This window comes from Carassius carassius, chromosome 8 (assembly GCF_963082965.1).
Source record: "Carassius carassius chromosome 8, fCarCar2.1, whole genome shotgun sequence".
Classification (NCBI taxonomy): Eukaryota; Metazoa; Chordata; class Actinopteri; order Cypriniformes; family Cyprinidae; genus Carassius; species Carassius carassius.
This window is the reverse complement of record NC_081762.1, coordinates 18801724-18872294: the sequence shown is the minus strand read 5'-3', so window position 1 is coordinate 18872294 and position 70571 is coordinate 18801724. Positions and strand designations below refer to the sequence as shown.

Genomic DNA, 70571 nt, shown 5'->3' with positions numbered 1-70571 from the left:
AGCTGTGGAGTAGGTTGCCTGATGTTGAGGTCACATGACCAGGCATATACTCCTGACTTTAACTCACCTGTGGACACCTTCGCTTGTGGAATAAATTAATCACGTTAGACTAATTATGTAGGGCAGTAGTGATTTCTAAATTTTGTAACAGAAAACGTTTGCTTTTGTGTAATACTGTACCAACGCCACCAGCCTGGTCTCGTTATAGACTATGTTTGAGGATATCTCTGGTCAACGAGACAATTTAAAAACATAATTAGGCTACTGAGTGCACATTTAAAAAGCTATATATTTATATTTTTTAAGTTTATAAATCCTTATATTTTTTCCTCAATAACCCTCTGTACACACAAGTTATAACTAACGACAAAAAAACTTGTCTTAGATTTGAAGATCCACAACTGTGGCTTAGCATGTATAGCATGCTTTCACTTTCACTTTCATGATGCTGCTGTGTTAATACCCTGCTGTATTTACCGTTTTTTAATAATCCGTGTTGCTGAAAACAGGTATAATTTATTTTCTCTACTGATGAATTCAATTTATCAGCTAAATTGCAAGCTTCATTACAGGTCATGCAACTAATTTGATTTGCAGTCCATTCTCCAGAAAAAAATAGTTTAGTAGACCAATGTTGAAACATCCTTCCCGACTAATATTTTACTCGTGCTTGGTTTATTTTTTATTGTATAGATGTGCAGTTCTATGTTTTGCAAACAGGATTCTGGCATTTTGATAAAGTAGCAGATCTCAAAAGGAAATGGCTGTTTGTGGAAAGCATCAGAGATGGAAAATTCTTCAGAATCCATTTATCTTGTGTAAAAATAGAGCCAGTCCAATGTCTTGTCTGCATGCTTCCGGTTATCTGACAGCATTGCTAGTTGGGAATTAAGTAATATAAAGGTTTATGTGGAAACTTGTCTCTGAAACCTCCAAAGTATAGTTTTACATGGCTCGCTGCCTTAAGGTTATTTCATAACAGCATTTTCATCTGTGCTTTCTTTGAAGACGACAGGACTTTCTTTCTCTTTTTTCAGTGTAATTGGAGAATATTCTGAAATGTGGCCATGTCGACCTTCATGGAGGTAAATCAGCACTCTTATCACAGCAGGTCATTGATTATTTACAATCTGCTTTTTCCAGACTCTTGCATTAACATGAATCATGGCACATCTGTTAGTTTTATAACTTGTTCTTCTATCATAACTACTGACCGAATACCAAAAGAATTCATCATAGACTGTTATGTCACCAGCGGCAAACAAAATGTTCATATTTATACCAAACAACCTAGACTGAGCCAAATGCATACATATACAGAAAGTGGACACCACGTCCATCTAACCTCGCATCTATAAAAAAACATGCACAGCAAGAGCACATCTACAACGTGATTCATAATTAGACAGACAATTAAAGACCTTTTCTTGCCCTAAAGTTTCAGATGCCACCAAGTTTCTGTTCTTTAAAAGATCATATGTCAAGAAAGTTGACTCTAAAATGTTGTTGTATACTGATCACCATATTACCATCTAATTATTCACTATGGTGTACTGTAAATTAAGCATATTAACTACAGGCCAAATTTTATTCAGACACCTTCAACATTTCTTAAATTATTTTACAGTTTATTTGCTATAGTTTAGGAAATGGTTATAAAATATAACAGGAACTTAGAGTTAAACTGTGTCAGAACAAATTCATCTTGATAATGTCAGATAACTTTAATAGAAAGATATGATTACAATCAACTTAAAATTATTCAGCTGTTAAATTTAAGTACATGATTAGATAATACCAATTTAGTTCGACCACTTACCGAGCAATGCTTAATTTTGTTCAGTCTGAGGTGTAAAAAGCTTGCATTAGCAAATAAAGAAAAAACACTGAAGCAAAACATGGTCAGGTCAAAGTGTCTGAATACTTCTTGATTTCAAATTGTGCTGGTAATTCATTATATGAAGAATTTTGGGGTATAATATGTCACAGTTCACTTCTGCACTAGTAACAAATGTCAAACATTATATCTGGTATCTGAATAATTTATGGTTTGACTGTAGCTCTCAAATCTATAATGAAAATGCCAGTTCCATATTAAGCATCACTTAAAAATGCTGTAATATTGTTGATTCACAACACCAAAAGTGATATTGAGTATGTATATATATATATGAACACATATCTAAATGTCCTTTTCTAAGTTTAATAAAATATCTGCTTTGGAAAAAAAATGTCTCTGAGTGGGTGCTGCAGTATACATTTATTATTTTTATGTTCCTTATACATAGAAGGTTCCACAGTTTAGCAAATGAGTTCATTATGTGAAGAACATACCTCGACCAATAAAGATGCCTGACCGAGAGGAAGAATACAAATAGTCTGTAAGCATATTCACGCACTTCTGCAAGTGATACAATAAGTGCTGGCAGTACAGCAATGCACCCGTTTTTGTTTCAGGCTTATTTATGATTTGTCGGAACACATCTGGAACACATCTGCTTCCTCAAATGGGAGGAAAAGTGTTTTAATGTGTCTTTCCAATGCATACTCCTTGATACATACTCTCTTTGCTCTGTACAGGAACAGTCATAACTCTCACACATATGAATGACAGAATATTTAATCTTCAAAGTTCACATTGCTCCGTCTGAACCCTTGAAAGCCCTCCATCTACACAGAAAGCCTTGCAGAAATTCATTCAAATTAAAAACATATCTTGTTATTTATGCCAGAAAAAGGAGTGCAAACAGCCCTGCTAGAATTGTCTTTTTTTTTCTATCCAAAAGTATCAACAAAGCAACATTTATGTAATGTTCAACACTCTTAAAGTTAACAGCCTCACATTATGTGAATATAACCTGCAAGCAATTTGAGTATAATGGAAATTTCAGGACAGTTAGTACATGCTACATCTGAGATTAATTGGAAAATATATGTAAGCATTTTGCAGCTTTTATGGGCATCCATTATTCGTTCATTTCAAAACATGATTTTCATGATCTGTCATTCGGAGACATGAGATGTCACTCATCTGCTATCATGCTTTTTAAATAGCATTGCATGAGAGAAATATATTTGTGGCTTTTCAAATAAAAGGGTGTCAGAGCTAACACTTGATAGCTACTTGACCAAGACTGCAGTCTGAGTACAACTCTTTCCATTTCATTTACAGAAAACATGACAAAGTAAACGGAAGCAGTATATAAATTGGGCAACGCACAAAGCTGCATGTAAATATAATTTCCAGTCTTCACACCCAAACGCTCAAGCTTTTAAACAAACAGTTGTTCTCCTAATTTGTCAAATCTTTGTTGTGACCATACACAGCCTGTTTAATAAATTTACTTTGCAAAGTTTTAAGATATCGTAACATAAAACACAGATTGGCGTCCTCCCATCAAGAAAAGCATTTCCAAACACCTTTAAAGGGGAATCAAACCTGTTTAATTTTCCATAGTATGCCAGGGTCCATCCTAAGGTTTAGACAGCTGGGCTGGAGGCTAAATTACATCAAACATATTATGTTCAGTGACACAAAGTTCAACACTGGCTCTATTCTTATTCACAGTCAAAGGAAGAGCAGACGTGTATGTTTTTATAATCAAAGGCTTAAACCGCCACATACTGCTTTTGGTGTTTACTTGATCCTGGGGCCTGTTAGATCATTACACAGATGTAGAGATGTTACCACAGCAGAAAAGAAGAGGTCTTTATCTTCATCTACCACATCCATCCCATCTGAAGGAATGGGGGTCCAGCTCTAGGTACCAACTGTTTATGAACAAAGTCCAGGAGCAGCTCTACCAATCTTAAAACTGCCGTAATGATAGTATCTAACAGCATTAGTTGTTGTTTCAGAGGCCTAAATGTGAGATAACAGGATTTTCTTTTCTTTTTTTCTTGCTATAGGAAATATCTGTCTCAGACATGCATCCTTCTGGCTATGTTTTCATTGGCAATCATATGAGTTTTATGGTTTCAGATTTACCTTTGATCCACACCTTTGATCTCCTCCCACCTATGGCATGGTATGTTCAACACATGCTATAGGCATTTTGACCTCTTTATATTATCAGCCTGCAGATTTTGAGTTGATTCTTTTGAATGGTTATAGTTTGGGGCTGGCATTTTAGACGATCAGTTGAGATCACTCACTGATAAATTGACAAAAGTAAATTACAAGCTCCATTAAAGCGGCAGCAGGAGAGGGCCTGTAATACATTTACATCAAACCAACCATGTGTGCACTACCATATGTGAGCGCCATATGCTTTTATAAAACCTGTCACAAAACAGAGAAAACGCTTACTCATACTTGAGCCAATCAAGTGCAATCTGATAAAGCTGCAAGCATGAGGCTATTTTTAGTTGCATGTGGCCGTCTTCAACTAGTTTAGCTGACCACGTGAGAGGTAGTTGTGATCTTTCCATAAAACAATTTGAGTTGTACAACAAGGCTATAGTGTTGGCTTTTGTGTAGAAGGTTAAGTCTGCTTATTTTGTGGGAAAGCAAGCAAAACCACTTGTTTGTATCACGGAATCAGGCAGATTCAGACACATAAACATGCGAAATGCTCATTTAGATCATCACAATCTATCAGTGTGAATCCAACCATTCTCTCTTTCGGCCAACTGACTGAAACGTCCTGTGAATGCTGTAAACAAACACAACAATATAATGTGAACCATTTTTTGTACACACTACATTATTTAGTTCTTTATTTAAAAATACAATAGTTACTATTTTGTCATTATTAATCATGTATAATGTAATAATATTGTTGTACATCTAAATTAAATGTTTGATACATAATAACATTTTCAGAATTTTGGGGGGAAATTTTCTTGGCTGATATTAAAATCATGTCACAGTTACTGTAAAATGTGCCTCCTATATTTGCTGAATATTTAATGTTACTGCATTTATGTGTGAATTGAAATGTCATTACATTTATTGCAACAATAAACAGCACCAGTAGATGATGAAAGTTTAGTGTATTCATTAGTCTTTAATCTAATGTCTCTGTTTCAGCTCTGTTTACAGCTTGCTTGTGTTGCATGAGCTAAATGTTTGATAGGAATAAATATGTCTCTAATTAACACTCCATATGGTTACCATTAAGATTTCACTGCCTAATGCACTGTATGAACACAACATGAGCCAAACAATGCCATGATATTGAGAACTTGTTTGTGTGGCTGTTTGGATACAGAGGCTCAGTGTGCTTCTGCAATGCAGTTCAGATGTAAAATATTAAACAGTTACAATTTCCAAAGGTTTCATGTGCAGAAGAACTATAAACAAAATAACACACTGCAAAAGGAAAGATTAAAATATAAGACAAAGTGTCCCATCTCTCATTCCTTTAATGTGCCCACTACTAGTTTAAAGAAAGAAAACAGTTGCTCTTTGATAAAGACATATGTACAATAAATTATAAGTGCTTATGAATTTCCACACACTCACAAATATTCATAAAACCGTAAGTCAAGTATTGTTATTAAACTTGCTCCTGTAACATTCTATTGCTGCATTATTTTTAACATTGTGGCTTCAGTGTTTTTAAAGAAGGAATTGTGTGCTTCACAAGTTTAAAAGTAAAAAAAAAAAAAAAAAGCATCTTTGGTTTTTGGGTATGTAAAGTAAATCAGGAAAAAAGTAGTGTTAACATTTTTCTTGATTTCCTTTAATAGTGAAGATTAATAGTGAAACATACTGAAATGACATATGTGTGAATCTCACAAAATCCGAAAAGGAACATGTCTGGGTCATATTTCACCCTAAAATTAAAAGTACATTTTATTTGCCTTTTATATATATTCTATATATTTAAATTTTAAATGTTTATATATTTAATTGTTGTATTTGTTTTATTGCCTTTTATATACTGTTTTAATTAATTATAATAATTATATATATATGTATATATACACACACATTACTAAGAATCTAATAACACAAACTCACCACTGAGAATAATTGGAATTTAAAAATAAATATACTCAAAATTAAAACATTCAAACACATTACAGTAAATGTAAACAACCATCATTAAAATAATCACTTTTTTCTATTTGATTTTAGGGTGAAATTTATGGAAGCCAGTTTCCACTACAGAATTAAAACAAAAACAAAAAATAAAATAAAAAAATAAAGGTAATAGTTTTTTTTTTAACTCACAATTTTGACTGACCAACAAACTGATCTGACTGAGAATTCAGAGTTATGAGACATAAACTCATAATTTTTTGACATTTTTTAGAATTGATAAATGTTAACTCTTAAATATCTATATATCTAATATTAATTCGCAATTGCAGAAAAAAAAAATCTGAACTGGAAGATAAAAATTTGCAATTACTGTTTTCATTTTTATTCCATGGCACAAACAACAACAACAACAAAAAGATTATGAGATGTTAACCCAGATTTTGGAGAAAAAACTCAAAGTTGCTAAATGTAAACGTAGCATTGTGAGATGTAAATTTAGAAGTGGCAGAAACGGCTTCCATATAAAAGTGACCTGGACATGTATGTGAGAGATTCACTTAACCCAGTGCAAAAATATTACCGTCCATAGCAATGTGCTAGTTTAAAGTTAAAAGATTCTAGTCTACATTCATGAGCTAATAGTCCTCATCTTCATTTATATTACTGTGGTCAGGCATCACGTAGACAGACTTGCTCTTCTTTTTGCGACCTTTGGTGTTGTCTAGCTCAGGTACTGATGTTAAAGACATATAGGCGGCTATGCTGCTCCTCACACCATAGCTCATCATGTTATCTTTGCTGTCCGCATTGTCCAGCTCGCTTGGGCTCATCAGCTGTGACCTATTCATGTGGAGACATACAAGTCATTCTATACAAGCTCAGCAAATGGAGGAAATGCTTAGCAGGATCTAAAAATACAGAGACGTACTTATTCACTTTCTTCCAATCCAAGTTACGGCGCATTACCACAGGAGGCGCATCCAGGGTTGTGCTCTGGGCAGGGTTGGATAGAGCCAGACATGGAGCGCTGAGAACACAACATATACCATCCGATGAGTCTGAGGGAAAACCAAAACACATTAGCATGAGTCATTCCACATTCCAAGCAGAACATCCGAGTTTGTCTTTAGCTCTCACCAGAGTAGTGATTGACCATGTCCTCCAGACACTGAAAGGTAAGCCGTGGGGAGATGTAGTACCAGCTATTAGTCAGACGGAATATTTTATAGTGCTTTACGGTCCTGTGTCTCACAGAGAGAGAATATACACCTGCAGGGAACAGCAGTTATGACTGCATTGTCTTTTTCACTTGCACTGACACTTATTGCCGTAATGTGTGTGAATGGAAAACTTTGTGGTTATTATGCAACAGCAGAAGATGCACTTCCAGGTACTTACCTCTTTCTCTCGGACTTTCTCTAATAAGGAATGATCCAACACTGTTACCAGGCAATGACAAAAGCTCTTCTGACTTCTGTCTGCTTATCCCCTCAAACAGCCATCTTTAGAAACATAACATAGTAAAGAGGAAATCATGTAAGCAACCGAAAATAATGACTTCAAAATTCAGTATAAATGACAAAATCTTATATAAATAACAAAGTTCTCCATAATTAAATGTTTACTGGTGTTTCCCACAATATGGTTTATAAACTGTAGGCAATAAAATCAAAAGATGTTCACTGATATTCAAAAGTTTTGGGGGGGTAACTTTTTTTCAGTCATTATTAGTGTTCAGCAAGGACACATTTAGCAATAATTACAGTAAAGACATTAATGATATTAAAATGTTTCAAATAAATGCTGTAAATTAATGCTCTTTTTTTAATTTTCTATTAATCAAAGAATCCTGAAAAAAGTTGCTGTTTTTTTGAACAAAAGCAGCACTGCTATATTCAACAATGGTGATAATAAAACATATTTCTTGAGCAGCAAATTGGTATTTTAAAATTATCTCTGAAGGATCATGTGACAATGAGGATTAATTTAATTAACAGAATATTATTTAAAATTGAAATTATATTTCACAACATTACTGTTTTACTTTATTTTGATCAAATAAATGCAACCTCGCTGTGCAAAAGAGATTTATTTTGGAGAAAAAGAAAAACCTTACTAACCCCAAACTTCTGAAAGGTAGTGTAAATAACAAAAGAAATTACAGAAAATTGTCTCTAGCGACATTTATCATTCGGTACTTATTGTATTATGTCTAGATGTTATTTTGAATTTGGGAATATATTTCTAGGATCATCATGAAACATTCATCAGTGAGGATAATTAATCTAATATTACCCATGATAAACCTTTGCCACATAATTACTTGGAATGTAATTCTCAGTTCCGGTTTGAAGAGAACGGACTTTCCACCAGCAACCATCTCTGTAAAGCATTGACGATTAAATAAATAGTCAATTTATGGGTCACATGCATATACATATATTAATTAAAATAAAAATGAAATATGCATTTCTTAAACTGCTGATGCATTATATATTAGCAGGTATTTATTGTTGTATGGCATCAAAAACATTGTATTTAACCAAAAGTACACTTACTCAGAAAGACCTTTGAGTTTGTCCCCTATCCTAAAGATTGGTTCACTAATGTCTCGACATGGGTAATCAGAGAGCACCACAAGACTGTCACAGTCTGTAAATGTACATTAACAAACAGTATAATTGATGTCAAAGACTCATGTCAATACACATTTAAGCAAAAGACTTCCCATACAACAGTTGATAAACCATAGCTTACCTTTAAACATGGTATCAGAGCTGTTTGGCTCTGGTTTTGTCTTTTCCTGCTTCATCACATTGCCCATGATTATGTTTAGGGGCCACAGCTGTACAGAAGCTGGAATGTTAAAGGAACATTTCAGTATGAGTTTTGCATCTGATAGTCCAACAGTTAATGCAACAGCTGTTTTAATTTTGCAACTTCCTCTCAGCTAATATGTTATCTCTACCAAAAAATAGAACAGGGAAGCTGCGGAGAGCCCAAGTCTACCACTATTTTCCACTTAACTTCTTCCTGACAATGTCAATATTTAACTCGCATTTCTACAGTGCAAAAAAAAAGTACATGCGCCATTGAACTGTTTTATTTTTTTTTTCTGATATTTTTCTGGTTATTTATTTATACATTTTTAAACATTTGCTAGATGTTTAAAACACATGGGAAAATGCATTTTCATGTCACAGGCCATTAACCAACCTCAACATGACTTCTACATTTTGACAAATGCATAGAAGTGTTATGTATGTGCACTTAATGTAATATTTTGGAAACATGATAAATCAAACTATAGATAGAGGGAGATTACTGGCAGCGGAACACCGTGTGAATGTCAAAACTCCATTTTATTTCCCACTCAACACTAAAAAATAATATTTCCACACTCCACTCAGAAATATGCTAGGTACATAAATCAGTTTTCTTACCTTTCACTTGAGCAGTTAAATATCCATGTTTCTCCCGGAGGGCAAAGCTTCAGTTCTGGCTGGCTGGTCACAATAAAGTTGAAGCAGGTGGTTCAGAGTAAAGAAATACTGCCCTGGTCTCAGACCAAAGGCCAGCAGTAAGAGCAGTTGTGTTGTGAGTGGCCTGCACTGCTCTGCGGGCTTATCTAAACTGAGCGCTGGTCTACTGAAAACAGCACACAGCCACATACTTCCTCTGCTAAAATGAGGAAGAGCTCCCTAACCTTGTTTTCCTTCATCCCCTCAATGTGCACCAGCAAAAATGATTAGTTATCCTTAATGCAAATAAAAATACAGTAAAGCTAACCATATTTTAATGCAAATAAGTACAGTTTGCAATGCTTGCGTTGATGTTTACTCTCAGCATCACAGTGCTCAAATGGGTGTTGTGCAACTTCCTGTGTATGGCATTAGTGGGTGAATGTCTGGGTGTGAGTTTCTGTCTCAGAAGCCTATAGCTAAACATTAAAATGGCTTAAATTATTCAAAATGTAGTGCTAAGCATTAGCCTTTTAGCTTTAGCCTTAGTGTTTTTATTAGCTTTATTTAGTTTTTCATATGACCCTGCAGATCCACCTTATGATTTACAATAAAAAGTGGCGTCACAACTGAGAATTTAGCATTTATTCTCCAAATGAGACTCAATTTTTGTACATTTTTAGACATCAGTTGGAAAAAAGGAAGTGTGTCTAATCATGCAAGAGTGTTTATGCAATCCACATGCTTCTTATACATGTGAAAAGTTAACACTATACAACCATCCCAAACCTTATGCCTCTGGAGACCTGCAATATACAATAAACTCCATTTATCGTTAAGTTTTACAGCTGATGATGCAAAGTGCAAACACTTAAAGGTGTAGTTCATTTTGCTACACTGAAATCACCACCATATCAACCAGTTGTATTCTTTGGACTGCAAAACTAAAAGATACATGACAGATGACTCAAAAGTATTTCAGCTTTCTTAATGTCCCTTATTGTGCAGTGCTATAAATATTCAACTAGCTACTGGTCATGTCTAAGTACCTCATTTTCACTGGTTCAGAGATTTGAACTTCTCTTATTTTTTATAGTTTCATAACTTTGTTATTAGCAGAAACACATGTAGTTAAATAGATATAGTTAAATACGTTAATAGTTTTTATGGGTTTAAACACACTTTTAACCAGTTTTTCAAGAAGTGGATGCCTAATGATGCAACATTTGTATTTGTTGTCACTCTGGTTGCCATCACCTTCCAGTCACCATGTTTCCTGTCCATTTTCACAGTTTCAAACCAGTCGCATGATTCATTACCGCTGAAGCAGTCATCAAGGTTTAAAATTAAGCATAACAGATCAGGTCATCAGAACATATATATATATGTGGGAAAATATATGATACATTAATTATCTTGAGTATGCTTGACTGATCTGGTTCAGACTAACATGTCTTTACAACCAGAATGCACCAAGTATGGATAAATTATGTAAATCATAGTATCTGGCCGACATATTCAGTGTTGGTAATTCAAAAAGTATTCACAATTAATTGTGCAATTTTTTTTAATAAGTATTGTTAATTATTATAAGTATATAATATTAGCATGTCATACACCACAAACACACCGCCAAAATAATACTTTTAGACTATAGTAGTGAAATACATTTTTCCCTTATACATTTCTGCTGATAACTCATTATGGAAAGCTGACTTTATGTCGTTGGAGTTTTGAACAGATTAAAGTGCAGTTGTGTCTCTTTTCTAATGCTCTTTTAAAACATCATAATTGAATGAGAAGAAACAGAAGAGGATTACATTTTAATGTCCTTTTTCATTGAAAAATATGTGCATTTTTTACTTTTTGACAGGGAATTGGAATCAAAAATGGTCTGAGTGATCTCAGTCTGGGAAAGCTACCAGTGCTGTTCTGCTGATCAACTGCATATTATCCGCTCACTTCTCACCCATCTTAACTTGATTGATTGCCAAAAGCTACAAACCAGCTGATGCCATTACCGCAGATATAACTCTCTAATTACATGATACATTTTGTGAGATCTCAATCTTTTTTTTTTTATTTAAACACAACGAATGTTTACTGACTTAGGCTCGTTCTCATTATTAAGAAGCACTAGGACTTGTAATTAACTTCAGATCTACCAAGTAAACCTGTGGTGTCTACCATATTACTTTCTATTTGTTTTAGATTAATACAAATTCTTCTGCACACAATTAAAATGGCCTTTATCTATGTTTTCAACCCTGTTTTGAACCGCAACGGTTCGGTTGGCAGCATTCACACTTATTCAAATGAACCCCACTAGCAGAGCAATCACACCAGAGTTTGTTTTAATCAAACCAAACCTGACAAGTGTGAACATGCCATTAAAGTATAATTTTCATTAGCGACACTAGTTCCACTGTTTTTGGAACAGTTTCAAAATAAATAGCTTTCACTTTGTTTTGATGGTCCCTTTAACACATTCTGTTGACTATAAGTAGCACTGCATTTATTAGAGTGTTAGTATTAGTAGACCGGTAGGGTTAGGGTTACACATCCGTTGTGAATAACAAATCTACTTGCTTAAGCAGGTTTCACTTGCTTAAAGAGGACATAGGATGCCAATTTTCCACAAGTTGATATGATTCTTTATGGTCTTAATAAAAAGTTTAAAACATACTTTGGTTAAAATTTCTTTAAACGCTGTTTAATGTCTGAGCTGAGTAAAGAATAAAACGCTTACCCAAACAACTGTTTTTGCAGAGCCAAGTCCGATTCACTAGTAAATCTGTTCGCCTCTCTCTCTTATAAGTAGTCTCTTATAAGTCACAGATTTTTTTTGTGAATTGGTTTATGCATAACTCATTTAAACAGTTAATGTCAATACTACTACTACTACTAATAATAATAATAAAATAATAATACATCTTTTCACGTGAATGAGCAGATTAAAGAGTTAACTGAGACATGTCAATGTTTTAAGCTAGACTATATAAATGAGGATGTTTGAACTGTACTTACTATAAATTAACCTGTTAAAACAAACTTTGAACCCCTTATTTTTTGTATACCAGCAAGGATCTCTGAGTAAATTAGAGTATACAGTATATAGCTTAATTAATATTGGATAGTTTTTACATATACATTTAGTTATTTTGCAGATGCTTTTATCCAAAGCAACTTACAATTGGGGGACACATAAAGCAATTCTTTATGTGAAACAGACAAACAGACACAGGAAGTGCTTGTAATACCAAATTTTAGACACTCTCTGTGGTCAGTAAAAATCCCAGGATGTCTTTCGAAAAGAGTAAAGGTGTGACCTCGGCATCCTTGCTAAATTCACTCATTGGCCTCTGACCATCATGGCCTTCTAACAATCCCTATATCCGCTGATTCACACGTCACTTCCTGTTTGTTGTTGCCATTTGTACTGAGTTTGAGCTCCGTCACTATATTCTTTTTATAGACTATTTTTTATCTTAAAAATCAATTTTATACACCATCATTTCTGTTTCTATAACGTGTAAATATATCCTCTATCGTATTCTACAACAAAAACAATCAGAGCGCCTCATTATCACTAGTTTTATTTTGATCTCCCGGGTTCGCTATTAGCTTATAGCCAGTTAGCATCGGCAGCGTGGTTGCTGCTAACCGCGCTTGGATTGCTAATACTCTATTCACACACATTACCATTGCTTTACTCACTGTTACTTGCTTTAATGGCGGATGTATGTCTACCTTTGATTGCAGGCGAGGACACTCAGCTGGAGGCCGTGGAGAAGCAGATCCGCATCCTGGAGGTGAGGCAGGCCCAGCTGAGAGGGCGGAGATCTGCACTGGAAACCTCCCGTGCTGATGTTCACAAGTCCAGGGTAAGTATACAGCGCCCTGCTAACAGTCCCACCACGTCTACTCCATGTGTTTCTCTGCACAGGCCCGGTGCACCCAGGACGCAATCTTCCCAGATGTCCTTCACTCCGGCGCCGGGACACCACGGACCCTGGGTGCATCCACAGCGGAGGACGCGAGCCAGGCCCCGGGCGATGACTTCTCCCCCTCCGGTTTTCAAGGTCTCCACCCGGAACCGCTTCGCTCCCCTCCGCGAGACAGAGGGACTGATCCTGAGCCTGATCGAGACGGTTCGCAGCACGACGCCCGCGGTGACGATCATCGTGTCAGTACCACTGCCCACGTGTCGACGAGGACACGAAAGGTTCAGTAGACTTGTTGCTTAAAATGAATGGTTGTTGTCATGGTGTAAAGAAACAGAAACTGCTATTTGTTAATAATTGCAATCTTTTCTGGGAGCATCCTAGGCTTTTTCGCACTGATGGCCTGCAGAGTCGCAGCGGAGCTGCTCTCTGACAACATCTCCAGGACACTTCACTCCATATGCCTAGTAGGCCAATGTTCTACATGCTCAAATGATTGAAGTACTTGTGCTGTCCAATTATTAAGACTGTGTCTGTTCCCCGAATAGTGAGGTCAAAATATAAATTTAATGTAGGATCTAGAGAAAATCCTATCTTTATTAAACCAGAAAAAATTTTAAGTAAATGAACAAAAAACATTTTTAAAGTTTGGGCTCATAAATATTAGGTCACTCACACCCAAAGCAGTTATTCTAAATGAAATGATCACAGATAATAGTTTTGATATGCTCTGCTTGACTGAAACTTAGCTAAAACCAAATGATTATATTGGTCTACTCCACCAAACTACTGGTTTGAAAACAGAATACAGGTTTAACTCATTCGAAATACTTCTGCTTAATGTTACACTGTCAGATATGCAAAATAAATCTAATGTATCTCTTCCTCTGGCTACTGTGTATAAACCACCAATGCCGTTGTGGTGAGTGGGGCGGGGCCGAGAGTGATTGGAAATGAGCGACACCTGCTCGACCCACCGGTCTCGAGTCCCACGGAGGATATGGAAGGATATAAAATAGGAGCGATGACAGTGAAGGACGAGAGAGGACCAGGCCTGGATTTATTTTGTGTTTTGATATTGTTTGTGCACGGCAGTCGACCGTGAGGACCTGCCGCGCTGTTTTGTGTTTATTTTATTATTAAAGCTTTCATTTGATTGTCCGCCGATTCCCGCCTCCTTCTTCCCGCGCTGCTGCTGAAGATCCCTCGCCGTTGTGGTGAATCCGCGGTGCCATCGAGCAGGCGAGGAAGTGTGCCGCCATGGACGCTCGAGGCGGTGGGCTGTAGTGAGTTGTTGGGGACGGGCGAGCTCGCTGCCGGCTGCCCGTGATGTGGAGGGGCGGCTGCCGTCCGTGAGGGAGCGGAGGAGTCGGCGCCGTTTGCCAGGGGGCCGGAGCCTGCTGCTGTCCACCTGAACGGGGAGGAGCAGGGAACGGGGGACTCCTGCCGGCTGCCCAAAACCGGAGGAGCCATCGCCGTCCACTGGGCGGCGGAGGAGTGCTGTGCCGTCCGCCGAGGGCCGTCCAGTGCCACCGAGATCACCCAGCTGGTGGAGGCCCGAGCGGCAGTGCGTCTGGGAACCGGAATTTTTTTATATATTCACGTTGATAATACAAATGATGTATTAGGACTTGCGTTTACTGGGCTAATAAACTCTTTTGGAGTCAAGCACTGGGCCACCGGGCCCACTCATCATTTTAATCATAGGCTACACCAGAATTTATTATATCGCATGGAATCGGTCTTATTCATATAGATATCGTACCTCAAAGTGATGATGTTACAAACCATTTCCTTGTATTGTGCATGCTGCGTATTGCTGATATTAACTATATGACTCAGCGTTACTATCTGGGCAGAAATATCGTTCCAGCCACCAAAGACAGATTCGCAAATAACCTGCCTGATTTATCTCAACTGCTATTTGTACCCAAAAATACACATGAACTAGACGAAATGACTGGCAACATGGGCACTATTTTCTCTAATACATTAGAAGCTGTTGCCCCCATCAATTTGAAAAGGTTAGAGAAAAACGTACCGTGCCATGGTATAACAGTAATACTCACTCTCTCAAGAAAGAAACTCGTGGTCTTGAATGCAAATGGAGAAAAACTAACTTGGAAGTTTTTAGAATTGCTTTGAAAAACAATATGTCCAGCTATAGACAGGCCCTAAAAACTGCCAAAATAACCAAAACAATCCAAAGGTTTTATTTAGCACAGTGGCTAAATTAGCAAATAACCAGACGCCACCTGATTCAAATATTCCATCAATGTTAATAGTAATGACTTCATGAATTTCTTCACTGATAAAATAGATAACATTAGAAATACTATAGCGAATGTAGTTTCTACAGCGTCTAATACTTCAGTTTCATCCATCACACCCAAAGATAAACTGCAGTGCTTCACAAATATAGGACAGGAAGAGCTAAATAAACTTATCACTGTATCTAAACCAACAACATGTTTATTAGATCCTGTACCCACTAAATTACTGAAAGAGTTGTTACCTGTAGCTGAAGAACAGCTTCTCAATATTATTAACTCGTCGTTTATCTTTAGGTCACGTCCCAAAACCATTTAAGCTGGCGCTTATTAAGCCTCTTAATAAGAAATCAAAACTAGATCCTAGTGAACTGGCAAATTATAGGCCTATTTCAAATCTTGCATTTATGTTATTTATGATCTGTATGAAGAATTTCAGGTCCCACCATAGCACAGAAACGTACTCGGTTACTAGCGTAACCTCGGTTCCCTGAGATGAGGGAACGAGTACTGCGTAAGCTAGCTTACGCTATGGGAAAAGGTCCCCTTTTCTCGAGAATATGAAGCCAAAAATTATCCTTAATTTTTAAATAATGTAAAACGCAGTGCTGCAGCACAGCAGACCCAAGCGAAGCGGCTCGCGCGCTTATTGGCTGTGCTGCGGCAACTGCAGCAACCTATGGTGAGGCGGCGGAGAGGAACGAACCAATGGGGGCGCTTCGCGCCCATTGGATGTCAGAGCGCGCCAAAATAGGCGTGGCTGGAACTATATAAGCCACTGCTTCACCATAGGGATCAGGTTTTAAATCGACTGAAGCGATCACCCGGTCCGAGCACATAGCACGGCAGGTTACGCAGTACTCGTTCCCTCATCTCAGGGAACCGAGGTTACGCTAGTAACCGAGTACGTTCCCTTTCGAGAGTACTCTCGTACTGCGTAAGCTAGCTTACGCTATGGGAACACAATGTAAAACGCCGTGCGTGCTCGGGAACTTCGACCTGTCACAGCCCAAGGCGAGAGCCCGGGGCTTTATAGCAGGAGAAATCCCAGTCCCAACAGCCAACCTTAGTGAGCTTTATATAGGGAACGAAAAAAGGGGGACGTGATAAGGCTTAGCACGTCTATATAGAAAGTACCCTGGCCTGCAGGGCAGGCACTTGCAGATTATAGAATCTAATAAATGTGGACGGAGAGGCCCAGCCTGCCGCCGCACAGATATCATCCAGTGGTATCCCGCAGGACCACGCCCATGACGAGGCCATACCTCGGGTGGAATGGGCTCTGATGCCGAACGGGCAGTGAAGGCCTTTAGATTTGTAAGCCAGCGAGATAGTGTCTACTATCCATCGCGATAGGCTTTGCTTCGTGGTGGCGAGACCTCGGGTGCGCCCACCAAAGCATATGAAGAGCTGGTCCAACCTCCTGAATAAGGCGGAGCGCGCAATATAGGTTTTGAGAGCCCTGACGGGGCAGATGAAGCTCGCGTTGCTTTCGTCGCTTTGCGAGGAAAGGGCTGACAGCGAGATGACCTGCGCTCTGAACGGTGTTGAGAGCACCTTGGGGACATAGCCGTGTCTTGGTCTGAGAATGACTCTGGAGTCATTAGGCCCAAACTCGAGACAGTCAGCGCTTACAGATAGCGCATGTAAATCCCCCACTCGCTTGACTGAGGCCAGAGCCAGTAGAAAAGCAGTTTTGAACGAAAGAAGCTTCATATCGACAGACTGAAGCGGTTCAAAAGGGGGGCCCTTTAAGGCCTCTAGGACCGTAGACAGGTCCCAGGAAGGGATTGAAGGGGGTCGGGGAGGGTTCATCCGACGAGCTCCCTTAAGGAAACGAATGACCAGTTCGTTTTTTCCCAGTGATAGGCCGGCCACCAGAGCATGAGAAGCTGCAATGGCTGCCACATACACTTTGAGCGTAGACGGGGATCTACCCGCATCTAAACGCTCCTGTAGGAAGGAGAGTATCTCCGTCACGTCACATAAGTGAGGGTCTAGGTTCCGTGTCCCGCACCAGGTGGAGAACACTGACCATTTCTGCGCGTACAGGCGCCTGGTTGAGGGCGCTCTGGCTTCCGTAATGGTCTTTAACACTCCCTCAGGGAGGTTCCCGGGTACCCGTTGAGGGGCCATACATGAAGGGCCCAAAGTTCGGGGTGGGGATGCCAGAGCGCGCCCTTCAGCTGCGTGAGGAGATCTTTCCGCAGCGGTATTGGCCATGGGGCTGTACTGGACAGCTGCATCAGCTCGGAGAACCAAGGTTGGGTCGTCCAGAGTGGGGCTACTAGCAGCATAGCACATCTGCTCTTCCTGACCCGATCGATGACCTGCGGTAGCATCGCAACCGGTGGGAAGGCATAAAGCGGGCGTCTGGGCCAATCGAGGGCCAGCGCGTCCCTGCTCTTTGAAAAATATATTGGGCAATGAGCGTTGTCTTCTGAGGCGAAGAGGTCGACCTCTGCCCTGCTGAAGATGCTCCACATCAACTGAACCGTTTGTGGGTGAAGAGACCACTCCCCAGGGGGAACATTCGCCCTGGAAAGCATGTCCGGGCCCCGGTTCAGGATGCCAGGTACATGCGCTGCCTTTAGCGAGCGCAGATTGTAATGTGCCCATGTCAGAAGACGTTCGGTCAGGGTGTGCAAGGTTTCTGACCTGACACCACCCTGGCGATTTATGTAGGCCACCACTGACATGCTGTCTGATCTGACCAGAACGTGGTGGCCCTTTAAAAATGGGAGGAAAGCTTTCAGGGATAGTTCGACCGCTATCATCTCCAGACAGTTTATGTGTAACAGTCGCTCCGGGCTCGACCAGAGGCCGGAGGCAGACCTGCCCTCGTACAGGGCGCCCCAACCGAGGTTGGATGCATCTGTCAAGACTACTTTCCATTTCGAGACAGCGCCCGTGCTTACGCCTAACTGATACCAGTTGGCTATTTTCCAAGGGGCCAGAGCTGTGATGCAGCCGTGGGTCACCCTGATGCGCGCGCGGCCGGAAATCCAGGCGCGCGCTGGAACACGGTCTCTCAGCCAGCGCTGTAGTGGGGGCATGCGCAGCAGGCCCAGTTTGAGAACCGCAGAGGCTGATGCCATCAGACCTAGCATTTCCTGAAATCGTTTGAGCGGGTAAAGAGACCCAGCTTTGAACGACACGGCTAGATGCTGAATAGTGAGAGCGCGCTGTGACGTCAGACGCGCTGTACATGTCACAGAGTCTATGTCTATCCCCAAAAAGGAAATCCTCTGGCTGGGAGACAGAGCGCTCTTGACAGTGTTGATCGTGAGACCCAGGCATTCTAAATGGCTGAGGATCCAGGATCTGTGTGTCGTCAGTAGTTCCTCGGAATGGGCTAAAACTAGCCAGTCGTCGAGGTAGTTCAATACTCGCACTCCCCGCATTCTAAGGGGTGCGAGAGCGGCATCCATGCACCGTGTAAACGTACGGGGCGCTACGGAGAGGCCGAATGGAAGAACCATGTACTGATAAGTCTGCCCCTCGAAGGCGAATCTCAAGAATGGCCTGTGATGGGGTGCTATTTGAATGTGAAAGTAAGCGTCTTTCAGATCCACTGAGAAAAACCAATCCCTCGGGCGAATTTGCGCGAGTATTTGTTTGGTAGTTAACATTTTGAACGATCGCGTCATAAGCGCTTTGTTCAAACGTCTGAGATCTAGGATGGGTCTGAGACCGCCATCCTTTTTTGGTACGAGGAAGTAGCGGCTGTAAAAGCCTGACTCGCGCTGCGCAGGGGGGACAGTTTCTATCGCCCCTTTTGCAAGAAGGTTTATCAGTTCGGCGCGAAGGACGTGTGTCATTTCGCTTTTCACTTTCGTTTCGACCACGGCGCGAAAGCGCGACGGTCTGCGAGCGAACTGGAGCGAGTAACCTCGTTTTATTATATTCAAAACCCAATTTGATATGCCGGGGATGGCCTGCCATGCAGCGGCTCGTCCGGCTATGGGTTGAATGTGCTTCGGGCACTGGCCGCCTGTTATGAGGGGACCAGTAGCTCGAGTATGCTGTGCTTGTGACACTGTGGTGACAGCGCTTATTTGTAGGGTTGCGCACTGAGAAGTGGGCACGCGCGCTACATTTAGAGCACCTCCAGCGCGAGCGGGAAGGTGGGCATGAAAGGAGACCCGAGTGTGTCTTTGTGACACTTGGGGGAGTGTGTATACATGTAGGGGTGCGTACTGTGTAGTGGGCACACTGCCTACATAGAAAAAGCTCTTTTTGTGCTTTATTGAGGTCGCCGTGAAAACGGCGTTTGTGTGCAGGCGTGCGTGCATTGTAACAGGCTCGTTTACTGCAGTATAGACATCTCCAACCGCCTTTAGTGAGGGGATTGGAGGAAGCATGTGAGGTTTCTTGTGTGGTGGTCCGGCCGCAGCGGGACTTAACCACGGTCTTTTCAGCCCGAAGGTCAGGAGGGCTTCGGAGGCTCGGGGTTCAGCACAATCCTGGGCCGAGGTCCCCGTCTCTCTGGCGGTTTGCGGCTCGTAGAGCGAGAGCGGTGCTGGGTTTTGGTCGCTGGGCGAGACTGTAAGTCTGGCTGCGATGGCTTCGAGGTCTGAGGGGGCGGCGCATTTCTACGGCGTCCCGCAGCAGAGCTAGAGCGTTTCGGCAGGAAGTGTCTCATTGCCTGTGACGTTTTCTGAGCCTCAGTGAAGCGTTCAGCGAAACCCTTAACCGACTGGCCAAAGAGGCCGGAAGGCGAGATAGGAGAGTCAAGAAAGGCGGATTTGTCGGCGTCTTTCATCTCCGTGAGCGTGAGCCAGAGGTGTCGCTCTAAAACAGCGAGGCTTGCCATGCTTCGGCCGATCGCTTGTGCTGTGGTCTTTGTCGCACGCAGGGCTAGATCAGTAGCGCTGCAGAGATCTTTAAAGTCATAGGTATCTGGGGCAGACTCGTCCAGGTTACGGAGAAGTCTGGCCTGAAAAACCTGCAGCACAGCCATGGTGTGTAGAGCCGAAGCAGCTTGACCAGCGGAGGTGTAAGCTCGGCCAGCGAGAGCTGAGGTGGTGCGGCACGGCTTGGATGGATGCACAGGCTTCGACCGCCATCCTGCGGCTGAGGGCGGGCAGAGGTGTGCAGCAATAGCCTCCTCGAGAGGGGGGAGGCTCTAGTAACCGTGGTCTCGGGCGCCGTCGACAGAGGAGAGCGCTGACGAGACAGAAGTCTTCAAGCGTGCGGAGAATGGGGCTTTACCCGACTTCGTGAGCTTCCGGGAAGAAGGGGGCGTTTCTTTGCGGAGGGGCCGAAGGGCGCCCCTGCAAGAACCATTCGTCCAGCCTGCTTTTAGAGGGCTCGTCTGGAGGAGACCAGTCGAGCTGAAGGTCGCTGACAGCCCTTGTAAGCACGCGAGTAAGCTCCGCGTCGATATCAGCGCGTTGTCCGGTGCAGCTGGGTGCTGTAGAGGGGGGGGGGGGTCCGCAATGGAGCCCGACCATTCCTCACTACTGGACGCGGCGAGAGAAAGGCTGTCGTGTCTGTCCTCTTCCGCCTCAGGCGCTCCGAAGGAGAAGGGGGCGCTGGTGAGCAGGGACTGGCGCTGCTCGTCCACGAAGAGGACAGGCGAAGGAGAGAGAGCGGGCGAGGCACGCGGGGAGTGTTCCGGCGTGAGCTCGCGTGTAGCAGTGTGCTCAGGCATTCTCTGATCGCGCCGTTTCTTACGCGGCACTTGAGAGAGAAGAGGCGGAGCGGGTGGAGCATCGTGGCTGGTTTGAGCTAATCGAGCCCGCAGGGTCGATATAGCCATGTCGTCGCACTCAGGGCAGCCGCCCTTGGAGAGTGCGCTCTCAGCATGCTCGCGGCCCAGGCAGGAGACACAGATGATGTGGCGGTCCTCGCTGGGCAGAGGGCCTCGGCAGGAAGCGCAGGCCCGAGGCATTTGAAACAACACCTCGAATTCTGGAGGAAAAAAGTGTGATGCAGCGGCAAACACACTAGCTTTGTAAAGGATATAGTCACGCCGGATGGCGCAGCAGGAAGCGAGTGCTGAAGGCGGCGTCGAGATGAAGCACGAGCCGGCGTCCTCAGATCTGCGTTGCAGTGCTATCCCGCTGAGAGGCTTTTCGACGGCGTGTAGAGGCTTCTCCGGAGAAGACAGCGAAGTGCAGGTGAGATCACTGAAGGAGATGAAATCTGATCCCTATGGTGAAGCGGTGGCTTATATAGTTCCAGCCACGCCTATTTTGGCGCGCTCTGACGTCCAATGGGCGCGAAGCGCCCCCATTGGTTCGTTCCTCTCCGCCGCCTCACCATAGGTTGCTGCAGTTGCCGCAGCACAGCCAATAAGCGCGCGAGCCGCTTCGCTTGGGTCTGCTGTGCTGCAGCACTGCGTTTTACATTATTTAAAAATTAAGGATAATTTTTGGCTTCATATTCTCGAGAAAAGGGGACCTTTTCCCATAGCGTAAGCTAGCTTACGCAGTACGAGAGTACTCTCGAAAGGGAACTGCACTTGTTAAAATTACAAATGACCTGCTTCTTGCGTCAGATCAAGGCTGCATTTCATTGCTAGTTTTACTTGATCTTAGTGCTGCGTTCGACACCATAGATCATGACATACTCATAGATAGATTACAAAACTATACAGGTATTCAAGGGCAGGCTCTAAGATGGTTTAGATCCTACCTGTCTGATCGCTACTATTTTGTTTATTTAAATGGGGAGTCATCTCATTTATCATCAGTAAAATATGGAGTGCCACAACGATCCGTCCTAGGTCCCCTTCTATTTTCAATATACATGTTGCCCCTAGGTAAATATTATTAGAAAATATTAGTTTACACTGTTATGCTGATATACTCAGCTATATATCTCAATGAGACCAGATGAAACTTCTAAATTATCTAAGCTAACAGAGTGTGTTAAAAATGTAAAAGATTGGATGACCAATAATTTTCTCCTATTAAATTCAGATAAGACAGAGATGTTAATTATTGGACCAAAAAACAGTACATAGAATCTTGTAGATTACAATTTGCAACTAGACGGGTGTACTGATACTTCCTCTACAGTCAAAAATCTGGGTGTTATATTAGACAGTAACTTGTCTTTTGAAAACCATATTTCCCATGTTACAAAAACTGCATTCTTCCATCTTAAAAACATTGCCAAGCTACGAATCATGTTACCTGTTTCTGATGCAGAAAAGCAAGTTCATGCATTCATGACCTCTAGACTGGACTAATGTAACGCATTTCTAGGTGGTTGTCCTGCATCTTCAATAAACAAGCTACAGGTAGTCCAAAATGCAGCGGCTAGAGTCTTATAGCAAATAAGGTTTTGGATAGCAAAGTCCACTAAAGGAGGTAGAGCTTTTTTACATTTGGCATTTTGTAATAGCCTTCCTGATAATGTTTGGGGTTCAGACACACTCTCTCTGTTTAAATCTAGATTAAAAACGCATCTCTGTCACCAAGCATTTGAATAATGCATCTCTTATATTGTGACTGCAGTTGCATCTGATCAAATGCGCATTCTTGTTCTTTAGCTTGGGTTGAACAAAGTAACTGTACTTTGCTGGAACAGCAGCTATGCTAACTATGTCTCTATTTGTTTCTCTAATTTGTAACTAGGATATACACAAGCTCCAGTCTGGATCCAGAACATGAGAAGAGATGATGCTGACCCCTCAGAGGACCCCAGATGATGCTAACCCTGAATCAAAAAACAGAACTAAGAAATATTGCTACAAGTGTGATTGCATCATATAATAATTGTTGTTAATAATGTTCATCGTCTGACTGACTACATCTTGTATTAATTTTTCTGAAAAATCCTGTCATATGCACACAAACTGACAGTCACCACTTATAAGCTACTACTAAATATAGTAGAAACGTAATTTTTAAAAGAAGTTGTGCAGTTTAGTGCAGTTGTGCAGTTTTTGCCGTTAGAAAGGGCCTAATCTTTCTGATGTTGTGCAATGCAAACCTGCAAGATTGAGCAGTCTTTGCAATGTGGTCTTTGAAGGTCAGCTGATCATCAAAGATTACACCAAGATCTCTGACCAAAGTGGATGGGGAAATTGTAAAACCGCATAGCTGGATGGAGAAATCATACTGTAGAGCTAAAAGTGGCAGGGAAGACAAGAATCTCAGTCTTTGCTAGGTTGAGCTGTAAGTGATATTCTTTCATCCATGCTAAGATTTCCACCAGGCAGCCTGAGATCTGTGCAGCTACCATTGGATCATCTGATTGAAATTAAATATAGAGCTGTGTGTCATCAGTATAGTAATGGCAGGAGAATCCATGTGCCTGTATGATGGGACCCAGTGATGTTGTGTATATGGAGAAGAGGAGGGGTCCAACAACTGATCCCTGAGGAACCCCAGTGACAAGTTGATGTGCTTTGGATACCTCCCCTCCCAAAGCCACCCTGAAAGACCTACCAGTGAGATTCAAACCAGTGAAGTGGAAACCCTGTGATGCCCAGGGATGAGAGGGCAGACAGAAGGATCTGATGATTGACAGAGTCAAAAGCAGCAGATAGATCCAGCAGAATAAGAACTGATGATTTGTTATCAGCTTTTGCAATCTTTTGGCTTACGTGACTGACAGTAGCGCAGTCTCTGTTGATTGGCCACTCCTGAAACCTGACTGGTTAGCATTCAGTTTGTTGTTTTGTGAAAGAAACAATGATATCTGGTTGAAACAACTCTTTTGAGGGTTTTCGCTATGAATGGAAGGAGAGAGACAAGTTTGTAGCTATCTGTAAGAGAAGTGTTTAATGTAGGTTTTTTGTAGGTTTAATGTAGTTTTTTTTTGTAGATTTATTGCCCCTTTACTTACATAGGTTAGCCATTTGTACAGAATCTAGCTATTTATTTCCATAAAAGTTAGCTTTTGACAACATACATTAACTTTGCAAACTACGTTTTTAAATTGGTTTACCAACAAGCTTATACTGTTAATAATATATTTTTATATTTTTTTAGTGAGGCATAATAGGATTGGTTAATGGCTGCAAAACTAAGCCGACCAAAGCTGATATGGGCCCCTCATAAACTGCATGTAGTCTTGAATGGAAACTCTGACATAGAACAGGGTGATTAAGTCACAGTGCAAATTAAGCATTGTGGGTATAACATCACACCGCACACAGTTAGATGGAACTTAGCAGACACAGCAGTACTAAGGCAGAAACACGTGGCAGAGCTCTGTGTTAGCCAGGTCTAATGACTCCGAGCTGTCTCACAGTAATAGGCTGCCTTGAGCAAAAACAAAACTACAGCCATCCTGTGGTGAATGAAGCTGTTTTTAAATAGATTTAAAGGACATGGTCATGTTATTCACATCAAATATTCCCAAGTGTTCATCTGCATTAAAGACTGCCCTTTACAGTAATCTACTTTTTAGTGCAAAAACAGATACTGAAGAAAAATGCATGTTTAAATAAGGCTTACCTAGTTTTTGATTATGGGACTACAGTTCCTTAAACCAGATTCTTAGGTGGATCATTCCTGTTATGCATTAGCTTTTGAAGTATGATTCGAGCATTTCTGTGAATACCATGCAGACTTTCATAAATATGCTCTTTGCATCTCACATACTTCAACTTTATAATTTATAGCTTGATTATTGACACAGTGGCAAGGCAGAACTTAACAGGATGTAAATAATGAGGGTCAACATTGCTGAGTCAGGGATTGGCATGGGGGTGTTAATTCAGATTTCCGTCCTTCTTTTAAAATTATCATTTAGCAAGACAGAATGTTTGAGATTATCAGACTAGAAAATCCACTAATTCTTTATGTTTTTGCTGCTGATTTTCCACAAAAGTTGATGTCACTTACTGGACGACAATGTCTTTGAGAAACGGGTTGTTTGCAAAACCCCTTGCAAATGTGGGCCCTGGATTTTAAGTATTTTTTATGGATTTTAAGTATTGTTTAAGTATTTTAATATTTCAAAAGACTCAGGATGAAAGTTATATTGATAATACAATAATACCTTATTTAATTTGCATGAAGAATATGTCTTAAATCTGTAGATTTGTATGTTATAGAAGCACATAATGACACAGCAGAAATGGCAACATCCACCCAGACCAAAGTAGTGAACTTCACTTAAATGTCCTGTCGCGATCAAATAAAATGATAATTTTATCCAATATATTAAGGCATAATGAGGATATATTTCTTGTCAGGAAAGACCTAAGAATTATTCTTTGAAAAAAGCTAACTGGACACTGGTATGCTATTTTTGACCACTGACCACTTTTTGACTTCATCCATTAAATTTGAAACCTTATAAATGAGAGATGTTTTCCACCCAGTGCAAATGTTGCCTAAACACATACAATTTTTGCAAGAGCAATTATAGTTGAACAGGCCATTTGTGTGTCTACCTCTCTTTAACCTGCAGTGTTAACAAGAATATTCCATCATAAGAGTTTACAACGAATCTATTGATTTAGAGCAGCTACAAATGATGTATTTTCAGTTTTAAACTACAATAGTTTATTTTTTTGTTTTGATTGAAAGCAATTCCTGTCTTACGTATAAATTAATAGTTTTTACATTTCCCATAATACTGGCTAGCTGCAAATAAAGGCTTCAGAGAGGCTGAGCCAGAGTCTCTAATGCTTTGATCCTGCAGGTTTTTTAATGACATATTAAGTGAGGGTTATTATAATAACGGGTACATGACATTAAGATAATATCTGGCCTAATCTAGGATTTAGAGATGGTCTGTTTTATGTTAACTTGCATTTATTGAACACACTGGCACAGGTCTATTGACAGGATTACAAAAAAATATATATATTATGCAATATATTAATGTCTTTCATATGTTTGACTCTGATTTGTCAGTTGTGCCATTCAGCGGTTTGATCACATCACACAGTGGACTCTTTTTCAATTTCCAACATTATCAGTAAAAAATAAAAAATACTAGTTATCCTGAATGCTGACATACACTCTGTCTGGATTTATTTTGTGCCAAGGACTGACTGACTGTACATTATTATTCCTACGTTAACTTCTGTGTATTTCTGTGTTTCTATGCCAGTTTTCTTGCCTTGTAGTCAATTATTTTGGACTATTTGGAACTTTAGCACTTAATCTCTGCATTAACAGATGGCGATTTTCTTAAAATGAGAAACTGAATCGTATTAGGAGTTAAATGCTGTCCTGTTTAGACTGTGGGAGCCAAAACCACTCACACTGTTGCACAATCATGTCCTTTGGAACTGGCCAAACATTTCACTCTGGAGCTGGACAGAGGAAAAATCCAAACAGAAGCATTGCTCGGTTGCCAGGGCTATTAAAATCAGAAAGGACATCTGTCAGATCAGATCTAAAAATATTTTTTTATTGATGATTGTGACATGCAATACATTAAATAGCAGTTATAATTTAGCCAGTATCATGTATTTTTACATAGTTATTTTATATTTCCATTTCTAAGGTACTTGAAAAGTACCTGAAGATACTGTCAGCAGTCATATACTTTATATGTGAATTCTAAAACTAAAGCTAACAAGAATAACAAAGGCTGTCCAATGAAATAAACAAATCTCTGGGAGTCATCTGACCTGGTTTGTCTTTGTTTTCATCCCTCTCAACACTTTTACTTATCATTGAAGAATAATATGTTACCAAAGCCTTGAATCCTAGAGATTTGCTTTTTAGAGAGAGTTGACCACTATCCACAAAATAAATTAAAAACTTAAATTCCAGCTGTTCCTCACATCAAGTTGTCACATGACTTCAGAAGATGCAAATTGCATGAACAAACTTTGATGATTTATGAGCATGTTTTTTGTGTCATTTTTAAAGCTTTTTTTTTTTTTACGTTTTTTGTAAAGTTTTTGTAATTATAAATGAGGTAATCCTTTAACAGACATTTTTTTACTCATAATTTGGAAACCACTCCTCTAAAAGAGTGAAAAATAGAAAACCCATTGTTCGTAAAATCTTATTTTAGGACTACAAACTGAACACTTGGTGTTTTAGTATATAGTCTATGGTGTCTTTCTTGTCTTAGGTTTGTGGAGCTGAATGTATAAATAAATGAATAAAAACAGGGACTGTTTTCTGATCTTTGTGCAGATCAGCTCATTCAGTATTTTGAGTAATGGTGTCCATAAATGGAAAAGGATGTGAATATCTATTCACAATCTGTCCAAATATTTAACTCCACAAACAAACAATTATGGTAGTTATGAAGTTGGATTTTGATAAAGATAAATATTATTTTGGCAAAGTTACTGAAAGCCTAGACAGTGCTACTATTAAACAGCTTTATTTATTTTCCATGAATACCAAACACTTGACTCAGGAAAATGTTGAAAATTAGGCCTTTGAGAACTTTTTCTAAATAAGAAAACTTACAACTAATAAACTTATTTAAGGTGTATCCCAGTGAACAGAAACCCCGTTTTTAAATACTAATTCTGTGAAGCTGACCAATAACAATTACTCATTTGCATGTAAATATTTACTTCACCTTTGGCCTTAAAAATTTTATTTCATGAGTTCGCCCACCCATCCAGTAGTAGTTAATGGTAACTAACTTGGCTTGTTGTCCTCGATGGAGACTCAAACCGATAGGAGCTCCATGTTCAAACCCTCCACTGCAGTATACTTAGAGGAAGAATAATGGAAATAAAGGAGGAGCTGGGGAGGTGGAGGGATGGCAGAATGATTGTCGCAGGGATGGCGCAATGTGTCCTGCTTATTTAGGCTTGTAATGATGATTGACATGACTGGATGATTAATGCCCATTCACACCAAGGACGATAACTATAAAGATAACGATAAAGATATAGTTCTAAAAATCGTTCTCAGTATTAAATAATAGCAGAGTCCACACATCAGCTATAATGATAAAGGCACAAAGAAACGATATTGTTCTAATTGCTTTCAGAATGATTTTTTCCACCTGATGAATGGAAAAATTGACAGTCAATTAGAATCCATCCTGTTATGAGCTCGAGAGTTTAAAGCGGCAGACACACGTGTGCACCAGAATAAACAGATGATATTGTTCGCTGGTTTGAATGCTAATATTGTTATCTTTATTGTTATCATTCTTGGTGTGAACAGGCCTTTAGACTCCTCCCAAATCTACATTTGGAACTTCATTAAAAGTCATAAGTATAGATTAAATTCTATTTGCTATTAAAATGTTGCTGTCATGTAATCATTCGAATAAATTACATTTTGACAAATTGTCTGTCATGTAACTGGAAATTAGACCATTACTTCATGCAGTCTAGTTCATTTCATATCTCACAACTCATCAGTGTGCAGTTTAGTGAGTATGACTTTGAATTCAATATTTACTGGAAAATTGCACTGTTATACAGGTGTTTTTAGTAAACAAATATCCTAACCACAAAGCAGATTAAAAGGGTGGAATGAGTGGTAAAATTCTGATGACATGGAGATAAAAGCAGTAAAAGAGACTCAACATTATGAAGGGTCTCATTATAGTATAGGCTGACAGGTTAACCCACTGCAGTGTTCTCCACTGGTTTTGCTTTAGGGCCTAGATTTTATATCCTTAGCCTCAGTTCCATCAGTTCACATCTTGAGAAGAGAAAATCTGTATGTTTGTAATAAAGCAAATTCATTGAGATGCTTTTTTTTTTACTTCAGATAGTCATTTCCATATAAGATACGAGTCCATAATCCATAATATCGCTTCCTCCAGTGAAAAAATCCATCCTGTGTTGTCCTCGCACATCAAAATCAAAATTATTTTATTTAAAATAATTATTTTATTGACTGATGAGGAGGTAGAATGACATCAGTTCCTTGGAATGAGGTAGTGAGCAGACCAATGCTGCACAAGGTGACTGGTGACTGGGGGGTTCATAGTTCAGTGGTGCCTGGGGCAGAAGAGGACGGAGGGCAAGTTCGGGAGGGAGTTCAGCTTCCTGACAGCCTGATTGATGAAGCTGTTCTTCAGTCTGCTGCAGCAGACTGAAGAAGCTGTGTGATGGGTGGGTGGGATCACCTGCGATGCAGAGGGCTTTGTGGGTGAGACGGGTTCCATAAATTTCCTGGAGGGAGGGGAGAGAGACACCAATGATCTTCTCAGCTGCTCTTACTATGCGTTGCAGAGTCTTCCGGCAGGACGCGTTGCAGGCCTCATACCACACAGTGATGCAGCTTGTCAGGATGCTCTCAATGGTGCCTCTGTAGAAGGTGTGCATGATGGGGGCCGGGGCTCTGGCTCTTCTCAGTTTGCAGAGGAAGTAGAGACGCTGCTGTGATTTCTTGGCCAGTGCTGCTGTGTTTTCAGTCCAGGAGAGGTCCTCTGTGTTGTGCACACCCAGGAACTTGGTGCTGCTCACTCTCTCCACAGCCACACTGTTGATGGTCAGAGGAACATGCTGAGTGTGTGCTCTCCTGAAGTCAACAACAATCTCCTTCATCTTCTCCACGTTCAGAGAGAGATTATTGTCACTGCACCATCTGGCCAGGTGGCTCACCTCGCTCCTGTAGTTTGTCTCATCTTTGTTGCTAATGAGACCCACCACAGTCGTGGCATCCGCAAACTTGATGAAGAGGTTGGAGTTGTGTGATGGTGTGCAGTCGTGGGTCAGCATAGTGAAGAGGAGGGGGCTCAGCACACATCCTTGGGGGGCCCCAGTGTTCATTGTGATGGTGCTGGATGTGTTGCTGCCGACCCGTACTGCCTGACATCTTCCATGTAGAAAGTCCAACAGCCAGTTACACAGCGAAGTGTTGAGCACCAGCTCGACCAGTTTGTGAATGAGCTGTTGAGGGATGATTGTGTTGAATGTCGTATGACGTATGAGTCCTTTTTGTCTATATGTGTGAGTGCTGAGTGGACTCAGTGGCGAAAAAAAATGAATAAATATAATTTACTTTTATGGTTGCTTATTTAGCAGATGCTTTTTATCTAAAGTGAATTAAAGTGGTCCCCATGCATCCATTTATCTATTATTGTTTCAAGTGCATCTAAGCAAGGGGTGAAAGTACCAGACATTGTAGTTGTTAAAAGGTATTGAAAGGCTTTGCTTGATGCTCAATGATTTTGGTTCACATTTAAAAAAATTTTTTTTATCATAAATCAATGTTACCTGAATAAAACTTAGAAATGAAGAATGATCTGACACAAAATAAAGATCAGTTTAATGATCTATGTTTATATTTTTCTATTAATCCAAATCATTTGGCACAAAGCCAATGTTCAGTGGAATCTGAGTTTTCAAAAAGAACACTGTTATTGTTCACATTGTTCATGCTGGGATGACAAATTAGCTGTCACTAGAATAAACAAGATATGACTGGACATTTAATCATAAGCAATCAGAGAAAAATTATGCAGAGAATTTAAGATTTCCTACGTGGTCTTTGACTTCTCAGTATTTTTTAATGAGGCAAAAAGCTAAAGGCAGTCTTATGAGGGCTTTGTACTGTATTTGACTTAAAATCATAAGATTGGAAATGCTGTTTTGATTTAGCTGATGTACATCCTTTCCACTTACCACTTTCCTTTTGTAGCAGAACTACAATTACTCTCAGATCTTTAAGTTGAACAGGTCCACACCTGCCTCTTCTTAAAAACGGTAGACTTCACTGACTGTGCCAGCAAGTTAGTAACCTTTGTATAGCTCTATGTTAGAAATAATAGCCTCTTTGTTCTCACGTGTTCATTAGTCTTTCTGCCTGGTATAGTGTTTCCAAAGTATAAAGCATCACTATGCAACTGTTCCTGTGGCTTGGTGGTAGAGCATTGTGTTTGCAGCGCAAGAGGATGTGGGTTTGATTCCCAGGGAACGTGTATGTTAGGTAAAAAAATGTTAGCCTAATGCACTGTAAGTCACTTTGGATAAAAGAGTCTGCTAAATGCATAAATAAATATAACTGCCTTTCAGCTAAGTAGACAATGTAAATTCTATTCATTCAAATAAGGGCATTTATTGACAAGAAACAATGATGTCATCAGTGTGGTTATGGTTTCCGGTTATGTGGGATCAGGTGGCATAGTGCTTTAAATTCATCAGTTACACACAGAAATACTTAAGGGCAATGTTTTTTTTAATGTATCTAATGGCATTTTTTAGACTATGCCCGAGTAAAATCCATTGGGTATATCAGGGTATGAATCTTACTTTAGAGGAAAGTTCTCACAGAGAAAGGCAAAATGTGCTTCAGTGCTGCAGGGTACGAATTGTGGAGCTAGTGTTTGAGCCATGTTTATAAGACTCTTTGCATGTATCTATGTTTAACCCCAAAAATTACAAGTTAGAGCTGCAATATATCAACGCTCGCCAACAAAATTCACGTTTAGCCGATGGGGTAAGCATAGAAACATCTTGCTGCGCTTTTTCGACAAAACTCAGTATTTTTTATTATTATTATTTTTTTTTTACATTATTACACATTGCACATAAACTATAACATCTATGTCACAAAAAACTTTTTTAAAGATGACAAAAGATAATTTGGACGCAACTGTTTGCGCATCTACAGTAGTGGCCAAAAGTTTTGAGAATTACATAAATATTGGAAATTGGAAATGTTGCTGCTTAAGTTTTTATAATAGCAATTTGCATATACTCCAGAATGTTATGAAGAGTGATCAGATGAATTGCATAGTCCTTCTTTGCCATGAAAATTAACTTAATCCCAAAAAAACCTTTCCACTGCATTTCATTGCTGTCATCAAAGGACCTGCTGAGATCATTTCAGTAATCGTCTTGTTAACTCAGGTGAGAATGTTGACGAGCACAAGGCTGGAGATCATTATGTCAGGCTGATTGGGTTAGAATGGCAGACTTGACATGTTAAAAGGAGGGTGATGCTTGAAATCATTGTTCTTCCATTGTTAACCATGGTGACCTGCAAAGAAACGCGTGCAGCCATCATTGTGTTGCATAAAAATGGCTTCACAGGCAAGGATATTGTGGCTACTAAGATTGCACCTAAATCAACAATTTATAGGATCATCAAGAACTTCAAGGAAAGAGGTTCGATTCTTGTAAAGAAGGCTTCAGGGCGTCCAAGAAAGTCCAGCAAGCGCCAGGATCATCTCCTAAAGAGGATTCAGCTGCGGGATCGGAGTGCCACCAGTGCAGAGCTTGCTCAGGAATGGCCGCAGGCAGGTGTGAGCACATCTGCACGCACAGTGAGGCGAAGACTTTTGGATGATGGTCTGGTGTCAAGAAGGGCAGCAAAGAAGCCACTTCTCTCCAAAAAAAAACATCAGGGAAAGATTGATCTTCTCCAGAAAGTATAGTGAATGGACTGCTGAGGACTGGGGCAAAGTCATATTCTCCGATAAAGCCCCTTTCCGATTGTTTGGGGCATCTGGAAAAAGGCATGTCCGGAGAAGAAAAGGTGAGCGCTACCATCAGTCCTGTGTCATGCCAACAGTAAAGCATCCTGACACCATTCATGTGTGGGGTTGCTTCTCATCCAAGGGAGTGGGCTCACTCACAATTCTGCCCAAAAACACAGCCATGAATAAAGAATGGTACCAAAACACCCTCCAACAGCAACTTCTTCCAACAATCCAACAACAGTTTCACGAGTTCACACTTACATACATTGAGGGGGTAAAGTTTAATGCGTATTTGGCGTGCTGTCTGGAGGGAGGGCTCCGAGCTCGGAGTTCGGCCCGAACCCAGAGTACTCCCCCCAAAAAGTTAAAGAGCAGAGGACAGCCGCCGAACTAAAGACCCCCCCAAATGAGTGCCGCGTTTGGCGGGCTGGCATCTCGAGAAAGGGTCTGAATGTTTGGCCAGTGGGCCCGTGATGGCGGCTCACTGTACCTGGACTGACAGGCCCTGCTGGCCTGCAACGGGGAGCAATTGTAATTTGGAGCGACCGATCAGGTGAGTTTGTGCCTTTCTCCGCTGTGAGACCAATGCTCGCTGGACAGAAAGAGAAAACCGGAAAGAGGAAAATGAGAGCTTGACCAGGAGATTTTCTCACACTGCGTCCGCTGTGAGACCCAATGCTCGCTGGACGGAAGAGAAAAGGTAAGTGCTCTACCGGGAAAGTTCTCACTGCGTCCGCTGTGAGACCAAATGCTCGCTTGACAGAAAGAGAAAACAGAAAAGAGGAAAATGAGAGCTTGACCGGGAGATTTTCTCACACTGCGTCCGCTGTGGGACACAATGCTTGCTGGACAAAGAGAAAATGTAAGTGCTCTACCGGGAAAGTTCTCGCTGCGTCCGCTGTGAGACCAAATGAGAGCTTGACCGGGAGATTTTCTCACACTGCGTCCACTGTGAGACCCAATGCTCGCTGGACGAAAGAGAAAACGTAAGTGCTCTACCGGTAAGTTCTCGCTGCGTCCGCTGTGAGACCAAGTGCTCGCTGGACAAAAAAAGAGAAAACAGGAAAGAGGAAAATGAGAGCTTGACCGGGAGATTTTCTCACACTGCGTCCGCTGTGGGACCCAATGCTCGCTAGACGAAGAGAAAATGTAAGTGCTCTACCGGGAAAGTTCTCGCTGCGTCCGCTGTGAGACCAAATGCTCGCTGGACGAAAGAGAAAACGTAAGTGCTCTACCGGTAAGTTCTCGCTGCGTCCGCTGTGAGACCAAGTGCTCGCTGGACAAAAAAAGAGAAAACAGGAAAGAGGAAAATGAGAGCTTGACCGGGAGATTTTCTCACACTGCGTCCGCTGTGGGACCCAATGCTCGCTAGACGAAGAGAAAATGTAAGTGCTCTACCGGGAAAGTTCTCGCTGCGTCCGCTGTGAGACCAAATGCTCACTAGACAGAAAGAGAAAACAGAAAAGAGGAAAATGAGAGCTTGACTGGGAGATTTTCTCACACTGCGTCCGCTGTGAGACCCAATGCTCACTGGACGAAAGAATTTTTTTTTTTTTTTTTTTTTTACCTTTGATGGACCCGACTTGAAGGCCCTTAATGCTATTAAGGTAGGAAATAAAAGAGGTGACTGAAAGAAGAGAAAATCAGGGAAAGGCATGTTATAAGAGACATGGAATGTTTTAAAACATCTCCAAGCGGAAACTGAGAAACTGCTTGGAGGATAGTGTCGAGCCACGGAGCCGTGAACCAACGACCTTGAAAAAAATCCCCCGAAACCGATTGAGGGGGCGGCATCTGTGTACAGTTGGATATCGGTCGGGGATGAAACCAAGTAGTTATAGAAAAAGGATAGGCCATTCCACTGGTTTAGAAATGTTAGCCATAGCCTGAATTCGTCGCGACATGCTTGAGTTATGGAAATGAGTTCCTCTAGTAAGTGAACGGAGGACGTGAGTGAGAGGAGATGCAATATGAAGGGGCGGCCCTGCGGAATGATGTGCATTGCGAAGTTTAAATGTCCGAGCAGGGATAGGAGTTTGCGTTTTGAACAATTTGTTTTTTCAAGGAAAGCAGAAGAGATGAGAATAATTCGGTCAATTTTCTCTTTGGGCAGGGATGCTTGGAATTTGTCTGAATCCAAATTAATTTCTAGGAACTCAATGGATGTAGCAGGGCCCATGGTTGTTTTTTTTTTTTCTCTCTCTCTGCAATAGGAATTCCTAGCTCAGAAAAACTTTTTGGACTGTGAGGATGTGCGAGGCTGGGATGGCATTGGGAGGCGGGATTATTAAAAAATCGTCTAGCAAGTGAATGAGGTGGGGAATGGCGTAGTTGTTCGCCAAAATCCAGCAGACGGCTTCTGATAGCATGTCGAAAATTTTAGGGCTGCTTTTGCAAGTTAAACGCACTGCAAAATAATATTTCCCGAGCCAGCGAACTCCAAATAGATGCCATGAATTTGGATGGAGGGGCATTACTTTGAAGGCAGATGTAATGTCAATTTTTGCAAGCCAAGCACCCCGACCTACGATTTTGATTATGTCGATAGCCTGATCTATGTCGTGATATTTAAGCGAAAATTCATCGAGAGGGATCCCAAGCTGTTTACGCTTGGGAACGGGGAATTGTGCGGGGCTGACTGATCAATTATTAGGCGTTTTTTACCCGAGAATTTTCTTGTAGCCACTCCAATGGGGCTAATATGAAACAGATCAAATGGAGGATTGTCAAACGGGCTGATCATGAAGCCTGACTCAACTTATTTTTTGATCAGTTTGTTTACGACTTCAGGTTCTATGAGGGCAGATTGAAGATTACTACGTGTGATGTTTTGGGAGAGTGGGCACTCTAAGCCGGGTTTAAAGCCGTTTTTTAGGCCTGACAGCAGATAATGAGTAAATTCAGCGTCCGGGTGATGAGCTAGTTCGAAGTGCATGCATCGAGTCGCCAAATAATTTTTAGATTTGTTTTTTTTATTCACAGATTTATAAACTGGACATACGACGCGGGCATGAGCGCCGCCACAGAAACTACAGATGTGCATAAACCGGCAGCGCGCTCTGTTACATTTACCATTGTTAAAATTATTACAGGGCTGTCGGCTTTCGTTGAAAGGAGAGTCCTGGTTTGCATGGGTGGTTGCTGCCCGAGGCATGTAGCTGGTGGATTTAGCGGTGTTTGTTTCCGCGAAGGGAAGAGAGGAAGGGTTAACCTGCGGGCACGATGCAGTTGAGTGCGTCACTGACCTGCAAACTGCGCAAGTAATGTTTTTGCAAACTAAAAACACTGTGCTGTGGAGATCTGAGTCGAGTGAGCCCCAGTATGTGCGCTGGTTCCACTGTGCGACTCGCACTGCACTTTTTGCTGAAAAAAGTTTATGGTACGTGTAGAAGTGCCCACCCCCATAGGACAGCACGAGCTCGGCTATGATTGCTTGATAATCGTTCAGTTCGCGCCACCTCTGGGGGAAAGCTGAACAGATGATTTCAGTGAAACGGGAAAAAGCAATTGCAAATTCAGAAAATGAAAGAACACGAGATAAGTGAGTGTTTGTGTTTTTCAGGGTAACTGAGAAATCACCGCAATCTATTCGGCAGTCTGGTTCTGCTGCGGGGAGTAGTGGGAGAAGAGAGGAAAGGTCTACATCCGCACCTGATTAGGATCTGTGCGCGGATACTTTGGGATAGTGGTGGTGGTTCCATGGCGACTGCGTTGGACGGAACAGGCATCGGAGTTGCTGTGAAGAGAGAATATGGTGATTTAGTTTGTATGAAAGAGCTGGGAAGGGCATAATCCGGGGCTGCGAATGTCGGCGGCGGCCTCACGCTTAGATGACCCGCTGTGGCTTGAAAAGGAAAATTAGTTGGAGGGTATGACGAAAAGGAAGGATTATAGGATGAAGTGTGGGCTTGAGCTGCAAGCAGAGGCGGGCCTGCGCTTGTTTGAGCTACTGGAGCCGCAGGCCACTGGAAGTGGGCGGGGTTATAACCTGGTGGATAGAATTGTTGATATTCTTGGGCCTGTGCTGCTAGCAGCGATGGCCTCGCGCTAGTGTCTCCATTGGGGGCTGTAGGCCACTGAAAAGAAAAAGGGTTATGAACAGCAGGAGTATAAAACTGAGTGGCTGTGGGGAGGCCGCTGGGCCCAGCTGCATGCGGCACTGCGGCAGCAGAAACCGTGGTGGAGGGCTGGGCCTCATCGAGAGGCTGTTTGGGCCGGTGTGCGGCCACATGAAGAAGCCTGGGGCTCAGGTGCGACGTCCGGGGTTGGAGGGATGGTCGTGGGACCGGCAGAATGCGAAGGTGCATCCTTGGTGATGTTTACGTCCTCATCGGATGAAAAGCTTAATTTAGACATGGTAGCAGAGCTGAGACCAAAAAGCTACTAACTGCTGCGAGACTGTCATATGATTTGCGGTGAGACTGCTGTATATATACCTCTTACCATTGATTGCTGAGTGCTCTCCACTTGTGTTAATTATCTGCACGTGCTCCTCCCGAACTTGTTAATAAAACCTCATTTGGTGAAGAACAATGCATTTTCCAGCACGAGGACCATAATGTTGAAATTTTGGGTCCATGGCCTGGAAACTCCCCAGATCTTAATCCCATTGAGAACTTGTGGACAATCCTCAAGAGGCGGGTGGACAAACAAAAACCCACTAATTCTGACAAACTCCAAGAAGTGATTATGAAAGAATGGGTTGCTATCAGTCAGGATTTGGCCCAGAAGTTGATTGAGAGCATGCCCAGTCGAATTGCAGATGTCCTGAAAAAGAAGGGCCAACACTGCAAATACGGACTCTTTGCATAAATGTCATGTAATTGTCGATAAAAGCCTTTGAAACTTATGAAGTGCTCGTAATTATATTTCAGTACATCACAGAAACAACTGAAACAAAGATCTAAAAGCAGTTTAGCAGCAAACTTTTTGAAAACTAATATTTATGTAATTCTCAAAGCGAAATCACGTGATCAATTCCTTGTACGCGTTCGGGTTGTCCTTGGCTCTGACGTCATTATGGATCCTGAGTATGAAAACTTTACAGCAGCTGCAGCGGCATCAAGGTGTGTGTGTGTGTGTGTGTGTGTGTGTGTGTGTGTGTGTGTGTGTGAGTGATACACTCAGCTCACTAAATGAATGGATCCTGCTCGCGAATGGGCGATTTTTCCAGCATCATCTAATTCTGGATTCAATGCATTTATCACTCGGGATCAGTGATGACTTGGCTTCTGATGTGGGTTCTGCTATTTGCTTGTGTACCACAGGTAACAAATATATTTGTGTATTTACATTTAATTCTTTGAATATAGTATCTGAATTATTAGATGAAATAACGCTTAAGCAACACACCTAGAGTTTAATTTAAACAGGAGACTGTTTTAACATGCTTTGGAAAACCGTATTTTTGACAAATAGGGTACTTCGATTACTATAACGTTGCTACTATTTATAATAATAATAGCCTATTTTCTTTTGCATTAACTGTAAAAGTTGCTTGGTGCCTGCGCATACAATTTTGAATTGAAATATTTAATGTGCTCTGTAAAATAAACATAAGAGAAACCACATAATGAAACTATTCCTATTCTTTAAATATATTCTACTTTTTAGTGAAAATGAGACACGTTATCAAAGGTTTTTACGTAACAGTGTTTGCACCAGTAAATCTGACGTCTCTATTCCACATTAAATGCATACCATATTTTCAAAATGTTATATTTAAATGCGCTATAGATTATTATTTAATTATATGTGACCGGCATTTGTAACAAATGACCTCATGTTTCACGCATTTGAGGTATGCAATTCCTTAACAACCAAGTTAATGTGTGAGAGTGTACTGCCGCCCTGTGGACAGAAATAGACATGTTTGTCAAGATGCATGAGCGATATCCCTTATTGACCACATAGCCTACACTTTACAGCTAAGTTCTCTCCATTATGTCTTTGAACATGACAGACACCCTCTTTGATAACTGTGACCCAGAGGGCGTACGTATCCTGCTTTAAATGTAATAATCTTTAGCTCTTAGTCTCTTCCACCATCCGTATCTGCTGCTAATCTCACAAAGACTAACAGAGGTCAAAGGTTCTGGAACCCTGCAGTTGTGAACCACCAGTCCAGTTTACTTTGTGTGTGGTGTATTACTTAAGTCTGTTGGCAAGCCAATCAATCATCTTATTAATTGAACCTGAGGGCCTGAAATCGTTTATCAACATGATCTGTCATCCAAAACCCCATTACCGTATTTTTCGGAATATAAGTCAGTATAAGAGTATAAGTCGAATCAGTCCAAAAATACGTCATGACGAGGAAAAAAACATATATAAGTCGCACTGGACTATAAGTTGCATTTATTTAGAACCAAGAACCAAGAGAAAACATTACCTATGTTTTGAGTGTAGACTACAGGAGAACTGAGCAGCGTAATGGTAATGTTTTCTCTTGGTTCATTTCTCTTAGTTCATTTCTCTTGGTTCATGTCAAATTAATTTTGATAAATAAGTCGCACCTGACTATAAGTCGCAGGACCAGCCAAACTATGAAAATTTACATCAGTAGAAAGATTTAGATACATACCATAAAATAAATAGTGGCTGACGAGGTACAAAGAAAGTGCACTAGAAAACTTGAAATGAATCATATTTAATCTACACACTCATTAGCTGTGTTTGTTTTTTGACCTGATGTGCAATGAATATCCAGGCCCATGAGCTGACAGCAGGTCTATAGCTATTATAATTTGATATATGCAGGAAAGTGTCATTAGAATTGGTTCATTACTATGAGATATAGTAGGTTGTATGGTGGATTAATTAATCTACATTGATTCCAAATATAAATGGCATCATAAATTGCTTTTAGAGGTTCAGTTGAAATGTGCTTATATAAAGAACAACTAATTAAAACATTTATCTATGAAAGCTTGTTTCCACCACAGGATAAAAAAGAAGTAGTATTAGAAAACAACTTTTTTTTCTCACAATGCTGATATACAGTTCTATATAAATAAAAATAAACAACTGAATTGTTACCTCAGAATTCAGAAATAAAGTCAAAATTGTAAGGTGTAAAAAATAAAGTGTTTAACTTGCAATTATAAGATATAAACTTGAAATTGTGAGGGAAAAAATCCCTCTTTATTTTATTATTATTATTTATTCTATCACAATGTCTGTAGACAGGAGGAATCTTAGAGGGGGGGGGGGACAAAAGCCTAAATATGTCAGAAATAGGTATCTGTCGGGGCTTTTGTCTTACAGATTCACAGAGCATTTGCCCATGATTCCTCTAAGATGCAGTCCACACCAGAGCCCATCACCCCGGAGCCCTATAATCGCACCCAGTACTGCCAGTGGCCCTGCAAATGTCCTAAAACTCTCCCCACCTGCCTACCAGGTGTGAGCTTGATCACGGACGGATGTGATTGCTGCAGAGCATGTGCCAAACAGGTGGGGGAGGTTTGCAACGAGAAAGAAAACTGTGACCATCATCGTGGCCTTTACTGTGATTACAGCGCAGACAAGCCTAGGTACGAAAAAGGAGTCTGTGCATGTAAGTGTCCTTGTACTAACACAGCCTTCTTATGAACACTGTGTTCCGGTCTTAGATTAGATTACGATGAAGATTTAAAGGGTGGATTAAGGTGGCGGAACCCAGATAAACCAAGCCAGGGGATGCTGAGCAGAATTATAACACATTCTGTTCACCTTTTAGCACAGCACAACACATCACACACTTTTCTTGGTATTATATCCATCCAGTATGTATTTGATGAACTTGACTGCACTCATTCTGCTCTTTGTTGCTATCCAGATCTGCCAGGCACTGGCTGTGAGCACAAAGGTATGATCTTTCGCAATGGCCAGAGCTTCCAGCCCAATTGCAAATACCAGTGTGTGTGTGTGAATGGGGCGATCGGATGTGTCTCGCTGTGTAATGAGTCTCAGCCCCCCAGGGTTTGGTGCCAGAACCCACAGCGAGTTCAAATCCCCGGCCGCTGCTGTGAGAAGTGGATCTGTGATGAGGCCAGGAGGGGACGCAAGACAGCACCAAGACACACAATGGCTGGTATGATCTCCAGGGTCTCCGAAACCTCTTGCAAATGTCTGGAAACTCATTCTGGGCAGATAACTCATTGATAATGGTCCCTTTAAGTGATACCATGCACTTGAAAATAGAAACAAGACTAAACCTACTAATCTAAACTTTGGGGTCGATAAGATTTTTGAAATGCTTTATTTCTATATGTTCATTAAGGCTGCATTTTTTCTGCATATTTTAAAATAAAATATTGATTTATTTCTGTGATGGCAAGGCTTAATTAAGAAACATGTTAAAAGCATTCATTGTCTTTGCATTCTTACAGCCCTAACTAGTGTAAAAGACAACTGGCACAAGAACTGTGTGACCCAGACAAGCTCCTGGAGTCCCTGCTCAAAGACATGCGGCCGTGGAGTGTCTTTACGCATTACTAACAACAACAAGCAGTGTCAGATGGTCAAAGAGAGCAGACTCTGTAACATCCGGCCTTGCAAAGTGGACATCACAAAGCACATCAAGGTTTCAGATCATGAGTGACATGAATGACTATAGTGTATAAAAGGATATGTTTTGACCCTGTGCCTTTGTCCTTTTTTCCATCCCTCCACAAGCCTGGAAAGAAGTGCTTGAACATCTACAGGGAGGAAAAGCCACATAACTTCACTATCTCAGGCTGCACAAGTACAAACAATTACTGGCCCAAGTACTGTGGAGTGTGTACAGATGAGCGCTGCTGCATCCCTTATAAATCTAAGACTGTTGAGGTCGACTTTCAGTGCCCGAACGGATCCGGCTTCACCTGGCAGATCATGTGGATAAATGCCTGCTTCTGCAACCTGAGCTGTAAGAACCCCAATGACATATTTACAGATCTAGAACTGTACCATGAGAGAGGTGAGGTTGGAAACTGAGTGTACGAGACCTTGCAGAAAAGTCAATAGAAAGATTTGGCAGAAAGACAGTTTTTTGTTTCCTGAGCAAGAGTTGATATTTGACTGACCATCATCAGTGTTTTTTGGAGCTTTTTAATTGGAAAAACTGAAATACACTAATATATCCTAATATATTTTATTTTAAGACAATGTGGCCTACTGCAACCAAATTTTTCATATACGTAGAGTTGCTTCAACCAAGATAATCCCAGCTTTTGTCATATTGCGACAAATCCTTTTGTACAAATGATGTAAGAAGAAAATATCATGTTGACTTCCGTTTAATTTAAACAAATTCTATTAAATAAATCTATATTACTTTTATGGATTGATAATGTACAGATTTTGTAACCATGTATTTTCTACATTTATGCTCTTTAATGAAAGCATAGTCCTTGAAGCTAAATTTTCCTTATAAAGTTTGGCTTTCCATGTACTATAAAGTTTTGTATAGACAGTTCTAATTGAGAGACAAAAAAAAAGACAAACAAGTTTTGTAACCAGCTTTTTATTTTCCTTTTTTAAATAAATACAAACTGTTATACCATTAAAAATGCAGTGCATCAGATTGTTTTACATCTTTACAAAGCAGAGTGCCTTACCAAGCTGCAAGCATTTGTTTTTGTATGTGTGGAAGAACAAGTGAGTTGCTTATTATCTCTTTCTGAGCAGTCCTTGGTTTTACTCTTTCAAAGCATCCAGTCCAAGTAGAGGATTCCATGGCACATTTTGTTCTGTTGTGCTTGATTGCATAGAAATCATCATTACAAAAAAAAAAAAACACCAAAAATATTATATAGTAATTTTCCTGTATTCTTATATCTACAAATTGGTTTTGTTGAATTAAAACTAATGTTAAGATTCTTTCAAAACATTTGATCCCATAAAAATCATTTCAAATCACTTTCAAGAGCATCAATCACTGAGTTACACATATAACCCAAAATAATGAGACACTCCCAAGAAGGAAAATGCAAAATCAACACATGAGTTTATACCTTAGTTTTATAAGGGAAGTTAGCATCATGAAAAAAAAATACCAGTCTCTACTCTGTGGTCAACCAATCCCTTTTCAATTCAGTGATTTCCATTTCAACATTTACAGATTATACAAATGAATTATGCACTTAAACTAGAGTGTAAAAGTTGTATAATGACTTGACATTAAAAAAATTAATTGCAGACTAGAAATCAAAATAAATTTACAAATGTACCCTTCTCAGTGCCCAGCTTACTTCAATGATGACGACCATCAAAAGGTCTCTGTGCTGCATTGCCTCTAACAACAACAAGACAGCTATTGCGCAGGGTGCAAAAAAAGAAATATCTCCATTATCCTGTCCTTCATTCACTCCAACTCCTTCCTTATCGTTTCCTCAGGAAATATGGTCTTAAACACAAGACACTTTGGCATAAATGCTCTCTGACAAATAAAACAGTGCAAGACCCCTGAGGGAAACAGCACAGCGGCATGCAGCAGTCCTGTTGTGTGTGTAGTTAGCGGCAGCGCAGCACAGTCGGAACAGAGAGGTTAATGCATGTGTGAGATGGACCAGAGAGAGGTCACCAGTCTAACAGGACACTTCGGTGGACTTGGGAGCCTGGTCCACAGAACTGTCCATGTTGTCAGTGTGCGAACGTCTGCGTTGGTTGTCGGAGGTGTGGGCTCGGGCCCTGCCCTCGTTAGTGTGCGACCTGCTGCGGTTTCCGTCAAAGGAAGTCACACTGGATCCGGATGCTGTGCGGGAACGGACCAGACGGGTCATGCTGGCAGAAGGCACTAAGAGACAGAGGACAGATTTTAAAGCTTTCTCATGATTTTAAATGTAATTTCTTTTTATGTTTAAATACTTGATATAAGTATGTACACTACCATTCCAGAAACTGGGGTTGGTAAGATTTTTTAAATGTTTTAAAATAAATCTCTTATGCTCACAGAGACTGCAAGAATCAAAAATACAGTAAAAACTTAAATATTATTAAAATTTAAAACTTTTCTATTTGAATGCGTTTTAAAATGTAACTTATTCCTGTGATGGCAAAGCCACATTTTAAGCTGCCAGTTTAGTTTTCAGTGTCACATGATCCCTCAGAAATTATTCTAATATGCTGATTTGGTGCTCAAGAAACATTCCTATTGTTATCAATGTTGAAAAGAGTTGTGCTGGTTAAGATTTCTGTACACGATTTTTGAAACCTTTCTTGCCCCAAACTTTTGAACAGTAGTGCATATCCAAGATTAATCAGTTTTTGCAGCCGTTTATAAATTATACACAGCTTTTTCAGAAAAAGGTCAAGTGATCAAGTTGAGCAAGTCAGGTTGAAAATTATAACACCACTAGAAGGCAGCACAGCCCAGGCATACATATACATTGCTAGTTTTCGAAAAGTTATAATGTTACGAACAAAAGACTTCAGCCAATGTACTGTGGGAATTCCTTAGAAAGCCACAGCTGTATGGTTAAATAGAGAGTATACTGAACAAAAATACAATATCAATACTTACTGTAACCCATTCCTTGAATGAAGTACTTGAAAGCCTCCGTTAGCTTCCCAGGCTAAGGAGACAAATAAAAGCATAAATCAGTTCATTTGACTACATATACAGGTAATCAGGTCGAGGTGGAAAACAGATTTCCCTAAGTACATGTTGTGAAAGCGGACAGATTCTAACAGCCGGTAGCAGCAGGTGGCGAGCAGAGTATTAGAACCGAGAACTACATGCTGTCCGCAAAGAGATTATGGCGCTTCATCCCTAATAATCATCCTGTGCCTTGAGCAAACCTGTAAATGAATCTAAATGGCCATACACGTTATAAATACACACCTGGTCGACCTGGGGCAAGCCTCCACAGTCAGCCATCTGACGAAAGAGAAGGGACATAAAACATTATTTAAAATGCATGAAAAACACTAATGTGTCACTGCTTGTTTCTCATTTCTGTTTCGGCCATTCACACAGGTGTCTAAAACCCCTAGCGCTTCATTAACTCCACTAGTCTCAGCACTTATCAGTGATAAATAGGCCATTTTAGACGCCATAAACCTAATTCTTAGTCCACCTGAGGGCGGGCTGTGGAAAATTAGGTCAGCCGAGGTAGGACTCAGCCCTTGAGCTGGCCAGTGTGCACCGCTTCTGCACTACCTGGGTAAATAAGTCACTAGATAATGCTGAGCTATCGGAATCTTATCAGTGCCTGACTTTTCCATGTGGGCTATAAATACATGCCAGCTTCACTGGAGTCCACTCACCTTAAGCAGTGTGGTTTTGGTCGGGTCCAGCTTTGTGTTGCACTCAACCTGTACAGAAAACAGACATGTTAAACAACCAAATACACATGCAGTGGATATAAAGGGTGAAGCAACCTGTGTGCAGAATAATGATAATAAGTGAAGATAGAAACCTACCACTACATCCACTGCAGGGGAACTGTCTCCAACTACCAGGAGTGCAGGACACCTGAAAACAGATCAACAAAGTCGTTACTACAGAAAATTGATCCTGAATGGTCTAGAGGTTTTCCAAAGATTTTTTACTTACTTTAGAGTTCTGACACTGATGTGGCCACCAGGTACAGGCCTCTCGATTTCCAGGTCTCTTCGGCTGTGAAGTAGAGGTAAACATTATGTCAATGCTAAATAAACTTTTTTTAGCAGGATGTTTTAGTAGCCGTGTTGTGATTACCTGTTGTAGGACTTGACAAAGAGTTGCAGATTGTACTGGTTCATGTCATTCACAATGTGGTGACGGTATCTGCCAATGAGGTCATGGTTCTGCTGGATTTCCTCCTGGAGAAATAAGAAATAATAATAATAATAATAATAATAATAATAATAACAACAACACTGATGCTAATATAGATCCATTAAGTCAAAAATTATCCAGATGGGGTCAAAAATTGACTAACCTTTCCAAACAGGTGAGAGATGATCATTTCAGGCATGGCGTGAGTCCAACCAGAAATCTGTAATTCAAGAAAAATGAGCCCACAACAGTGTGAAACTCTATATAACTTGTGAATTTTATATGAATTACAATCACAAAGTGGTTAGCACTCACTTTGTGTGCTGCCCAGTCCATCCAGCCTTCAGCGCATGGGTTGATGTTTATTAGCACAAGGCCTTCCACCATAGTAGGGTAATCCAACTATAAAAGGAAACAAACCACGTATAAAACCCCAGTTTATTAAATAAACAACCCGCAAATCAAGCAGATTTTTTATTTTTCCACACTGGACATTCCTCAGCAGCTAAACTAATGAAAAGAAACCCCTTTAGCTCTTTATCCTGGTTTGATTAAAAATTTAAATCACTTAATAATAATCAAAAAGGAACTCAAACTCACAGCAAACTTAGCAAGGATATAAGCACCCGCTCCAACAGCCATGCCAATAAAACTCTTCAGACTGTGGGGATTAGGAAAACTAGTTAAGACAGAAAATAATCTGAAATCTACCTAAAATTTAAATAATTAAGCAATCAACTCACCCAAAATGTTTAAGGATTGACGGAAGTGTATCAGAGAGTTGGTCCATGGAAGGGTATTCATATCTATAAAAAGTAAATTATTCTTCTTCTGCATTGATTTACAAAAAAGACTTCCACTTATATGTCTGCACATGATAGAACTCACCCAGTTGAGAAGGTGTTTGCTCCCTCTTGCTGCCCTGGTGCATCTACATGACACACTGCAAAGTGCTGCATGATCTCTTGCATATCCTCATGGCTGAACAAGGTGTCAAAGCAGCTTTTATCTATTGGAGAAGCATAATTTATGCATTAAAGCCCATCTCCTTTAGAAGGATCTCTCAACACAAAGAGATTTATGGGGGATTTTAAACTGATAAAATCTTACGGTTCAGTCCAATATCATGGTAGGTGAGGATGACGGGCCGGTCACCCTTAGGAACCCCTTTCATGGTACAGTGGACTCTGCCATACGGAGTCTCCACATCATGTTCCTACATACAACATGGCAAGAAAACGCTTATTAGCATCTGCTGAACTATCATAAGCAGCATTAATCTCATCTGCAGTATACATATATCATTCACATATATCATAGCTCACAATGTAGTTTAATGTAACATTTAAGGACAGGCACAATTTGGAAATGTTCTGCAAATGAAGCGAATGAACAGACAAACTGCAAACATTTCAACATTCAATGCACTTTTTTATTTATTTATCCGTAATCAGTAAAATCACGGCCTATGAAAATGGTCTGCCTGATTTCATAATGTTCAACTGCATCTATCAATTTCGCAAAACATCAAATCCTAATTAAGACTGACACAGACAATGTTAAATCCATTTTATAAACGTGTGCTGTATGAGATGAAAAAGATAAAAGGAACAAAATGAAAGACTTCTATTACATGCAAACGATATTATCAAGCTCTAATCTCCTAAATCCGCCTGGAAGGCACAAAGATATTAAGATATTATAAACGTCAACATTTAAAACATTGTGCATTGTTTAAAAGCACAATACAAATAAATTTGACTTGAATGCGTGTCAAAATCAAAACTTTACTCTTTACTCACCACTAAGATGATTAAAAACAGCCAATTAAAACCTCAAAAAGAATGAACCAAAAGCAACATGAATATTTCTACTCACAGCGACTTCTATCTCGAAAACTAATTCCATATCAGAGTCCTCCAGAACCATGGCTGCTGATGGTAATCAGTAGTAGTGATGAGAACGAGTAAGTTAGATCCGATTGAAAGTAAGCTCCTGTTTGTGCACTCGGCTAATATTCATCTGTGCCCAGGGTTTTATACCCCTGTTGCCGTCACTCGACATAAGCCCCATGCTCCCAGCATGCTTTGCACCGAGATCAAAACCAGTTAATTCTAGTTAACGACATCTGTAAATTGGATCAGTCTGTGTCAGATGCTTTGAGTAGCCACCTCTAGGCCATCGGAAACTTAAGCAAGTGCAGCCAAACAAAAATGTGATGGATGTCTGCACTAAATAACTGCTTTCTTTCAGCAGTAAAGAAAAATAAAGATCAACAATAAAGTGCAATTAAGCTAAACAGAGACTCACATGGTCAAGGCCAATATGTGCTGCTACTTTAAATTTTTCATTCATTCATTTCAGTCTTAAAGAACCCAACTCATTAAACTTTTGACTTTAGAAAAAACACATCTTGATGAAAATATCACTTCCGATGAGCATCTGTATTTCTATATTTTTTTTTCCCCCATGTTTAAAAATCGAAGCTTCATAGCCACTGAAACAAACAAATCATAGTCAACGGATTAAACGTTAACTTTCGATTTAACTTTCTTGAAGTTAATTTAACACTAGTGACAATCAATGACAAATAACCACCATGCACTGCAAAAGTCATTGAGAAAAGTCTTTGAGTATAAGCCACCGGTCAAAAATCAGCTGGCTGACGCTACAGAAACTAGTTGCAGCACGAGCTGCTAAGAAAGTCAAATAACATATTTAACACTGACAAGGACATAAACACCTTGTGCTTGTCTTTGTATAGTGACTGAACACAAACATGTAGGTCTCCCTACTGCCACTAATCTCTTTAAACGGGACGAGCCCTATGTGAGCGCCTCAGACAGATGGCCAGTGTATCCTTCAGCAGCCCACGTCACTGAGGCTGAACACTCTTATTAAACACATGACCTGCATCCTTCAGGACTTTAATCTGTGTGAGGATCAACACGAGAGGTCTGCTGGATGCAAATCCATACAGTTTCAGTATTGTTGTTATGCCATGGTGTCAGCAAAGAATGACCTCTTAGATTTTTGAATTTATTAAAATAAATATCATACAAAAAACATGAAATGCTTGCCTTTATCTCCAAACGCTGGACAGCCTCTCTTAGCCCCTAGAATAGAGAAGAAAACAGTGTGTTACCACAATATTTGTTCACTATATTGCCATACATTAATATGTACATTTAGTACAAATCTTAACAAGTATAGTGTTTTACATACTTGCAAATCCCTGTCCGGGATGAGAGGCTTCGACTCAACTAATTGGACATCATCCATTCTCAGCTAGGACACCTAGAGGTAGACATAAACACAACCATATTACCATTGGTGCACTTCAAATAATTTACCACCCTCTTCCTTCAAGGTCGCAAAAGGAAGTATCAAATTACTAGTTCCTTGTTTGTGTTGTGGCGCAATTCAGCTTTGGCAGTGACTATGTACAACATTATTATCATACGTGGATAAAAAAAAAAAAAAAGATTTTTCTCTGGACCAGTTGTGGTGTTTTTATTTCATAATTTACACATCTATTTTAACGTTAAAGGTTTTTGTCACATACCCATTACATGTGATGTATCGCAGTGAAATGCTTCGACCAAGTTTCTCGTCCAACAGTGCAACATGAATAATATTAATAGACTATCAAGAATATGATATGACAAATAAAAAGAAAATAATAAAATGTAAAACTAATATATTAGAAAAAAGAACAACAAAGTAGTTTTCAAAAACTACACAATGTATTAAAGGGATGGTTCGGGATTTTTGACATCGGACCTCATTTTTAAGTCAGCCTGGTTGTTATTCATCAGTGGAGACCTTTTTTTAAAAATTATCCAGTCTTTATATTTGGATAGATAGCCGATGCTAGGCTAGCGCGAGTCAATGGGTATATGTTAGCCAGCCATTAAAAACCGTTTTACCCGCTCCACAGTGCACCAAACGCAAATCAATTATAACACTAGACTATTCTCTTGGTCGGCGTTACGTCACAAATCATGTGACCTGCATAGCAACAAGCCGCCGCCGTGTTTGAAGGGTAAAACAAACCGAAGGCAATCAAGGCAAAGCCCGAGGAAAATCGAAAAGGTATCTATTCACAGAAGTTTTGTTGTGGATTATGTCAGTTATGGATACTAACGGACTACTTTGTATTAATGATGAATGATATCTGTGTATGCGAATGTATGTCGGTGGTGAGAAGTGAAGTGAATGTAATAAAACACTCATGTAAAGCACTTTGTGACTAACGTTAGCTAACGTTACATGTATGTGAAAGGCGCTAGCAGCTATACAAATACAGATCTTCTTTCTTCTATTACAGAATGTCTTATCAATATATAGAAAGTCTACTTGCGCCTGCATTGACCAGGTACCACAGAAAGCTGTCGCTTGTAGGTTTAACGTTACAATCTTGTCCCTATCGACATCCAGCTGAGTCCTGGGAGAACAACCCAAAGGCATGGCCCAGGCTCGAGTATCCAGACATATACAATTACCTCATCAAATCCCCTGGTGTGAACACCATGTGTACATACCATGTGTCCTACACTTGCAGTCATGTTTAAATACCCATCAAGCATCGATTACATTAACTGTTCATTTAGAAAAAAAAAATGTTTATTCAAAAGCACTGTGTTACACAATGGCTGTAATGAGCTCAGTCTGTCAGTGGCACAGCTTGTACAGTGTCAGTGAGGGACACAGTTTTTTCAAAAAAGCAAAAATAGACTAACTGCAGAAACGTATCTTATTTCCCACACAACTAGTGCATTTCATTGTTGCTTATCAGTGTAGAGCTGCCGACCATTATGCATAGCAATGTCATAACATAGCAACAGAAAATTGAGTGGCCATCTCTGCAGTGGTATTATTTTGTTATTCTTTGATTTGCCGAATCATTGCTAATTTTTTAGGCATGATTCTCGGCAGTTTTCTCGACATATCTGCGCTCATTTGTCTTCCACTTCGTGTTGCTTAATGGCGAGCGCTTGTTTGTTTTACCCTTCGCCGCGGTTGCTATGCGCGCGCAGTGCATTATGGGAGTAAAAGTCCCGGATGTCCGTTGATAGAATAATGTTAGAAATCAATATTGATTACCTAGGCAACCGAGTGAGCCGGTCCACACATGACGCAAGTGATAATCAGTGTGCCAGCGGCAGGTAAATACACTTGCGTCATGTGTGGACCGGCTCACTCGGTTGCCTAGGTAATCAATATCACTCCGCTGCTGCTGTCGACAAGGCTTATGCTTACAGGGAACAAATTATAACTAATGCAATGTGATGAAAGGTAAGTTTGATTTCTAACATTATTCTATCAACGGACATTTGCATCGATAGTCTAGTGTTATAATTGATTTGCGTTTGGTGCTCTGTGGAGCGGGTAAAACGGTTTTTAATGGCTGGCTAACATATACCCATTGACTCGCGCTAGCCTAGCATCGGCTATCTATCCAAATATAAAGACTGGATAATTTTTTTTTAAAAATGTCTCCACTGATGAATAACAACCAGGCTGACTTAAAAATGAGGTCCGATGTCAAAAATCCCGAACCACCCCTTTAATTCATCAATTTCATAACATTATTTTGCAGCTGTAATCTAGGGTACATTTATGTAATGCTGTGCCGTATTAAATAGCATTAATGTATGCAATGTGTATGCAGCTTCTGATGCAGCTTTTGAACTCTTTTGCTGCTTCCCACACATTTGGCACACATTTCAGATACATTTCTTTGCATTTTGTTATTTGATTATATCCTTAGCTCTTCAAAAGAGTCTAATCTGTTTTGGATGATGTGGATCGTGCATTTCAAAAGACGACAGTTTGAATGTTGATGCGCATGTAAATGGAATGGGAGCTTGAACAGGCTCTTTGTCTGGCTGAGGTTTCTAAAGGTCACATGTCAGGCTTTTCCTGTGTAGTGGGCCTGCACGCTACACACAGGAAGCCACTGACACAGCTGCTTCCATGGCTTCTGCAGTCAGTCCCTCCACCCCTTTAACACTAGCCATTTTTTCCCAACTTTGCTCCACAGCCACAGCCTTTGTGTCTTATCGTCCTACAGGTTCAAGGAGCGTTGCTGCACCAAGCCCCTATAAAAAAGCAGCGATTGATTTTTTTGCTTCACACACGAGCTCTAGAAACCAAGCCAAGTTGTTCATCGGGAGGAATTTCTGTAGTTCAAAAACCATGATTGTGCAGTCCATCATTTGCTGAGGTCTTTACAGCAAACCCCTACACAAATTCCTGACCAGATCGTGTTTCTGAAATCCAATTCATGGATTACATTTTCATACTAAGATATTGAACTCAATGTATACTAGACCAATCACTGCAGGGGTCTTACAAAATTTCTTCTTTAGTTAAGCAATAACACTTGTCGACCTACATCACTAATAGAAGATCATTTCTGATTTTCCTATTTATGTTTAACATGCATGCATGCATGCATACACTATTTTGCTGTGTATTCAATTGATGTTTCAATTGAAGTAAAGGTGTAAAGTAAAGATGAGTAAAGGTGTCTTTAGACAGTCTGCTTTGAGGACGCCACAAAGGAAATTCTTAAATAAAATGAACCAGCTCTGATGCACCTCTGGCTCTGGTGCTTTTTTGCAAATGAAATGCAACAATGTAGTGCTAAACTTGCCACTGTTATGAATGAACTTCTATTTAATTACATATATCATTTATAATCATCTACATTTTCGTTCATTTCATATTTTTATATTTGTATATTTAGTATATTGCCAATTTAATATTTTAAATGTTCATCTCATTAAAACAAATTCAATGCTTTTATTGCAACAGAGTAGTGAATCTATTTAAGATCTGGAATGATGTCTCAGACTAAAAACTAAAGCAAAACACATTTAAGATAGCAAATTGTGTCTGATAATGCAGACACACCTGTATCATGTAATCCTCAAAGTAATTGCTTCTAGTCCAGTACGGTGGTTTTCATCAGCTCATTATAAGAAAGAGTTCTATAAACTGAGCTTTAAGTGTGAGTTATAATAAAAATATACAGAATGTGCAGTGCGGTGGTTCTCACGCAGGCCAGAAAACCACTAGTGTAGTTTTTATATGTCGCACTGTTCGTAGCCCATTTGTTTTCCAACTCAACTTACTCTGCTTTGTTGACATATGCACGTGCACCCACACCCACACGCATTACACGATAAACAGACACCACATTAAAAACGATCGCATTTCGCTGTATAATCATAAACAGTGGCTATATACTGGTGTTTATTGGTGTCAGGGGTTTAATTTAATCATTGTATAGCTTATATCTTTAGTTGAAAGCCGATACATTATACCGTGTTCGATATCATGCCAGAGATGATTTAAGTTAGATTCGGACTGCGGTTTTATTAGACACAGAAATAGGCAACAATAACATTAAAAATAAATTTAAAAGAATAAAATAGCATTTTGAAGACTTACCGGTTAATTGTCCACTAAATGCAAACAAGAATGTCCAACGAAACTAACAAGTCTTTTGCAAAGTTTGAGAGTTACAACTGACTACGTGCTGCTCACGACAGGATGTAGAAACCTAGCACGCAATTTTATAAAGATGTGCGTTTAGTCAGTCCTGCCCACTCCTCCTTCTATTGGGCAACCTCACTGAGTAATGCCTTCCTTTCAAAGCATTGCATGAGATATGAAAAGTGTTCACATGGGAAAACCGTCTTATTTTATAGGACTAATCTTTCACATTACAACAAAATGTATAAAATAAACTATAAGTGAAGAGATAGTGAAGTTGACTTGTAGACCTGTATTATTCTGTCCCTTAAAATTATTATATATTAAAAAATAATACAGAACAATCTAAAAGCTGGTTATTCTTTTAAATCATTTCAGAGAAGTGCATGCCTATGCGTATGTGTTCTCTCTAACAGCACAATGCTTTCACTGTGGTTAGCTAATGTGAGCCAGTGATAAAAAGCACATTCACAATGGACACAATGCACAGAAATTACCATTATGCTGATCAACTCTCGAACACAATTTACACCACAATCTGAATCCGACGGCGGAATAAACGCAGATGGACTTTTCTTCTAAAGTTGTGTTCAGCGTGAGAGACTTTTCATAAATCAAAAACGGTCATAAGATCAGAGTTATTTTTAGGTTGTTTGATTTAAAGATGGGTTCTCGGCCAGGTGAAATTGTGTTGTGGAAAAATACTGAAACCATTGTTGACTAGATAAACTTTTATGATTTTAAAATTTATAGACAAAATGCATATCGAATCGAAGAGTTGACTGCTTAGTGCTCGGGTTAATAAACTGGCTTGAAGAGAATAATAACTGATAAGGACTGTGGACTTTCACCTGACAGGTTCATGTGTCTGTGTACTCACAGTGTTTCTCTAGAGTCTGGTGATTTTTAATCATCCACCTAGATTTTTAATTCTTTTAATAATTGCACAAATCTGGAAAAATAAACTACAATAAATTTAACACACAGAGATAAAAACAGCAAAATACTATCTTACTTGCATCCATTTTAAATGAAATATTATACCACAAATCGTAAAGGATGTCATTCTGTTATACCAGATTTTGAATTAAATTATGGTTTACTGAAGTGGTCAATTTCTCACCTTTCTGTCAAGTCTCTGTTTTTCACGGAATCTGGGTTCATGACATTGGCTTATGTTCGTGTCCTTGTACTTGAAATACAGAGCAGGTTTCATCTTAAACCCCTCATATCTGGTTTACACAACATGTAGGTTATTGGATGGCTCGAAAAGAACAGATAAACATTGACCTCCGTCTCCCTACAGGCTCTTGGCATCAGACAAATCAAAAGAATAAAAGGAGGTTCAAAACCAAAGGCCGTTTTCTATAGTGGCCATCCAAGAACAAGACAAAATAGTCATTATGTTATAATTTTAACCACACAGACATGCCCACATCATTCCAATGAACATTACTGCTGGTATTGGCACACTGTTACACTATAAAAGGCCTACACGCCTTCCTTTCAGGTAATGAAAGGTCAGTGGAGGCTAGTTTGACGTAGAAATGTAGACTGACAGAGTATAGTAGATTCTTGCCTTTGTCCCTAGCTGATTTGTCTAAAACGTGCCATCTATTCACAAACCAAACCTTTTACTGTTAAGGTTTTATTTTACACTTTAAACTACATTAGTCAAACAATAAATTCATAATTATATATTAGTAATACCCCAGTCATCCTCTTGTCCAACATGCATACTCACAATCAGATTAAACTGCAATAGTGCCGAGGCAGTATGTGATGAAATATCCGTAGTCAGATGTAGTATGAATCATAGTAAGCCATGATTCAGATGCACATGACAGGAGACAGAGCTCAGGACTGTCTGAGATGTAGGCCTCACCTAAACATATCACGTAGTTCCTCAGAGCGGGTGCTACTCAGTTCAATGTCACGTATTACTGATTTACTAAAAGGGATAATAGGACAACTTAAAAGTTACAAAGTGATAATAAACATTATTTGCGGTGCATAATGGGGCTGTTTAAGCCGTTTATGGTCATTTTTGTAAGTTTTACACAATGGATAAATCTCCAAAATCTGATTCATAATTAAATAAACGATGCAGAATTAGGTCATGAAGTAGATGGTCAATAAATTATGAAATAGGTAATGATGTGCCAACAAAAAAGTCTTACCAGTATGATTGAAGTATTATGGATTATGCATTAACGTGTGCGACTCATAAACAGAAAATATAAACAAGCACGTGCAAAAGAACTTACGTTTTACCCCCAGCATACAATTACACAAAATCCTACAAATCTTAACCATTTATCAACTGTGAGAAGGTTTTTGCTATCACTTTATTTGTGTCACTGTTATATGTATAATATTTTTAGAGGTCGTTTCTGACTGAAACTTTTGTATCTGATTTTTGATCAGTTTATCAGTCCTTGTCAAAGAAACAATTAGAATTGCACTTTACTGCTCATTTCACTTTGATGCTTAGGATGATAAAGTTACTCAATAACTACAGCCATAACATTAATGGCCTAATTCTTTACTAATTCTTTCCTTTTTTTTTTTTAGTTTTTAACTACTTTCTATATTAATATTACACAAATATTCCAAAGTTTCAACCAAAATAATTGCAATCATAAAACCCTTATAAAGACTTCCTTCCCTCCTGGCTTATGCATTTTCTCTTGAGAAGTGCTAGATATTCCAGTTGTTTCTTTGGTTTCTCGCAGCAGTTTTATCTAGACACACCCTGGGCCGTTCCTCAGCCAAATAATAAACCATTCGGCATTAATTATTTTTGCAGCTTCATCTTCACAAATTTGTGGAAGTGGGTTGATTTCCTAAGAGTCACTGTATCAGAGCTACTTTCACATGATACAGAGGGATCACCCGCATGAAAACTCCTGCTCCACCATGTCCACTTTACTCTGACCTGGCAACATGGTAGCATTCCTGCTACAGGTCATTGCCTCTGCTGATAAGATGCAACCAATTACTGAAGTGGAAAATTACTCTGACCTGACTTTGTTTTGTTTTCCATGAAAATAACCTTTAAAACAGGACCTAAACTCATTCACTAACAACTTGCTGAAGGCGACAGTACAAGGTAACCAGCCACCATCCTGTCCAAACTGAATCTTTAGGTTTAAAATATTGCTTGACTGCAAAACAACAGCCTAGAAAGGTGCTTATTATTCTTGTCAAGCATGAATTGACAACATACATAACGGAGTATAGTATAGGCCTACCCATATTTCCATGCATTTTATTAGATGGGGAAATTTTTCCTGTGAGTGCAAGCAGGACCGCTGCACCGCAGGAGCACCACAGATATCGATATTACTAGAAACAGGAAAACTGAGATTGGAATTTGTCAAAATTCAGATATTCACCTTCAGCTCCATCTTCCACTGCTGGAGAGGCTGAGTTCACATCGCAGGCTCCTCTGGCCAGGCCTGTGTAGTGATTGAAAACTGAGTGCCTGAAAAATCCAATGTTGAAAGTATCAACTGATGGTGCTGAGAAGTGCTTATAAGAATACACACTGAAAGAAAGATTTTATATCTCATAGCCAAATAAGTATACAATGAAGAAATTACTTGCTATTATTTTTTTTTAAGTAAGCTAAACCTAAGCCAAAGGCGGTGGTAATAATTACTCCATTGCTGAGCTAGATAATGGACACAGCTGCCTTGCTATGGCAGTGTCTCTGTTAATCATTTTATCCACCTTTTGACCTTCTAATCAGTCATAAGACTTTTGGCATTTTCCTGTCTGTCTACACAACATGCTCACAGCATCAAAACAAAAGCACATGACCATAAACCAAAAGTTGTTTTCCAATGAAAGGTCAAGTCTGATCTTGATCTGATCTTATCTGAAACTATATTGAGGACAATAAATGAATGAATAAATAAATAATCTCGTCTTTTTTTCTTTAATTAGCCATTTTAAATCGGGCATCATAGGGTTAACCTGATGCAACGTCACGTAAAGCTCTTGGCCCACCCATGAGATGTAGAAACACCGAAGAGAGTTTAAGCATCACACTGACTCAGTCCTACCAACACAGCGTAAACCACCTGTACAGTTTACCACAAAACACTAGCGAGGAGCCAAACGTGGATGACCTCACGTACTCAAGAAGACGTGGCCGACGTGACTGCTGCGTCTGTAATGGGCGGAGCTTACTTGGATATTCTTTTATCATTATTGTCGCTGGTCATGAATCAAGACCTTAGTGTCAATGACTGGTTAGATTATAAGACTGTTTTAAGAGGAATTAATCTTTTAAAATAAATGTTTCAAAAATATGCAAAATTCCTCTGTAAAGTGTTAAATGTGTTTTTAATTAACTTTGCCTCGAGGGATTTAAACTGTTTAATACCAAGACCCCGGTATGCGAGGGCAGTAGGTAGGCCTATATATTGATGTATAAATACCCATTTACACTATGTGAGAAAAATGTAAAGAATTATAGCATAAATTCACTACAGCATAAACTTTTTTATTGTCTAATATTAATATTTAAAGTAGTTTGAGCTGTTAAATATGCAAAGCTAAAGCGAAAGATTGTCAAATTTGAATATTGTTAATAAGATTGTGAAAATTTGAAGTCTAAAATCTGAGAAGCAGTAACCTAAATCCTATTCCTGTATATGGTGATGTAAAACCTTAATCATAGATTTCACAAGAGAGAGATGCTGCTGTGGTGTCTCCATCTCCTCGACTGAATGGAACATGGTTCTGTCTCATTTATTTAGCCTGTTGTTGCTGGCTCATTTTACAAAGAGATCAATTCTACAGCAGACACACAAATAGCTTGTTTTCCGAACTTTCTGTTGTAATCCTTACAGTCCAAGCATGTAACATCAGTTCCAACAGCCCTCTAAACAAACTAAACATCTGAGACAAATATTAATCATGTGATTAAACAATAAGACTACTTCCTGGTAACACCTATGTTCAGAGTGCCTGTCTGTCTGCATTAAATACTATCATAATGGAGGGGGTGAAATAATTTTATAATGCCTGTAATTACTGTCTGTAATGGATGACAGCACACACACACAGAGAGAGAGAGAGAGAAAGAGAGAGAGAGAGCATAACTGTAGTTTCAAAAATAATTCAGTCTGTTAAGTACCGTACGTTCTTACATATAAATGCTGACGTAGGTTTTTTTTCTCCTAACCACTGTACAAGCAAGTGGGGAAAGAGCATCAAACTGAAACAATTTTCAGTCAGAAATTTCACAATTAATTACAAAGAAACAACGAAAGAGTAAAAAAGTGTAAACAGTACTGAAACGGTAATTTCTTGTAAATCATATTCCAGTAATCTTTGTTTTATTTACAACTTCAGAAAATCTTCTTTTAAAGTGTGTGTTTCGGGAATAAAGCAGAATCATGATGTTTTTGGGAGCAGTGAAAACTTGTTAGACAAAAAAAGGATTCAAGCCATCAAAGTTTTGTTTTTGTACATTTGTTGTACCTCTTTAAAATTTGGATATCTTAGAAGATTATATCTCCCGCTGAAAGTGCCCATAAATTAAATGGCTTTGACTTAAAGGAAACATTGACTTACATTAGCCCATTAAATAATTAACGATATAGACCTATACACACTCTTTGGAAATTAACTGTAATTTGTGTTATTTCTATTAATCTCATTTCTAGTCTTTAAAAACCTGATGTCAGCTGTTTTCTGAACCAGCAGTAACTTTGATAGCTTGAACCCCATTTTTTCTTTTTTCTTTGGACTAACAAGTTTCCATTGTTTACAATAACATCATGATTCTGCATGTATTTGCCCAAAACACACAATGTCTAAAAAATAAAAACAATCCAAAGTTGTAATATAAAACAAAGATTACTGAAATCAAAGGTTAATGGAATACGTTTGAAAAGAAAGTACTGCCTAAACTTTCACTGTGTTAGCTTTTTTGCCATTTCATTTTCAGTGCAGTGAAGAACACTTCAGTATGTGATTATTATTCAAATCTTTCTGTCCTTATATTTCTGTAGATGTTCAAATCACATTTTTTTTAATGTCAGTTCAGTCCACCCTTGTATTGCTAACAATAAATTGTGGTGCGTCTGAATTATTGCTTTTACTTTTATGCCAAAAAATCATTATGATATTCAGTTAAGATCATGTTCCATGAAGATATTTTGTAAATTTCCTACTGTAAATATATCAAAATTAAATTTTTAATTAGTAATATGCATTGCTAAGAACTTCATTTGGACAACTTTAAAGATGATTTTCTCAATATTTCGATTTCATTGCACTCCAGATTCCAGATTTTCAAATAGTTGTATCTCAGCGAAATAGTATCCTATCCTAACAAACAATATATCAATGACGATCTGGTTTTGTTGTCCAGGGTCTTTTTGATTTGATATATTTCGAAAAAAAATATTTTTTTTTATAGGCAAGCTTATATTTATAGTAATCTTTGCTTTATTTACAACTTTACCCTAAAAAAATATTTTTACAGTGTTTTGGGTAAATAATGCAGAATCATTGTGTTATTGGGAACAATGGAAAGTTGTTGGACCAAAAAGGTTTCAAGCCATCAGTTACTGCTGATTTCTGAAAACAGGTCAAAACTGGCATCAGCTTTTAAAAGACTAGAACTGAAATCAATAGAAATAACTAAATATAAAAGTTAAAAGTTTTTAAATATAAAAAAAATATAACAAAATATAGTTAATCTCCAAACAATTTTATACTCAGAGTTTATGTCTATATCGTTAATGAATTCATAATTCAATCTTCTTTAGTTGTTTTGATGTCATTTGCATCAATATCCAACCACAGCATTTTACCGCCACCCCGTGGCAAATGTTTTTACGGGAAAGTAGCTCCACTATTATGTGAACATTATCTTAAATGATGTACCAATCACCGATTACCATAATGATCGACCTGTTTTGATTGACCAGGACAAACATTATGTTCATGCTAATGTACTTGAAATAGGCTACTTTGTTTTAGGAGATCTCACTTTTTGAAATGTTATGTTAATGTTTGGGACTGTTAGCATTTCCCGGACATCATGATTATTTTATTTTTTAGTAGGCTATACGTTTTCCCCCAAAGTTGTCCTAAATTATATTAACATTTGAGATTTTTTTTACTTTAAGTTATAAACTTGGAAAAGTTTAGATTATCTAGCATAGCTGACATTTTTAAAATATAAATTATTTTACGGTTCTCCGTTATAAGTAATCAAACTGTGAGTTTAAAACCATTTAATGTCAGCCTTTGGATGTGTTCCACATGATATATGTTATAGTGATATTCTATAAATATGTCTAAGATAGTACTCTGAAGTACTATTCGGTATAAAAATGTGAATATTTTAATAGATTATATTATACAACTAGCCCATTTATGCTATCAAAAACTGCCTTAATCTGTCAAAGCAAAAGTCAACAAAAATGTGAAAAAGATTGGTTTATTAAAAAGCAAAAAAAATAAAGTGCAATTTCTTCCCATTTGGCTACATGTGGTCACTCTGGCTGTTCACCAGCTGACATATCTAGTAGGCCTATCATACATTAAAGGGGAGTTGAAGAGAACATGATGATTATATGTGATATGTGGAGGCAGAGACTGTCCGAGCTGAGGTCCAGAAGATAGAAGAGGTATTTTCGCTGAGGCCAGTTCACGTCCTACTACTGGAACAGGGTTATAACGCTCCACTGCTTCATATTCATAAACGTTTTTTCTCTTGGCCGTGCCACGCTGTGCGTCTATGTAGTGCACATGTTCCTCCAAACGCGTGCTGCGCATGCGCTTCTCTTCACGGTCGCTCTTCAATAATGAATCTATGGAAAAGGGGCCTGTAAATTTGCCTTCACTTTTGCTTTCTGCGACCTTGCAGGCTGGAGTAAGAGGCTCAGGAGCATGAGAATTGTCTTTACACTCATCCACCGCTTGTGTCTGAATCGACAGGCCAGGGAATAGGTTGATTAGATATTTGAAATGCCGGCGAAACATTTTTGGAGTAATGCCATTTTCATCCACTTTCCAGAAGTTCTTTTTAGGATTTGGATAATTCGGATCGACTGGCACCTATAAACACACAAACATAGAAAAAACGATGTTACTAACACTAGCCTGTACACGTGGATTGTAGTTCGTTGCTTAAAATAAAAAAACGCACCTTTTCAAAACACCTGTTTGATGAAAGACAGACTCTGATGTTGTTCTCAATTCCCTTTTTGTCCCCGAAGACAAATGGTTCCAGCTGTTTCATTATCTGCACAAATACTGAACATGTTAGCATGCGTCAACACTTTCTTATATGTAGCACAATTACAACGTTTACGTCATGTTACCTGTTTGAACGTGAGCATCTTGTCTGGTGAACCTTGAATTGCGCATGCAATAAGTCCGATGTAAGTTCCTGTTGTGTATCTTTTGAATCTCCTCCTCGGAGCTCCACTTGACCTCTCTGCCAGCAGACCACGGAGTCCTCCATTCACTCCGTTAGTCATGATGAGCTCCTGGTCCAGACTCAGACTGAACACTGAGGAGATCAGGCCTCATTTATAGCCATGCTGTAGCTTTCAATGGCTCTAAAGGTGTTGCATTCTATAAGTAAGTGCTGTTCATAAAAACGAGCTGTTAATGGCTGGGCGGTTTCTTATTTCAATAAAACATTCATTGCAACTAGAATTGAGGTTAGTCGTTGATTTAGCCTACTTTTTTTTGTTACAAAATGAGGTAACCAAAAGTGCAAATAGTGGTGGAATGTAAATTTCCCTCTTAATTAAACAGGTCAACAGTGTAAATTAATTCAGTTCGCTAAGCTGCGTTATTTGATTTGAGAAGCAAGTCTAAGACAAAAAAGCATCCGATTAAAAATGGCTAGGCTACTGCATCAGAATTGTTTCTTTGTTTACGTGTTAAACATCATTTGAATATTTCCACCACTATTACCCCGACACGGTGTTTTTATATGCCAAATTTTGTATTCAGATAAGTTAGAATTTAAATAACCCATATCAGTTACCTGAAGCAGGTGTGTAGGCCTAGATCTTTATAAAATGCCAGAGCACATCATTTTATGTACAGATAAAAATAGAAAAGTTACGACTTTTAGTCGGACAATTCCGAATATAAGCTCGCGATTCTGAGCAGAAAGTCTTAATTGTGAGCTTTAAAATTGCCAGAGAAAAAAGTTTTGAGATTTTGCAAGGAAGTCTCACCATATTTATTTGATGACAATAAAGTAACATTGTGAAACATTATGAAAAAGTTATAAAAATGTTTTGTTAAATGTAATTAATTCATGTGATATCATCAGGCCCAGTCTTCAGTGGTCTTTTAGAAATAATTATATGCTGATTTGAAACATTTAGGGCCTATATTATCTGATTAATAATTTTGTGGAAACCATGAAACATTCTAGTGAAGATTTATTTGAATACAAAGTACAAAATAACAATTTATTATAAATTAAATTTATGCATTTAGCAGACGCTTTATAAAAGCGACTTAAAGTGCATTAAGGCTATCAATTTCTACATATCATGTTTTCCCAGGGAATCGAACCCCCAATCTTGTGCTTAATAGTGCAGTGTTCTACCAATTGAGCTACAGGAACACTATCATAATAAAGTTTAAACTGTAATTATCAACTAAATTAATGCAACTGTAAAGTTAGTAGTAGCCTAGCCTATTGATGTAGCCTATTATAGAAATTAATTTCCAAACTTTAAACAGAAGAGTAGCCAACATGTAAATAATAAGAGAAACGCATCTTTGTTGTGAAAATGTAAAATTAGGTTGTTTTAACTCATCAACCATTTTAGGCCTGTTTGAAAGAGATGTCTAATTGCTCATTAGTTACCGCTAACTTGTTTTTCTAATTGTGCTTTTAAATTAGCAAAAAAGTTCAACAATTACAGTGATAATCGCGCACATTACATTTGCAATTCACATGAGGACTGTTCACGCATCACTCCATTGACGCACCGGAATGAGAAATCTGTGTCTAAAGTTTCTTACGGACCAAATAAACTCTAACAAACATCTATCCTCACTGGACGATTGCATTGTGAATAGCTTTAGTGTTGTGTTATATATATATAATATAACACATTATGTTTTTCGTAATATCGTTATAATAAAAAAATACTTCCTAGTATAACGTGAATGGGAAGAATGAACGAACAAAGCGCCCCTAAGAAACCATTGTGTATACACCAGCTGCTACTGAAGTGCAAGATCACATTAGTACCTTCATTTTTATTAAATTAACAATATATATATATATATATATATTTAAAAAAAATCTGCAGCGAGTAAAACGTATGGAAATTAAATTGTGTGAATATGTCAAGGATCAGGGCACTTGATCGTTAGATGAAGTGTATGCAGTCTTTATATCTAATAAAAGAAAAATGGTTAGGCTGATTAACGTCTCTACTCACATATAACAATTATGTTAGTGTACGGTGTTTATATGTATATATGTGTGTGTCATTTTACAATTCCTGCAGATACCCATTTGGAAAAAAAAATCCAGTCGAGGGTATCAACCAGTAATCTGGGAAAGAGCATTGTTTTATTAAGGAAAAAATACTTTTACTAATATAAGATTTATTTTTGTGCACTTGCCTTTAGGATTACCGTGTTATTCTTCTACACAAGACCTTGCCTATTTGATGTATATTCAAAGGAGGCCTTACATTCTGATGAGCATTTAAAACCTGCTTTCTGGAGGCAAGTTAAGAACTGATCTCATCTGTAACTTAAAGTTTATAATACTAGCCATACCAAAGGTTACCTGCTGTGTTTCAGGAAACTTTGTGTCATATCAGTCGACACCTATTGAAAACGTTTTTTTCTGATTGGTCCCATATGAAGGACATGCAGGGTGATGGGCACCCTGCATGCCTCCCCCACCATACCCATCAGGTTTGTTGTAAAATTGTTTGTCAGTTATTTGCCACACTTCTGTAAGTATCATGATTTAAGTTCTTCTTCCTCTTACACTGTATGTGTTCTTTTCACAAATTCTAAAATGAATCTCGATGACTTCATCTACATGGATGCGATAGGGGAGATGGAGTTGAAAATATTGATTGATTGATTGAAATAATTGTTTTTTTAGTTTACGCCAACACATGTTTGAAAAATGTACATGAACTTAGCCTCAAGGAAAGATCCCCTTAGCACAGACAGTACTGTGACACCGTACAAGGTAATTCATAATTACAGTCAGGTACAAAAATCACAAAGAAATGTCAGTGAAATACGCAGGATGTAACATTTGTCGATAATATGCATCCTTTTATAGAGAAATCAGTTACACAGATGTACAAATAATAACAAGTCAGCATTCAAATGAACAACCGAACCGAAATAATGAACTGTGTAAGCAGCTGTAGTGCTGTTGTTTAAGCGATTGCTGCCAGGTAATCCTTCACCTCGGCAGGTGACAGTCTGCGAAATCCTGCCTCATTACAGATCCCCACCTCGATGTTGTCCTCTGTCATCTGACCTTCAAAACTTTCCTGTAAGAAAAAAAAGAAAAAACTATATCTTGATCTTGTTTTGAGCAATCTGATATATGAGTTTCTTTAGAGAGGAACTCACCTTCAAAGTTAAGATGGCAGTGTGTATAGCGTCTTCAAGTTCCAGATCTTCATTATATCTGTATTGAAACTGTGCTGTAAATCTTTTGCAATATAATTTCCATCTTATACACTATGATTATTCAAAAAGAGGACTACTCTTTATACCTTTTTTCAAGGAACGTTTTTCCATTCACATAGTTCTTTCCCATTGCTGTGGCTTTCCAGGCGAAGTATGCTCCCTGCGGGATATCACCATTCAGACATGGTTTTATAAAATAAATGGTTGCATGTTGAATTAAGAATAAACAGTGATGAAAAGCTTGTGATTGGTATTTGCTGTACCGATGGGTCTGACTGAAATAAGTATGGTCTGTCCTCATCCCAACCGGCAATGAGAAGAGAGACTCCAAACGGCCGCACACCTCTACAAAACATGACACTTATATTACTACAAGAGCTGTAATTAAAGTAAGCTATAATAAAAGATAGAAAGGACTCTGCATACCCTGACTGTGTGTATTCTTGCATAACAGAAGCCACTCTCTGTACCAGCTGGCCTGTGGGGATCGGCTCTTGGTATACCAGGAAATACTGCTGCGCCAGCTTCCTTGCTCTCCTCAACAGCACCCTGTCAAGAGAGATCATTCCCAGAGTCAGATTTTCCATTTCTGGGTCACTTTTCCTTTAAGAAGGGGATTATTTTAAAAGGGTTTCATTTTTAGAACAAATCGGTCATTTTTAAAATAAATACTGCCCTGTTGTTTCATACCTGTAGTCAGGACCCATGCCACTGTACACCATGCCAATGTGTTTGGTTATGAGCTCAACTTTGTGCACACTCTGTTCATCATACAGTATGGACTTCTGTTTCTTCTCAGTTGCAAGCACAACTCCATTTGATGCTGCAAATAATAACAAAAGGTCATTGATGTGGTTATCAATAGAAATAAGCAGCTCTGATCCACCACAGCCCTGGTATCAAAGTATATAGTTTGATTCTTGTTTAAATGCATTTCTGTCTTCTGTCTGGGCAATGACACTTAAATGCCCTTTCAGGAGTGTTTCTGCATCAGATATTGCTTTTTAAAAAATAACCATGTCATTTTGATTTGATCATGGTTTGTGAAGTTTCTAATGCACTGATCTATATATAAACACACCTTTGATTCCTACAGATGGAGCACCGGCTGCTACAGCGGAAAGAGCATATTCAATCTGCACCAGTTTGCCAGAGGGACTGTGTTGGGAAGAAATAATTCCATTAGTTTGATAGAAATGCATCTGCAATCATCTGAAGCTGAATGTATAGCTTCTTTTTTTTCAACCAGTACATAATTTTAAATAATTTCAAATGTCATCATCATAATGATGGTGATTTTCAGCTTTAACAAAAGCTTCACACTCAATTTTACATACTTTTTAAATATTATATAACTGAATCTAGTACAAACCACAAAACATTAATTAATAATGAATAAAAAAAATCACAAAGAGAAGTAAACAAAATCTGTAACGTAAAACGTAATAAAATACAAAAGTACAGTGAATAATACACGGTATAATACAGTAAAGAGGAATAAATAACTTTAGTAAAAACAACAAAGCCCTAAAGGAGATAAATGAGCAAAAGTAGTAAAGCTCCATAGTAATTAACATCGTGACACTGCATGTCTTATGTGATATACAGTTAAGTACGTGTAACACACATGTCGAACAAAACACAACTATTTTCGCTGAATGCATGCAACAAGAGATTTAAAATGAAATATTACAACCATCTAACAATCAGTAAATGACAGAATTACCTAAATGTTGTGAGAGAAAAACTGTATCCCCGTTCTGCCATTTTTGTCTTTTGCTACGGAAGTACACCAAACACAACTTCCGTTAACTTTTTTGAACACTCGTCAAAATAAATGCGTACCTTCTTCTTCTTCTTCTTCTTTTAGAGTTTAACTGGCGGTTGGCAGACCAACTTAAGGTGCATTTACCGCCACCTACCGGATATGAGTGTGGTCGTCGAGAATAGTCAGAGGGAATTATTCACCTATGCGCATTCCTATGATATAAATATTTACATATTAAATTCGGTAGAACAACCCCGTATTTTTGAGAAACCTCATAACTTGATTTTTAACACTTTTAGATACATCTCCTAATAGATTAACTAAAGTAAGCGCTTTCCCTTCTTTATATAGGACTGATGTTAAACAACTACGCTCTTCCATGTAATTATTACACTCTATTAGGACATGTTCAGCTGTTTCTGGCTGTCCGCAATAATCACAAACTCCTGTCTGATGTTTCCCTATACGGAACAAAGATCTATTGAGACCTGAATGGCCAATCCTTAAACGTGTCAACACTGCCTCTTCTCTCCGACTTCCATCCCTAGATCTACCCCCTCCCACATTTCTTTGCACACAGTAAAGATGTCTGCCAGTGTCATTACTATCCCACTGCTCTTGCCACATCCCAATCACTTTTTCCTGAATAATAGATTTTCCTTCAGCTTTGCACATAGGGACATTGATGTTAACCACATCCAATTTCAAGGCCTGTTTAGCTAGAATATCCACCTCTTCATTTCCATCAACACCTACATGGGCAGGGACCCAAACAAACTGAACACAAACATTCTCACTATGCAACTGAAACAACATATGGTATATTTTGTATAATAGATCTAGTCTGCATGACTTTCCAGTTTTTATGCTCAATAATGCGGCTTGACTGTCCGAGGCAACTACTGCTCTGTTTATGCCCCCAATACAACTCATAAGCAACCAATTAAGAGCTAAAACAATGGCAGTGAGTTCCACAGTATACACTGAAAGATAGTCAGATGTTCTTCTTTTAATTTTGATGTTATACTGTGGAATACTCACTGCCGCTCCTGTTCTGCCATTGTTGGGATCTTTAGACCCATCAGTATACAGTACAAGGTGTTCTTTAAACTGCTCAAAATAATTTTGAACAACAAGCCATTCTGGGGTACCGCTACTTTCCTTTTTCAATGCCAGTTGTAGCTGCAAGTCCACTACTGGCATAACAAACATCCATGGAGGTATAGATGAACATGGTACAGTCGAACTGAACTTAAATTGCATCAGGCCTACATTCTGGGCTTTAATATCTCCAATCCACCCAAAGCTATAGTAGTTAGACTTCTGATGTTCCCAACAATCCTGCAACACAGCTTTTGCTGGGTGAACACAGCTATGACCCTGGAGATTGACCCAGTACGCATACATTAGCTTAACTCTCCTTAACCGCATCGGAAGTTCTCCAGACTCAACCTGCAAAGCAGCAACAGGAGACGTTCTAAAAGCTCCACAGCAAATACGCAACCCTTGTGATTGTTCTCTGTCCAACCTAATTAAGTGACTTTCAGCTGCTCCCATATATGATAAACAGCCATAATCAAGTGAAGACCTCATGAGAGACTGATAAATCCTCAACAATGCTCCTCTTGCAGCTCCCCAGTTCTGACCAGACAAACACCTCAACAAATTATTAACTTTTTTACACTTACTTTGAACATACTCTATATGCTGCTTCCAGGTAAGTTTCTCGTCAAATATAACTCCCAAAAACCTCACAACACTCACCTGTTCCAACTTTTGTTCATAAAGTTTTAATGTAATGTCTTTATGTCGTCTTGAAAAACAAATAACTTGAGTTTTAGTAACAGACATTCTGAAGCCCCACTTATTAGCCCATTCCTCCACCACCACAATTGCATCCTGCATCTTCTTTCCCAGGTACTTTAGATTACGTCCCCGCACCCAAAGGGCTCCATCATCTGCATATAAAGACTTGCCTATACTTCCGTCAATTCTATCAAAAATGTCATTTATCATTATGTTAAAAAGTACTGGACTGCAGACGCTCCCTTGCGGTGTACCGTTCTCTACAGCATATGTACTAGAATATGCCGTGCCAACTCTAACCTCAATTTCTCTTCCAAATAAAAAATCCAGTACCCAATTATAAAGCTTACCTCCAATACCAAGTTTCTCAAACTTCATCAACAATCCCTCCTTCCACAACATATCGTAAGCTTTCTCTATATCAAAGAGGACAGCAACCACTATTTCTTTGTTTGTCTGGGCTTTTCTCACTTCTGACTCCAAACATAAAATTGCATCCATCGTATTTCTTCCCTTACGAAAACCACTTTGAAAAGGACAGAACAAGTTTTTACTTTCCATATAATATGTCAGCCTATCTGTTACTATTCTCTCCATCGTTTTCCCTAACTGTGAGGTAAGCGCAATGGGCCTGTAATTAGAAGGGTCAGTTGCACTCTTACCAGGCTTCAGCACTGGCACTATAACTGCCTGTTTCCACCCACCAGGAATCCTTCCTGTTTCCCAAACCAGATTGAAAAGCTTCAGGACAACATTAAGAGATCTGTCAGTTAAATGTCCAAGCATAGAGTAGCAAATACCATCCTTGCCAGGTGTAGATTGTTTCACATTATAGACAGCCTTCTTCAATTCAAAAATTGAAAAAGGCATATCAAGATCCCGACTTGTGATTCTTTTCCGAACAATAACTCCTGGATTTTCAGCTAAAGCCTCCTCTCTACAGCACTTTACAGTATCTGACAATTTCTCAGAACTGTGTACTTTAACTAAAGTCTCCACCAACAACTCTGCTTTTTCTTTATTACTAACAGCAGTCTGCCCATTACAAAGCAAAACAGGCATAGAATGATTCCTTTTTACACCATTCATTTTCCTAACAACTCCCCATACATCTGACAACTTAGTTTCTCTCCCAATAGTATTACAATATTCCCTCCAGAAAGCCTTTTTTGCAGCTCTAACAGTCCTTCTAACAACAGCCTGTGCTCTCTTATACTGGACTAAAGCCTTAAGTGTATGATTCTTCCTTACCTGCTTAAATGCCTTACTTCTCTGTTTAATTGCAGCACTACACTGCTCATTCCACCATGGTACAGACTTTTTAACTCCTCTTCCACCAGTCTTTGGGATTGAAACCTCAGCCACCTGAAGAATATTAGACACAAATTCAGAGTTAAATAATTCCACATCCTTCAAACACCTTTCATCTAATTCACCACACTTCCTCTCAGCTAAAACTTGAAATAATTCCCAGTTGGCTTTATCTAACCTCCATCTCGGTACCCGCACTTCGTCTTCTTTAATTACATCAATTCCAACTGTTACAATTATAGGGAAGTGATCACTACCCATAGGTAATTCACTTAACACCTCCCATGATGTAATACCTGCCATTCCACTCGATATAAATGTTAAATCCAAATAACTCTCTGTGTTTCTACAACAATCATATCTTGTACCTCTACCATCATTAATGCAAACAAGCGAATTCAATTCAAGGAACTCCTCAATAATCACACCATTTGCATCTGTATTCAGGCTTCCCCATAATACATTATAAGAATTAAAATCACCGCACCACACTATCTTTCCTTGACTCTGTCCACTTACAGCACCTAGGTCCTCAATACTCAACCTCTTACTAGGATTATAAAAATTAACCACTGAAACTTGATCATTACCTATCCAGATTTTAACAACTACTGATTCATATTCCTGCCCCATATTTTCAACTTTATACCTCAGACCATCTTGAACAAATGTTGCTACTCCCCCACCTTGTCTATCCTTCCTATCATTTCTTATTGCTGTGTAACCTTGAATAATAAAATCTAACTGAGGTTTGAGCCATGTCTCCTGAATACATATTATATGGGGCCTATCTTCCAAATCAGAGATGTACTTCTTAAACTCTT

General features: G+C 39.3%; 6 protein-coding genes across 8 annotated transcripts in view; 1 reads left to right on the top strand and 5 right to left on the bottom strand.

Moving 5' to 3' along the window:
- Window positions 1-6012: 6012 nt before the first annotated feature.
- Window positions 6013-9780, bottom strand: LOC132144741 (src-like-adapter). Its single transcript, XM_059555313.1, has 8 exons — window positions 9436-9780; window positions 8750-8848; window positions 8551-8644; window positions 8288-8374; window positions 7391-7494; window positions 7130-7261; window positions 6921-7050; window positions 6013-6832 (listed from the first exon to the last, which is right to left on the bottom strand). The coding sequence occupies exons 2-8, from the start codon at window positions 8814-8816 to the stop codon at window positions 6628-6630; spliced, it is 819 nt and encodes a 272-aa protein (XP_059411296.1). The 5' UTR covers window positions 8817-8848; window positions 9436-9780; the 3' UTR covers window positions 6013-6627.
- A 28259-nt stretch (window positions 9781-38039) lies between these two features.
- On the top strand, window positions 38040-42268 carry LOC132145453 (CCN family member 4-like). The gene is made up of 5 exons (XM_059556499.1): window positions 38040-38217; window positions 40217-40508; window positions 40770-41024; window positions 41323-41516; window positions 41609-42268. The coding sequence occupies exons 1-5, from the start codon at window positions 38170-38172 to the stop codon at window positions 41906-41908; spliced, it is 1089 nt and encodes a 362-aa protein (XP_059412482.1). The 5' UTR covers window positions 38040-38169; the 3' UTR covers window positions 41909-42268.
- A 157-nt stretch (window positions 42269-42425) lies between these two features.
- LOC132145452 (protein NDRG1-like) lies at window positions 42426-53281 on the bottom strand. 3 transcript variants are annotated; one of them, XM_059556498.1, is made up of 16 exons: window positions 53136-53281; window positions 48900-48971; window positions 48755-48790; window positions 46785-46890; window positions 46563-46683; window positions 46418-46480; window positions 46275-46335; window positions 45990-46076; window positions 45838-45894; window positions 45615-45718; window positions 45471-45533; window positions 45338-45389; window positions 45182-45229; window positions 44757-44792; window positions 44436-44487; window positions 42426-43709 (listed from the first exon to the last, which is right to left on the bottom strand). In XM_059556498.1, exons 2-16 carry the CDS (start codon window positions 48954-48956, stop codon window positions 43501-43503), a joined length of 1152 nt encoding a protein of 383 aa, XP_059412481.1. In that variant the 5' UTR covers window positions 48957-48971; window positions 53136-53281; the 3' UTR covers window positions 42426-43500. The 3 variants fall into 3 exon arrangements, with proteins under 3 accessions (XP_059412481.1, XP_059412480.1, XP_059412478.1); XM_059556497.1 differs by lacking the exon at window positions 48755-48790 and having other exon boundaries at window positions 46785-46926; XM_059556495.1 differs by lacking the exons at window positions 48755-48790; window positions 48900-48971; window positions 53136-53281 and adding an exon at window positions 47553-47923.
- A 7353-nt stretch (window positions 53282-60634) lies between these two features.
- On the bottom strand, window positions 60635-61798 carry LOC132144739 (forkhead box protein Q1-like). The gene is made up of 3 exons (XM_059555312.1): window positions 61535-61798; window positions 61360-61455; window positions 60635-61268 (listed from the first exon to the last, which is right to left on the bottom strand). The coding sequence occupies exons 1-3, from the start codon at window positions 61691-61693 to the stop codon at window positions 60717-60719; spliced, it is 807 nt and encodes a 268-aa protein (XP_059411295.1). The 5' UTR covers window positions 61694-61798; the 3' UTR covers window positions 60635-60716.
- Window positions 61799-64470: 2672 nt separating this feature from the next.
- On the bottom strand, window positions 64471-66686 carry LOC132144738 (proteasome subunit alpha type-2-like). Its single transcript, XM_059555311.1, has 8 exons — window positions 66589-66686; window positions 65944-66020; window positions 65553-65685; window positions 65289-65411; window positions 65126-65207; window positions 64949-65022; window positions 64803-64860; window positions 64471-64720 (listed from the first exon to the last, which is right to left on the bottom strand). Exons 1-8 carry the CDS (start codon window positions 66627-66629, stop codon window positions 64604-64606), a joined length of 705 nt encoding a protein of 234 aa, XP_059411294.1. The 5' UTR covers window positions 66630-66686; the 3' UTR covers window positions 64471-64603.
- Window positions 66671-70571, bottom strand: part of LOC132144830 (uncharacterized) — a 4755-nt gene continuing 854 nt past the window's right edge. Inside the window, exons 1-2 of the mRNA XM_059555396.1 lie at window positions 69705-70571; window positions 66671-66780 (exon numbers count right to left, since the gene is read on the bottom strand). The exon at window positions 69705-70571 is cut by the window's right edge and continues 854 nt beyond it. Of these exons, the coding sequence (XP_059411379.1) occupies window positions 66671-66780; window positions 69705-70571 (977 nt within the window). The remainder of the gene's footprint in view (window positions 66781-69704) is intronic.

What these genes read in the sequence shown, in the direction of transcription:
- LOC132144741 (XM_059555313.1), bottom strand. Translation starts at nt 8,816, where the DNA reads ATGGGCAATGTGATGAAGCAGGAAAAGACAAAACCAGAGCCAAACAGC. An exon ending in AAACTCAAAGGTCTTTCTGA is followed by an intron (nt 8,375 to 8,550) that starts GTAAGTGTACTT and finishes AATGCTTTACAG; the next exon opens with AGATGGTTGCTGGTGGAAAG. An exon ending in AGAAAGTCCGAGAGAAAGAG is followed by an intron (nt 7,262 to 7,390) that starts GTAAGTACCTGG and finishes TGTTCCCTGCAG; the next exon opens with GTGTATATTCTCTCTCTGTG.
- LOC132145453 (XM_059556499.1), top strand. Translation starts at nt 38,170, where the DNA reads ATGACTTGGCTTCTGATGTGGGTTCTGCTATTTGCTTGTGTACCACAG. An exon ending in CGAAAAAGGAGTCTGTGCAT is followed by an intron (nt 40,509 to 40,769) that starts GTAAGTGTCCTT and finishes GTTGCTATCCAG; the next exon opens with ATCTGCCAGGCACTGGCTGT. An exon ending in ACATCACAAAGCACATCAAG is followed by an intron (nt 41,517 to 41,608) that starts GTTTCAGATCAT and finishes TCCCTCCACAAG; the next exon opens with CCTGGAAAGAAGTGCTTGAA.
- LOC132145452 (XM_059556498.1), bottom strand. Translation starts at nt 48,956, where the DNA reads ATGGATGATGTCCAATTAGTTGAGTCGAAGCCTCTCATCCCGGACAGG. An exon ending in GCAAACACCTTCTCAACTGG is followed by an intron (nt 46,481 to 46,562) that starts GTGAGTTCTATC and finishes TACTTTTTATAG; the next exon opens with ATATGAATACCCTTCCATGG. An exon ending in CCAAAACCACACTGCTTAAG is followed by an intron (nt 44,793 to 45,181) that starts GTGAGTGGACTC and finishes CTCTTTCGTCAG; the next exon opens with ATGGCTGACTGTGGAGGCTT.
- LOC132144739 (XM_059555312.1), bottom strand. Translation starts at nt 61,693, where the DNA reads ATGACTAACGGAGTGAATGGAGGACTCCGTGGTCTGCTGGCAGAGAGG. An exon ending in AGATGCTCACGTTCAAACAG is followed by an intron (nt 61,456 to 61,534) that starts GTAACATGACGT and finishes GTATTTGTGCAG; the next exon opens with ATAATGAAACAGCTGGAACC. An exon ending in CAAACAGGTGTTTTGAAAAG is followed by an intron (nt 61,269 to 61,359) that starts GTGCGTTTTTTT and finishes GTGTGTTTATAG; the next exon opens with GTGCCAGTCGATCCGAATTA.
- LOC132144738 (XM_059555311.1), bottom strand. Translation starts at nt 66,629, where the DNA reads ATGGCAGAACGGGGATACAGTTTTTCTCTCACAACATTTAG. An exon ending in TTTTCTCTCACAACATTTAG is followed by an intron (nt 66,021 to 66,588) that starts GTAATTCTGTCA and finishes TTCCCAACACAG; the next exon opens with TCCCTCTGGCAAACTGGTGC. An exon ending in TCCATCTGTAGGAATCAAAG is followed by an intron (nt 65,686 to 65,943) that starts GTGTGTTTATAT and finishes TATTATTTGCAG; the next exon opens with CATCAAATGGAGTTGTGCTT.